This window comes from Prosopis cineraria, unplaced genomic scaffold, assembly GCF_029017545.1.
Source record: "Prosopis cineraria cultivar Desert tree isolate PC_DT_omini unplaced genomic scaffold, ASM2901754v1 PC11, whole genome shotgun sequence".
In the NCBI taxonomy this organism is placed as follows: domain Eukaryota; kingdom Viridiplantae; phylum Streptophyta; class Magnoliopsida; order Fabales; family Fabaceae; genus Prosopis; species Prosopis cineraria.
In genome coordinates, this window is record NW_026555342.1 from 15662313 (window position 1) to 15733271 (window position 70959).

Consider the following 70959-nt stretch of genomic DNA (forward strand, 5'->3'; position numbering starts at 1 on the left):
TAATGCTTGTTTTTTTCTATCAACTTTACTCCAAAAATTATAAGTCATCCTAAATTTTATTATAGATCAATTATGTCCTTTAATATTAAAAATTTTATCTCTCATCATCATGTTATTTTCTTATCATCTCTTCACTGTTAGTGACATTTACATTATATTTTTAAATATATTTTATAAAATATTTAAATTGAGAGTGTCCATTGACTCTTTAAGTAAAAGTTAAGGGATAAAAATAACTCTTAATTTAATAAATATTTTTAAAAAATAGTGGAATACATTGATGACAAATGAACATTAGAAGTTTTAATGACATCATAATGAAAGAGGAAAGCTTTGATGTTGGGCATTGTTTTTAAAACCGGACCGGACCGGCCGGTCCGATCGGTGAACCGGTGACCCGGCCATGTGTCCGGTCCGGTTTTCTTTTTATTTTGTTTTAAGTTAACCCGGGTTAACCCGGGTGACCCGGGATTAATCCGGATTAACCCGCCCAACCCCTCGGTTCAGGCGGGTTAGGCGGGCTGAAATTTAAAAAAAATTGATAATGATTAACTAAGATGTATATTTATTTTGACATGATAATGATTAATGATAGGTCAATAGGAGTTATAGGGTAAAAAAAAATATACTTATGTCAGATAAGGGGATGAAAGAAGCAAAAAGAAATCAAAAAGTATAAATATGTATTATATTATATTATTTTTTAATTTGAATTATTTAATTAAATAATTTTAAAATATATCACTTTCATTTATTATCTTTTATTTTAAAATAAATTTTTATTTCTATTATTTTAACTCATTGAAATTTTTTTATCATTTAGTTAACCTTATTTTAAAAAATATAGAAGTGTTGTTATATTTTATTATTGTTAGAATTATTGTTATATGTTATATGAGATATTAAGACTTGGATATGTATGAACGTATTGAGAATTAATACATTTTTTATTTAAATTATATTATTTTATTATGACCGGTCTGACTCCGGTTTGACCCCCGGTTGAACCCATGACCCCTGACCTCTGAGTTTGGCCGGTTCAATGACCGGTCCGGTTTTCAGTACCTTGATGTTGGGGGACAAAATTAACTTGTTGTTAAATTTAGGATGTTTAGTGATCTTTTAAATAAAGTTGAAGAATAAAAATGATGATTAACCCTTAATTTTGTATGTCTTTCAATATGAACAATGCGTGACAATAATTAAATTCTTAATCTTTTGCTTTAGTGATAAAGTTAATTTTCTTTATTCTGCAAATTAGATGTGATTTGGGAAAGCTTGTTAATTTAATTAATAATAATTTCAACTTGGAGTTGGAGGGACCATCTTAGGGAGTTGCCACCCACTACATTCACATTTATATGACACTATGACCTGGCATGTTAATATTTTAATGATTATTTTGTCATATTTAGAGACATAATTATCTACCTTCGTGCATTCACGTTCACACGTAAATGCTAGGCATGCATTGGATCGGCTTCTCCCATTTGAGAGAAACGTCATCTACTTCTCCTTTTGAGGTAAAGGTAAATTTAAATTATGCAGATTTAATTTGAACATCTAAAATTTAATATTTTTATTTTTAATATATATTTTTCAAATAAAAAATATATAAATTTTTTTAAAAAAATTAATAAATGTACTTATAAGTCTGACAATCCAGATTTAATATATATGCTCTAAATTTAATGTAAAAATTTTAAATTGACTTTTTAAATATATTCTGGACAGCTTAAATATATTATAAACAGAACAGTAAATTTATTAAAAAAAATTAATACTAAACTCAAAGCATTTATATTAAATTTGGACTGTTAGATTGCTAAATATATTTATTAATTTTTTTTACAATTTTTATATATTTTTATTTTAAAAATATAAATTAAAATAAAAAATAAAAATATTAAATTTAGGTAGTTCAAATTAAGTTTATGCCTTGAGGAGAGGCAGAGGAGGCTTCTCCCACAAAGTCTGCATGCACTATCTTAGAAAAAGAAGCCAACTGCCCACAACGCAATTTTTATTGAACTTGTTATTTATATATGTTTAATTGTATATCTCGTCATTTTTCTGAAAGCAGCTACACATTACTATTATAACTATTATCACCGTAAAAAAAATTTCTAAGAATTCAAAAACATGCATAAAGATATTTAATTTGATAAAAAGTCTTTAATTACAAAATTTATTATACTATCTAGCACTCAATTTTTATTTTTTTTAAAAAACTATTCTCGAGTGCTTCACTTCGACATGAGGAATTGAGGATCATCTTTTCACATTATTTCACCATCTCTACTGTATAGTTCAGGAGATCACTTTATCATTAGGATAATGCATCAAGTGCTACCTTCAAAGTCTTCATCAAAATATCTTTTCCCTTTTTTCCCTGCCCATTTAATTTAACTCTTCAGTAACTTTCAAGAAATATATATGAAAAAAAAATAATTCAGTGATTTGTGGAAATAAATAGTGACCCTTGTCTCAAAAGAAAGAATAATACACACTTATCATATTCACACACCTACTGCTTGCAGGCAAGGGCAGAGAACATGGAACCATAACTTCTTTTCAAGGGGACGTGTGGGTGCCAATGAACTAAAAAGCTCTTGGCAACCATGCTCTATATAAAATCTCACTCTTTTGCATTATTTTATTCATAAGTGAATAAATTTAAAAATATCATTGTATTAATATGGAAGATTAAGTTACTTATAACCAGAGTGATAACCTTAAAAAATGTTGATGATAATTTTTCTTACAAAAAAAAAAAGGTATCATTTTCATGCGTCTTCTCTTCAGGTCTTTTCCCTCACCTCTTTTCTTTTGTGGCCCCACTTTTGCATAGTGAGCCCGTGAACAGCACAGAGGTCAGAAGCTGCCCCATGGAAAAAGACGAAGAGGTAAAGGAAGTCACCCCACCTTTAATATTCATAACATCTTTAATTATTTTTAAGCTTATTATTGTAAAAGTGACCCTCTGAGTATGCGATGGGGTAATCTTGCTAACAGCCTAGGATTATCTGAGTACGCAATTACTAGTTACGACTTCCTTTGTTCATGTCATGTCACCTTATTTTAACTTTCAGAAACCGTGTTCGGGCTTTTAATCAAGGAAAAAATGATATTTTATACCCCACAACAAAATTTATCACAATAACAACTCATAAATTTTATATTAAATATTATCTTATAAATATATATATATATATATATATTATTGTTTACATTTAAAAAATGAATCAACCAAACAATTAAAGTATTAGGTGTGTTAGAGACGTTAAGTCTCAAATAAAATAGATTTTTAAACTCCCTTACCTTAGTTTATATAAAAATACAAGTGAAATAGAATTAAATAACTTTGATTAAATAGTGTATGTGTATATGAAATTACAATAGATAAATTAATCAGCTAACTAAACTAAAAGATAAATTAAGGCTAAAATTAATAATTAACAAAGCACGAGACTCGTATGAGTTTTTAGGTGTTTTGAGTAATGTTAGTGATGATTTCAACCTCCCTTTCTTTGCTATTATTCTTTTATTTATAGTGCACGTAGGCTATGTTTAGCTGTTTGTAACTCTCAGCCTACATTCTCAAAATGTCCGTGGGTGAAGGTAATGATCTTGTGGGATTCAAGGCCCATTTAAATCATGATCTCATGTAAGTCAATTGTTCAGCTAGTAGTTTTGAGTTTTATAAGATTTGAAAACTTGTGCTTACTTAGTCAAGTTTTTTTTTTTTTTTTCATGATGTGAACTGAATTTATCATTCTTGTTAGGCCTGATGCTTCACTCATCAGCCTAATATTTGCTATAATTATTGTAATATTTTGAATAGGCATGGATTTAATTTTAATCCAAACAATTGGTATCAAGATTCAGCTTTTAAAAATAACATTTTCACTTTCAATAATAATAATATATACGTATTTTTGCGGCAAAATTATTCACTTTGTGGACCTTCAATCTCATTCTCCCTTTAGCTAAAGCAATGTGGTCCCCACACGAATCAATTATTGACCTATCTCTCTTCATTATTGTCTCGACTCTCGACCAAGGCACTTGCTCCTCCCAATTTAGTTGCCATTTATCAGAAAATTTTTGATAAAATTATGCATACAGTTAAATTTTAATAAATGCACTTTATAATTAATGTGAGCAATAAAGATTCATCATTTAAACAAGTAGTTAAGAATTTAAATTTCAAACCTTATATATATATATATATGTAATAATTTAATTTAAAATGTTTACTCATTGTTCTTAATATCTCAAAGAGATATTTTTTAATGTTGGTAAAGCCTATTTCTTATAAAGTGGAAGAGATGTTGATGAGCAAGAAATTAAGGAGGCAATCTTTAGTATGGGAGCTCTTAAGGTGTCGGGTTCAAATGAATTCAATGCCCTCTTCTTCCAAAACCAGTGGAATACTGTTGGTCAGTCTGTGGTTAGGCAAATTTAATATTTATTTGCTAATCCTGATGATATCAGATCTGTGAATGGTACTTTGATTGTTTTGATTCCTAAGAAGGAGCTACTGGAAACTTTAAAGGATCTTAGACCTAGAGTCAGTAATTTGGGCCAAGCCCGATGGGCCAACCCGAACCTGCCTGAAAATTTTAGGGTCAAGCTCGAATAAAAAATATTTTTTTATTGTTTGGGCTTATCCGGGCAGCCCGAATACCGGCATTAATTTTTTTTTGCATTTCTTTTCTTACTTTCTCAATGCTCTGCCTCTGCTTACTGCTGATCTGCTCACGCCTCACGAAGTCAGTCAAGTCACGCCTCACCTCACTGCCTCAGTCTCACAGTCACTGACTCAACCTCACCGGCCACCACCCTCACACGCACGCGAGAAAGTTGAAAAGAGAAGAATGCTCTAGTCTCTCGAGCACTCGCTCAGCCACTCAGCCACTCAGCACACTGCCGCACTCACATCGTAGGTCACCTTGTTGTTAGCCGCGCACACTGCACACACACGGAGAAGACGCAGACGAGAGAAGACGCATACACTCGGAGAAGACGCAGATCCGTCAATCGTGACTCGTGAGTCTGTGATTGTCCTCCTTTAATCTCAGACGAATCATCTCATCCTCCACTCCAGTGAGTCTGCTCTTCTCTCGGCGTGTCCAGATCTCTGATCTCCTTCTCCTCGCCTCGCATTGTTGCAGTCTCAAATCTATTTGCCTCGCAGTCTCGTAGATCTACTCACCTTGCCATCACCCTCCTTTCCATCTCATTCTGGTTCTGTACTCTGCAAAAATATTTCACCCTCATCACCGGAAACCATCCCTGGGAGCACAGGTGAGCTTTCATCCTCTGATTTTTCAAGTTTTCCTATTTTGTTTCTTCCTATTTATGTCATATATTCGACTCATTTAGATGGGAAAGTGGATGATGTGGCTGTTTGGCTGAATGAGTTATCTCTCTATGTGTGAATGATTTAGATTGAATTTACTCTGATCCGTAAGGTGATTTAGACTAAGTACAAGTGGTTTTCTGTTCTGTTTTTATACATGTCCAGACAATTTGAATTTGCATGAAGCTATTTAGGAACAGATCTTGTATTGAAAGAAAATCTTGTTATGTATTATTTGGTGATCATTATACTCACTTAGCTAAGTAGTCACGGTTGAGAGGGGCATGGGTTTCTTTTTTCTTTTTAGTGGTGGTTAATTGATTTTATTTAATTGTCTTTTATGTCTCATTATTTGCAGTAAACAATGTCTTCTAGTCAAAAGAAATATATTAAAATTGGTGGTTCTGCTAGCAATAAAAATGTGGGTGCTAGTGGTAGTAAGGTGGATGATAATTTGCATGCTAGTAAGGTGGGTAATGTTGCTGAACAAGGAGAAAAATCTATTTGTTCTGGTAAAAGAATAACTTCTGAATAAGGAGGGAAGCTTTCTGGAAGTAAAAGAGTCAAAACTTGCACGTCTGATGTTTGGAAATTTTTTTCCAAAGTTATAATTGATGGAAAAACAAAGGCTAGATGTAATGGTTGTAATAAAGATCTAGCAGGATTTAGAGCTGATGGCACATCTCATCTAGCATGGCATGCTAAGAATTGTCTATAACTAGCAAAGTATCATGATGTTGGGTTAATGTTGATGGATAAAGAAGGAAAATTAAGGTCTAGGAAACTTGATGAAAAGGAGGCATGGCATTCTTTGTCTATGATGATAATTGAACATGATTTGCCTTATTCTATTGTTGAATATAAATGGTTTAGACATTATTCTACTGTCTTGAATCCTAGCGTGAAGTGCATTACTAGAAAAATAGCAGTAAGTGATGTCATGAAAGTATATCATGGGCATAAAGAAACCTTGAAACAAAAATTGTTAAATAGTGTTGGAAGAATTTCTTTGACATCTGATTGTTGGACAACTGTAACCTCTAAAGGTTATTTATGTTTGACTGCTCATTTTGTTGATGAAAATTAGATGTTGAATAGTAAAATACTTTTTTTTGTCACATGGAACCTCCACATTCTGGAGTAGAATTGGCTAGAAAAGTATATGATTGTTTGGTGGAGTGGGGGATAAATAAGAAAGTATTTTCTATTACTTTAGACATGCCTCTGCAAATGATAATATGCAGGAGAAATTGAAAGAGAGGCTAGCTTTGCAAGATAGTGCAAGCTTGATTTGTGAAGGGGAGTTTTTTCATATAAGGTGTCGTGCCCAAATCTTAAACCTGATAGTTCAAGAGGGTTTGAAAGTGATAAGTACCACTTTAAACAAGATTAGGGACAGCATTAAGTATGTAAGAGGATCAGAGGCAAGAATGATTGCTTTCAAGCAATGTGTTGAAGAAGTTGGTGGAATTGATTATTCAATGGGCTTGCGAATGGACGTGCCCACTAGATGGAATTCAACTTTTGCAATGCTTGAAAGTGCATTAAAATATCATCGTGCTTTTACCAGCTTATCTTGTCATGATACAAGTTTCACATCTTGCCCAACACATGAAGAGTGGAGGAGAGGAGAAGAGATGTGCAATTTCTTGAGGCCATTTGATGTTATGACAAGGTTGATGTCTGGGTCATCTTATCCTACTTCAAATTTGTATTTCTCTCAAGTGTCAAAGATTCGACTCTTGTTAGATGAAAATATATTCAATGGTGACCTTGTGATTTGTGAAATGGCCAAAAGAATGAAAGAAAAGTTTGATAAGTATTGGAATGATTATAGCAATATCCTTGCAATTGCAGCTGTGCTTGATCCACGAATGAAGCTTCAAATGATACAGTATATGTATGCCAAAATTGCTCCTATAAGTTGCCATACGAGGATTGGGAATATTCAAAGCAAATTGAAATATATTTTTAATCAGTATAAAGAGATGACTTCTATTTCTGATGTTAGGGTTGGATCAAGTTTAACAATGCCAACACATGGGTATCAAGCTCAATCCTCCATTACTTCTAATGCTTCAACAAAAACAAGTAATATTCAAGGAATTTTAGATGTAAGTTTTTTTTTATATTTTTAATCTTATTTTAATTTTTTTAAGACATATGTTACTTCAAATGTTTGCATAATGCAAGATTGGATTAGTTATATAAGTATGGATTTTATGTCTGTTGGCAAGTCTGAGCTTGAATTTTATCTAGATGAAGTAATACTTCAGCCTCATGTATATCAAGAGTTGGATGTCCTTAATTGGTGGAATACTAATAAAGGTAGATTTCCAATTCTTTCGAAGATGGCAGCTAATATACTTAGCATTCTAATCATTATAGTGCCAAGTGAGTCTGCATTCAGCATTGGTTCACGTGTTCTTACAAAAACCGGAGCACTCTTCTTCCTGATAATTTTCAAGCTCTGATTTGCACCCGTAATTGGTTGCGTGGCTTTCAAGATGATGGTAATATGTGATTATTTTCATATATTTTTTTTATTTCTTGATTAGAAGCAAATTTTACTAAATTATATTACAAAACTTGTTCATTTATTACAGATAATGAAATAGTGATTGAAAATGAGAGGAAATCATCTGAAGAATTTTCACCAGTTGATATGCTCACTGAGAGTTCAAATGCAGCTTCGGATGATAATGATAATGTCAATCAAGAGAGTCAAGAGGAATAGGGAATTAAAGAAAATTGACAGCATAATGTTTTGACTTTTGAGCATGATATTTTGAACTTTATTGTGAAATTTTCATCTTTTTTGTGAAGGAATTATGCAATTATGTATTATTAAACTTTGATTTTTAAGTTATTTGAACCTTTATAAGCTTTATTGGTACTTCATAGCATGCCTTTGTTGTTAAATTAAGCAATTAACTTTTCAAATTTTATTATTATTAATATTAATGTATTTTAATAATTTTTTTACATGTATTTTACTAATCTAAAATGTGTTGTTATGTTTATATTATTTGAGAAAAAAAATAGCTTTTAAATTACAAATTAAAATTAGTTCAAAAAAGGCAAAAAAAAAAATTTTTTAAGTTCCGGGTATTCGGGCCAGCCCGAATAAGCCCAAAGCCAGAAGACGTTAGGGTCGAGCTTGACTATATGGGCTTTTTTTAAAGGGTACGATATTTAAAGCCTGATCCAAATAAGTCCAGCCCGAATTGAGCCAGGCTCGCCTGAATTACCGGCTCTACTTAGACCTATTAGCTTATGTAATGTCATCTATAAGGTGATAACAAAGGTGTTGGCTAATAGGATTAAGGGTTTCCTTCCTTATGTTATCTCTCCTAATTAGTGTAGCTTTGTGCCAGGAAGACATAGTGCAGATAATATTATTGTTGCTTAGGAGGTTATTCACTCCATGAGACGCATGATGGGGAAGAAAGGATTCATGATAATTAAGATTGATCTTGAAAAGGCAGATGATTGTGTTAGGTGGGATTTTCTGACTAAATGTTTGCAGGAGATGGCATTGCCTCAAAATATGATTGATATCATTATCAATTGTGTCTCTTCTATAAGTATGTAGCTCTTATGGAATGGCGATAAAGCTGAATGCTTTTCTACATCTTGACGAGTGAGACAAGGAGATCCTATTTCTCTCTATCTCTATCTCTGTTATCTATATGGAAAAGTTGGCTCATCTAATCTAGGCAAAAATGGATGAAGGGAAATGGGAACCAATACGATTGAACAAGAGGGGACCGCCTATATCTCACTTATTCTTTACTGATGATATTATTATTTTTGCAAAGGCTACATTAGTATAGGCTGAAATGATTCGAGAGACTATTGACAACTTTTGAAAAAGCTCGGGATTGAAGGTAAATTCTGTTAAAACATGAATGTTCTTTTCTAATAATGTGACCCCAAATAAATGTAAGGAGCTTAGTAATTTGCTTGGTTTTGCTCAAACTGAAGATTTGGGTAAATATTTGGGTGTTGCTCTCCATCATAAAAGAGTAGACAAGACTATGTTTCAGGAGATTGTGGATAAGGTCACAGCTCAGTTGTCTAGTTGGAAAGCTAACTTGCTATCTCTAGGGGGTAGAACCACCTTAATTTCTTCTATTACTTTTGCAATACTTGGATGTATTATGCAAGTAGCTCATTTGCCTGCCAGTATGTGTGAAGTGCTTGATAAACATAATCGAACCTTTTTATGGGGCAAAACGGGGGATAGGGGGAAGGTATCTCTTGTTGCACGGATAAGGTGTGTAAGCCAAAGAAGTCGGGTGGACTAGGATTGAGACATGCTAGACTTCAAAATCAGTCTCTTTTCATAAAGTTAGGATGGAGTCTGGTAAAGAAAAAGGACGAGTTTTGGGTCAGAGTTATCCGAAGCAAATACAAGTGTGGAGATGATTTAATTCTTAAAATTTACGTAAAGCGGCCAGGATCAAATATATGGTCAACTATTGAGGCAATGTGGGAGACGGTGAAGACAGGGCTTGAGGATACAGGGTCAGGTAATATTTGATGGAAATGGGATCGAAGTGGTATGTTTACTGTCAAGTCTCCTTATGACTGGCTCTGCCGTTTTGGTTCGAATCATGATCGAATATGGAAGAATATATGGAAAAAAAGGTGTCCCGCAATGATGCAGAACCTTCTTGTGGTAAGCCTCTTAAAGAAGACTTCTTACCAATGTTTTTAGATGTAAGCGTGGGATGAGTTTAAGTAACATATGCCCAAGTTGACACATGGAATCTGCAACCTTACTCCATGTGCTTGTGATTGTCATCAAATTGAATTGTTGTGGATGAGTATGATCCATCCATCAGTTTGGAGACAATTTAAAGATATGGAGCTCATAGAATGGTTACGGTGGAATATCTCTAACCAACATGGGTTGGGGGGCAAGTGGAGTGCTCTTTGGTGTGATTAGTTGGTGGATCTAGAAGAGACAGAACCTCTTTGTATTTGAATAGAAAAAAGTCAGCAATGAGACAATTATTGGAAGTTCCCATGCAATGATGAGGTGCATGAGGGAAGCCCAAAATACCTTACTATGCAATACAAATGATATGCTACCTAGAACAAAGGAAGATATGAGATAGGTAGCACTAAGGAACGGATGGGTTAAGGTAAATGTAGATGGTGCATATGCTCATACTTCACAGGCCGGTGCATGCGATCTATCAGAGGATCTGATGGGAACTTCATTATTGGCTTCATTCACAGACTGGATGGAAGAGATAACCTGACTGCCGAGCTATGGGCTTGTGTACATGGGTTAAAGACTACTTGGGATACGGTCTATCAGCATGTTATTCTAGAATCTGACTCTTAATTTCATTACTGGACATGGAAATTAATGAAAATCATTTAGAGGCTGGCATAATCGCTAAGGCTAAAACTCTAATAGCTCGTGATTGGGAAGTTGTTACGAGGCATGTGCATAGGGAGGCAAACTGAGCAGCGGATCTCTTGGCCAAGAAAGGATTATCTATTATGCATGGTTTCTATCATATCAGTACTGCACCAAATGAGCTGCAGAACATACTGATAAGAGATAGAGAAAGAAGGAGGGATAAGATAGGCTAACTTGCCCATGGTTTCGCTTTATCTATAAAAAAAAAAGCCTATTTCTTATACTTAAAAAATAAACTGTGTCACAGAATATATTGAATGAAACCTTACCACTTTAACTTACGTAGTTATATTTTGCATAATTAATTTGAGAACCTAGACAACCTTTAAAAAGAAAACCATGAAGGACTGAGATCATGGGTTCATAGGAACTCACAGCAAAATAAAAGTCAATTACAGAATTACCGCACTGCAACAATAGTTAACCGATTCCGGACTGTCTAGGCTAGTGGTTTCTTTTGAAAAGGCCCCTTAGAGTAAAAACTGGACGCCCAAAACATCAGTCTGGCAACAAGAAAAAACAAAAGAGAGATAAATAGAGAAACAACAAACATATTAATAACCGATGGGCTATCGGTAGTTGGAAAGTACTACAATCGGCATTCTCAAAGGTGAATGTTCGAAACTTGAAAAGTAACAGACGTGATAATTAACATGGCCTCAAAGAGATCGTCCTATTGGTACCCCATTATCATCGTAAGGTCTTCTCTCAAGGGATCTGGATTAGTCTGGGACGGATAATGAATTTAAAATACTTCAGGATACCGATTGATTTATATTAAAGAAAAGAAAAATATATCAATATATTATCTTTTTATATATTAAAAAAAAAAGTTATCTTGGAAGAAAGTCATGGCCCTCCAACATCATGTCGAGCACACATCAAGTAAATTGAATTCTTTTGGTCTCATGAAAAATAGACTTGATTTTCAGTTTTGTTATTATTTAAAACAAATACTCAACATTTCTATATATAATTACTAAACTCACATTATTCTATATAGTTAAAAAATGAAAAAATATTTTTTAAACTTCAAATATCCTACTTTTTGAATGAAATATCCTGTAGAAAATGGTTTTCATAACAAAAGGCAGTATTATTTGAAAGAATGACAGTATTAATTAAAAATATTATATATACATGATGGAGGGAGTATTAATTACAACATCCTTTGTCATCCCATGTCATGTCATTTTAATTTCCACACAGGCTTTTAATTAAGGAAGAATGACATTTAAAGTCTTAATAAAAGTTTATAAATTTTATTGAATATAATCTCCTAAAAATATATTGTTGTTAAGTTTTGATTTTCAACAATAATATTTAGCTTTTAATAATAAAATATTTGTATGGCCTTCAGTCTCGTTCTCCCATTATTATCTAAAGCAAGGTGGTCCCCACACGGATCAATTATTGTCCCCTCTCTCTTCATTATTGTCTCGACTGTCGACCAAGGTGCTCCCTCGTCTCAATTTAGTTGCCACTTATAAGAAAATTTTTTATGAAATTATGCATACGAGTAATTATTTTTTAAGGTAATTTTTTCCACAGGGGTCACATTAAAATTAATTGAAACCAAGTTCTTTGAATTATTACATTTGGCTGTTCTTAATTATCATTTAAGTATTTCAAAAATATTTTTTGTCATTCTCACTAAAGATTAATTGGATCTTTCCATTCTCATGTTGTATCGAGTACGTTTCTTCAATCGGGATTGCCATTAAGCCTTACTTAAAACAACGTGGTCGGTCCCACGAATGAATTATGTCCTCCTACTTTTCATCAAATTCAAACTCTCCGTCGGAATATCTTTTCACTTTTTTTATCCATTTAATTTAACTCTCCAGTACATTTGAAGAAATATGTATAAAAAAAATAATTTTTTTTTGCAACAGGATATCTTTTCATCTTTGTTTGTAATGTGATGCCTTAATTTGATAAAAATGTGTACCTTACACTCTTTTCAATTATTTTTTACAAAAAGAAATATATCTGAATAAATTTAAAAATGTCATTGTATTAATATGGAAGATTAAGTTATACCAGGGTGATAACTTAAAAAATGTTAATGACAATTTTTTATTAAAAAAAGTGTTCCCTTTTTATCCCAAATTATTAGATAATTTGATATAGATTATGCATATTAATAATTTATATTAACACTTTACAAATTATTTCTTCAAAATAAAAGTACTTTCTTTATTTTAAATTATAAAACAATTACAATAAGCTTGCGCATATACTAAAACACAATAATAATATTTTAGCAACTTACTTTTTTAAAATAAAATTATAATTTTTTAAAAATATTCTTACACTATTAATCATTACACTATAATATTATTAATTTTTTTACTTGAAAAGTAATATTGAAAAAGCATCCTTGAAGTTTTAGTTTTCTAAAATTATTTTATATTTTTACATAAAATATACTTATAATGTTTTATTATTTGGGCCAAAAGGAGTGTGAATTTTTAAAAAATATCATTGATTCAATATAACTTTAAAACTATAATTATTTTAATTCTCATACCACTTAAAACGTAATATTTAAAAATATTATTAATAAAATTTATTTTTATCTAATTATCTTATATTTTTTAAAAAAAAATGTAAGACAATTTTTAATAGTTAATGTTTAAAAATAAAAATATTTTTAATTTTAAAGTATAATTATTTTTTTTTACAAAAGTGATATAATTATTTTATTTTATTTAAAATAAAACATTTTGTCAAATAAAAAATATAAAAAAAAAAATAAATTAATTTAAAAATATAATAATTATTTATTAAAAGATATAATTTAATTAAAAATATTTATTTTTTAATTTAGGAAGTATTTTAAAATAACAAATTTTCTTAAAAGTTGACAGGGGAGCATCATTCCATGCGTCTTTTATTTTTTTCCCCTTACCTCTTTTTTTGTGGGCGCACTTTTCCACAATGAGCCAGTGGACAGCACATAGGTGCCTCGTTTGACAAATCTACCATTCATGTCTTGCGCTCTGTCACCGTCCAACTTCCTATTCAAGGATTTTGTTTCAGCGCCAAATCTAAATATTATTTTATTTTTCACTTTTAAGAATTTTTTATTTTCTAGTCTGAGCATAAGCGGTCCTTTCTCTTTACACACATTGAAAATATATCTGTCAGTATCTGTGATAAATCACCTGGATTCCAGATATTGTCACCCTGAGTCTCAAAATTATTATATTTATCGACAAAATTTAATAATAACATTTTATAAATTTTTAAAATAAAAATATAAATTTTAGAAATATTTTTATGAAATATAATTATATTTCCAATTACTTCCAATTCTTTCTCCACTTAATAATTTAAAAAATTATTATTTATAAAATTTTATTTTTATTAAATTGTCTCATATTCTGAGATAATAAATTTCTATGACATTGTTATATAAATTTGAGACAAAGAGAGTATTTTGTAAAAAGAATAAATTATTATTTTTATTTTAAATAAGATATAATTTAGTCATTTAACATAAAATTATTAATGTTAAAAAGGTACCTTGAAACTTTAAAAAAATTAAATTAAATCATTTTAAGATACCTGATTATTATTTACATATTTTAAAGAGATTTTATTATCAGTTTTTTACTTATATATATTAGTTATATGTTGATATATATATATATATATATATATATATTGTTTTTTCCTAAAGATAGTATATGGTCTGTGATCTCAAACCCCTGATTGTAATGCTTGGCTCTACCCTTGGTAATACTCTCAAGTTCTTCATCGTGATTACATTGTATGAATAAACTTTTACAACCAATTTTTCAAGATTTTTGCCACGATATAACCATCATTCTTTTTTTTGGGGGAAATTTCCCGTCATTTTCTTTTTAAGATCCTTATAATGTGGCACATTATGGACCAACGGATTTATGAATATAAATTAATTTTTTATTTATTTTATTGCAGTTAAACTATGTAGATTAAATTTTAATAGTTTATTTATTTTTTAATATAATATTATGATGATTGTTTAAAAAATAAAAAATCTGAACCCTTTAGTTTTTAACCAAAGGTAAGGAGCGAGAGATGAGGAGAAGCGAGAAGGAGAGGCGGGAAGAGGGACGTCGGGGGCTTGTTTGAAAATTTATTCTAACAAACAGTGTTTTTTTTTTTAAATGAGAGAATAAAAAAATTTATTTAGCAAATTTTTTTTAAAATGTTTTCCTAAAACAAAAAAATAAAATATTATTCTAAATAATAAAAATTAAAAATAAATTTTAAATATTTTGAAATTATTGTTATGAAAAATAAAAAGAATGAAAAAACACATATTGTTATTATTTTTTTATTTCAAAATATATTTTATAAAGATTAATTTTTAAATAATAAAATAAAAATAATTTCAATAGCTCTTTAAATCTCTCCCCTGCAAGAAAAGAAAAGTAAAAAATTAATACAAATTTAAATTGTTAAATTAAATTTAAAAATTTAAATTTAATAATTTTTAAAAATATAATTTAATTTAAACTATTCACATTTATAGTGAAGAGTAAGGTTAAAAAACAGAGAAAAGAAACCCACCCCGGATATGCAATACTAGTGCTTCTGCCTTGTTCAGTGTCATGTCACATTTCAGTTTCTTTTTTTTTTTTTTTTACAAAGATGTCTTTCAATTTTCACAAACGGTCTTCAGGCTTTAACTCAAGCAACGTGGCCCCCCCTCAAAAAAAAAAAAAAAAAACCAAGAAGAGGCGTTAACTAAGTGGTCCCCACATGGATCAATTATTGTACTGAAAAAATAAGTGTTATTAATGATTTTTTTTAATATTATTCTTTTAAATGGGAAAAAATTAAAATAATATATAATATAATAATTATGTGTATATATAAATTTTTTAAAATTAATAGTTTGTTTTGAAAAAATAAATTTATAAATATTAATATTATATTTTATTGTATTTATAATTTTTTTCAAATTTTATTATATATTTAAGATGAAAGAAGTATCATTTATAAAAAAATTAAATAAAATTATGCATACAAGTCAAATTCATAAATACATTTTACTCCCTGCAATCATGTATATTAGGATTCTTTTAGAAGCATAATTTAATTCACTTTATAGGTTATAAGTTATTAGTTAATGAAATTATTTTATTTTAATTAAAATTTTTAAATTATTTTTAAAAGTAAGATAGAGAAAAATAATATTATACTATATTTGAATACATATAAATTTGATTTGGAACATTGATTAAATTAAATATATATATATATATTGAAGTTTTTATATTAGGTTGTTAATATATAAAAATTTAAGTTTGCTTTAATTATTATATACTCCTTCATTTAAAAATGTAGGCCATTTTTAAATCAAAACTCACCTAAAAAAAGTAATTATTTATTTTTAAATTAATTTTATTTTTTTATATTTATTTTTATTATACATTTTACAGTAAATATAAAGTTATTATCAATAAAAATATTAAAAAAATAATAATTATATTTTAAAAAATTAAAAATATTTTATATTTTTAAATGAAGGAAAACATATTTTGTCTTAATAAAAATTTTAGGTCCGCCCAACGAATATGCAAATTACTACTTCATGTCATGTCTTGTGATTTTAAATTTAATTTCTGAAAACTCAACTCCGCGTGTTGAGGCTTTAACTAAAGTAATGTGATCCTCAGTCCCCACACGGATCAATTATTGTCCTTCTTGTCTCCACCTCAATTTCTCTTCGCTTTTTGAACCTCCAAAGGAAAAGACAAGGGGCCCTGACCGTTCTTGATTAGGAGATTAATTTAAAAATGATTTTAGATTTTTATCTTTTAACTACTAAATAATTAGTTTTTAATTAATAAGTAGCCATTTTTAATTAAACCCTTATAGTTTGATCTGTTACATATAGTAATCATTGAGTAATAATATTATTAATAAATGATTATTTTTCTCAAAATAAAATTACTTTTTAAATTTTAAAAAAAATTTAATTTAATACTTTCGGCCAAAAATAAAAAATCATTCAATACAATGTTTATATCTTTTATTAATTTTTTAAATGTATAAATTTTTCGAAAGACTTAACCTAATTATATAAATTTTGAGTTATACAAATTTTATAATTAATTTTATATAACATTTTAATGAACATATGAAAGTGTTTTTTGGCCGAAAAAATATAAAAGTGTAGAGTTTAATTTTTCTAATCGAAAAAGTTGATGGATTTTAATTTTAATGGATTGGCATATGTTCAAACAAAACATAAATACCCAATTCGAACAAAATAAACTACTTAGAGTCTTAGACATAATTTAAAATAGAAAAATATCATAAAAGACCTACAACTTAATTTTTCCTTCAACAAATTCACTATAATATATTCAAACTACTTTATTTAATCTTATGTATAAATCATGTTTAATTACATCATCATAGTCAAGGAGATGTACTATCTTTAAAAATATTTTCTCAGTGATATAAAATCTTTTATTCTATTCATGAAAAATGAAAGAGTTATATTAAAAAATAACTTTTGGGAAAAAAAGATTAAAAAAATAACTAATGTTAAAATATTTGTCTTTTGTTATGAAATTAACCAATTAAAAAAATGAGACATATGGAGAAGAAATAGAGATGAGAGAATGAAATTTTTTTTTATAAAATATTATATTTTATAATACAAATAACATATTTTTTATAGGTATAATGTTATATTAAGGATTATATGAATGATAATAATAAATAAAGAATAATTAACACTTATTATAATGGAAGTTTTACGTGGGAAGATGAAGAGGTGAAGAAAATGAACCCTCTTTTAATATTCATAATATCTTTAATTATTTTTAAGGTTATTCATGTAAAAGTGTCCTCAGAGTATACACTTGGCTGATCTAACTGCCCGCCTAGCATTCTCTGGATATGCAATTACTAGTTACAATTTCCTTTGTTCATGTCATGTTAATTTTCACAGAGGCATTTAACCAAGGAAGAATGACATTTAAGATATTAATAAAAGTTTATAAATTTGTCTTATAAAAACATAAATATTGAGGTTTAACTTTTAACAATAATATTGCAGCTTTTAACAATAAAATATTTGTATTTTTACAGTACAATAACTTATACATACGAGTAATTATTTTTAAGGTATTCCCTCGTCCCAATTTAGTTGTCATTTATAAGAAAATTTTTGATGAAATTATGCATACGAGTAATTATTTTTAAGGTAATTTTATTTCCGCAGGGGTCACATCAAAATTAATTGAAAACCAAGTTCTTAGAATTATTACATTTGACCGTTCTTAATTATCGTTTAAGTATTTCAACAATAGTTTTTTGTCATTCTCACTCAAGATTAATTGGATCTTTTCATTCCCATAATGAATGAAGCACGTTTCTTCAATCAGGAGTGCCATTCAAAATTGAACCTTACCCAAAGCAACGTGATCGGTCCCAGGAATGAATTATCGTCCTGCCTTTTCTTTTAACCACAAATTATTGTCCTATTTTTCGTCAAGTTCAAACTCCCCAGAATATCTCTTCACCTTTTTTTTATTCATATAATTTAACTCTTCAGTACATTTGAATAAAGGAAGAATGATAGATGAATCTTAAGAGAATCAAATAATTTAAATTAAGCTCGAATATTAAAATTTTAAAATTTACAAGTTCATCTTTTAATTTTATAATTTTATTGTAATAAATTTATAATATATTTTTTAAATTTTAATACCATTGAAGGATAAATAAATTTATTTTTTATTAAAATTTAGAATATAAGTTATAAAATTCATAATAATGAAGTTACAAAATTAAAAGTTAAGCTTATAAATTCTTGAAGCTTGGCATTTACAATCTACTTTAAATTAATTGATCCCTTATAACCTATCTGTCATTCCACTCTTGAAGAAATATGTGTGAAAAAAAAAATATTTTGCTACGAAAAAAACCATGCTCTAAATACAATCTCACTCTTTCCAATTACTTTTTTTAACAAAAATAAACATATATCAATAAATTTAAAAATATCATTGTATTAATATGGAAGATTAAGTTATAACTTGGGCAACAACCTTAAAAAATTGTTAATGATAATATTTTATAAAAAAGTACCCCTCAATGCCAAATTATAAAATAATTTAAAACAACATTACACATATCTGTAAAACGTAACAATGATATTTTATAAACTTATTTTCAAAACAAAAATACTTTCTCCGTCCACAGTTATAAAATAGTCTGAGAAAATATTATTTGTATCAATAAATTATAATAACGATACTTTAGCAACTTATTTCTTCAAAATAAAACTGTAAACTCTTAACAATATCCTTATACTGTTAATCGTTACAATATTACTTCAAATCTTTCTCTACTCAAGGGTAATGCTAAAAAAATTATTATTAATAAAATTTTATTTTTTTAAATTGCCTCATATTTTTGATAATTTTTTTTTTAACATTGTCTTATAATTTAAATTGAAGAGAGTATAAACTTTTAAAAATATTATTCATTTAATGAAATTTTAAAAGTAAAATTATTTCAATTCTCTATTCTGTTGTAGAATAATATTTAAAAAATATCATTAATAAAATTTTATTTTTATTTAAATTATTTTATATTTAAAATAACAAAATTTCTCCAACATTGCCATATAATTTGAGATGAGAAGCACCCCTTTCTTTAAAAATTTTATATTAAAATATAAAATATTTTTAATATTTTAAAATATAATTATTATGTTTTTTTAAAAAGTACTCATAATAAATAAATTATTTTATATTAATTTTAAAATAAAATATTTTTAAAATAGAGATAAATTAAAAAAGTTAATATAATTTAAAGTTATGTAATTATTTTATTAAAAATGAGATTACGTTAAAATCCCTTTACAATCATTTCCACGCCTTTTATTTATTTTCTTTTCCCTTGCCTTTTTTTTTTGTGGCCCAATTTTCCGCAATGAGACCGTGCATAGCACAGATGGTCAGAGACTGCGTCATATGACAAATCTACCATTTCACGTCCAGCGTCTTGTCACCGTCCAAGCAACTAAGCATTCAAGTATTTAGTCGCAGCGCCAAATCTAAATATGATTTTATTTTATACTTTTAACAATTTTTTATTTTCCAGTCTGAGCGTAAGTGGTCCTTCCTCTGTACACACACTGAAAACGTATCTGCCAGGATCTATGATAAATCAACCTGGATTCCTCTCATTATTAAAATAAAATAAAATAAAATAAAATAATTAGATCTCATCACAGCAATTAGTACTAAAGCACACCTGATTTGCCAATAACCATGGTTTGGCTTGGCAGGAGGGGCGGGAAAGAAAGATTGTAATGAATTCAATTTTAAAAAATTGGATAATTATTCAACTTAAAGATCTTTGATAAAAAAACATGGATGAGCAAAGGGGAAGAAAAAATTAATTACAGAATTTTAACTTCAGTTAACCACGAGTTGAATAATGTAAAACTTACTTAAATAACAAGTTTATTTATGAATTTAACAAAGGAATAATTAATTTGTGGTTATTTATAATTTTTTTAATTTCAATGAAGTCTTTACAGTTTATTTTTATTCGAGGTTGATCCATTATATGTTAACTCTTGAATGTTAAAAGTATTAATGAATGATTATTTTTCTCAAAATAAAAAGCTTTTAAAATTTTTAAAAAATTTAAGTTAATACTTTTGGTCAAAAAATAAAAAATTATTTAATACAATATTTACATTTTTTATTAACTTTATATATATGTACTATATATTTATTCAAAAGACATAATCTAATTATGTAAATTTTGTAATTAATTTTATATAATATTTTAATGAACATGTGAAAGTGTTTTTTTTTTCCAAAAAGGTGTTTGATTCTTTTTTTTTTTTTATCGAAAAAGTCGAAGGATTTTAATTTTGATGGATTACCATATCTAATAAGACAAATTATGAATATTCAATTCAAACAAAATAAACTACTTAAACATAATTTAAAATACAAAAAAATCATAAATACCTACAAATTAATTTTTTCTTTAACAAATTCACTATAATATATTCAACTATTATATCTAATTTTACATACAAGTCATATTTTATTATATCATTATAGTAGAGAAGATATATTATCTTTAAAAATTTTTCTCAATCATATATAATCTTCTATTCTATTTATACAAAATCAGAGAGTTAACTTAAAAAATAAACATTTGACCGAAAACAAATTAAAAATAACTAATGATATGTTTTTTGCAAAAGAATTTCAATTTTTTATACAAAGAAATTTATATATAGCACAAGATAAAATATTTGTCTTTTGTTATGAAAATAACCAATTAGAAAATAAGATATACTCCCTCTGTTTAAAATATAAGACATTTTTAACTGAATCTTAACCCCCATTAAAGTTATTACCTACTTTCAAACTAACCATATTTTTTCATATTTATCCCTATTAAATACCCTACAACAAATATAAAATTATTATTAATAGGGACATTTTTGAAAAAAAGGCAATGATTACACCTTAAAAGATTAAAAATGCTTTATATTTTTAAACATTAATTTTTTAAAAAATATTTTATATTTTTGAACGGGAAATATATGGAGAAGAAATGGAGATAAAAGAATGAGAAAATTTTCTTTGGATTATTATCTTTTACAATATAAATAACAAGCTCAATTTACATACCTGATTTTATATTAAGAGTTATGCAAATGATCATAATAAATAAAAAATAATTAACACTTATTATATTGAAAGTTTCGCTGGAGAAGATGAAGGGGTGAAGGAAATGATAAACACTTTTATATTCATTACGTCTTTAATGATTTTTAAGGTTATTATTATAAAAGTGACCCTCTCCGGGAATGCCTTGGGTAATCTCACTAACCGGTTTGGATTCTCTGGATTTGCAATTACAAGTTATGACTTCGTCGTTCATGCCATGCCATGTCATTTTAATTTCCACAACATGTGTTCAGGCTTTTAACTAGAGCAACGTGATCCCCACACGGATTACTTATGGTGCCCTCTCTCTTCATTATTATCTCGACCAAGGGTACTCCCTGTCTCCCTCGTCCCAATTTAATTACCAATTTTCCCTTTTTTTTCCCAGTGAAATTCATTCAAATGGCGAAACGGAGGCAAAGCCTCACAGCAGAGGTTCAACAGTAGAAGTAACAGCTAAAAAATTAATTTTTAATGTTATTTTACAAATACTTAACGTTTCAGTAATGTACAACATTATCTTTCACTGCCTCTGCAATCCTTCAGAGCAAGCCCACCTGCAACGTCTTCTCTGCTGTTCAACTTTCCGAGCGTTCTCACTGTTTTGAGCAATATCACTCATTTCCAGAGTGATCATGGCCGATGCACTTCTTTCTGCTGTCTTCAATGTGCTTCTGGAGAGGTTAACCCCTCACCAAGTTGACTTGATAAACTTGATTTGTGGAAAGAAGCTCGACCACAAGCTCCTTCAACGTTTGAAGCCATCCCTGATTGCTGCAAGAGCCGTGCTCAATGATGCTGAACTCAAACAACTCACCGATCCTGCTGTCAAAGACTGGCTTGATGAACTCAAAGATGCTGCTTATGACCTGGAAGACTTGATGGATGAGATTTCCACACGAGCTGCCACTCAGAAAAAGGTGCCCTTTTTCTCCTTTGCTTCTCTTAGTTTGCGTGATACGAGCCTGGCAAATAAGTTAGAGGATATGACTGATAGAATTGAAAGTATTGTGGGAAAGAAAGATGCCCTTGATTTGAAGAAGACAAGTGGAAAAGAAAAGACAAGTGGAAAAGAAACTTTGTCATGGAGGCCTCCAGTTACGTCGCATGTGAATGTCTCTGATGTTTATGGAAGAGAGAAAGAAAAACAAGATATCATTAAGCTTATGTTCAATAATGATGACGGTGGCCAGTTGTCTGTGATCCCTGTCGTGGGCATGGGCGGGCTTGGGAAGACCACCTTAGTCCAGCTAATTTATAATGATAATGATGTGAAGCGAAAATTTGATCTCACTGCTTGGGCTTGCGTTTCTGAAGCATTTGATCATTTGAAAATAGCACAGTCTATAATTAAATCTATCTGTCCTGGTTTTGTTTGTGATAATATGGATTTAAATCTTCTTCGACATCATTTGGCGGAAAACTTAGAAAGAAAGAGGTTTTTAATTGTTCTTGACGATGTCTGGAATGACAAATACACTGACTGGGTTGCTTTGAAAGATTTGTTTTACAATGGAGTGGAAGGATGTAAAATTCTTGTTACAACTCGCCTAAAGCATGTTGCTTTGATGGTTAAAACTATCTCGTCAATTTATTGTTTAAATGTCTTGTCTGATGAAGATTGTTTGTCAATTTTTGCTGCACACGCTTTCCATTCCAGAGATTCAACCGTGAATTCTTACTTAGAAGAAATCAGAAGCGATGTTGCTAGCAAGTGTAAGGGATTGCCTTTAGCTGCAAAAGTACTTGGGGGACTTTTCCGATCAAAGCCTGACTTTGAAGACTGGAATAAAATACTGAAAGAAGCCATGTGGGATTCATCGGACAGCAATGAGATCATTCCAGCCTTAAAAGTTAGTTATTATTATCTCCCTCCCCATTTAAAACAATGCTTTGCTTTTTGTTCTTTGTTCCCAGAGGATTATCGGTTTCGTAAGGAGGAATTAATCTTGATGTGGATGGCGGAGGGCTTTTTGCAACAGCCAAAGGGGAACATGACTTTAGAAGAAGTTGGTTACAGGTACTTTGATGATTTAACTTCGAGGTCATTTTTTCAAACCTCTCCAAATAATTATGGGCTTCAGTTCGAAAAAAGAGATGAGTTCTTCGTCATGCATGATCTCATTCATGACTTAGCGACTCATGTTGCTGGAGACTTTTACTTTCGGTTAGAGAAGGATGGAAACAAAATTGATAAGAAGACACGCCATTTGTCATGCAACTACCAGAATCATGGATGCTTAGACCATGAGTTTTTCAAAAAAATAAAATCCTTACGAACATTTATAGGATTGGGATCTTACCATCTCTCTCGATTTGATGGAAATGCTTCTCATATTCTCTCATCAAATGTGAAGTGCTTGCGAATGTTGTCACTTCATGGTGTGCATGCATTAAAGGTAGTTCCTGAGTCTATTGGGGAATTCATCCATTTGCGCTATTTGAATCTATCAAACACAAATATTGAAAGCTTGCCTGGGTCAATATGTAAGATGTATACTTTACAGACGTTGTGGTTGGTTAATTGCCTTTATCTTGAGATGCTCCCAAATGAGATTCAAGATCTTGTAAATCTTCGCCATTTGGATTTGTCCTCATCAAAAAGGATTGTAAGTTTGCCTAACTCATTGTGCAAATTATACAATCTACAAACATTGAAGTTAAAAGATTGTCGGCATCTGCAGATGTTGCCACGTGATACACAAGATCTTGTAAACTTGCGGCATCTTGATGTTAGAAACACTGGTTTGAAAGAAATGCCGAGGGGACTGGCCAAGTTAAAAAATTTGCAATTTTTGAGTGACTTTGTTGTTGGAAAAGAGCAAGGGATCGGGATTGGAGAATTGGGAGAAATGCCAAATTTAAAGGGTGGGGTTGCAATTAATAAATTAGAGAATGTCAAGAATGGAAACGAAGCCTGTGAAGCGAGAATGATGGAGAAGAAGCACATTAAGGATCTAATATTATATTGGTCAGAGTATGGCGATGTGGAAGATACAACAACAGAGAGAGATATTTTGGACAAGCTTCAACCTCATTGGGATTTAGAAGAATTGAAAATAATCAGTTATAGGGGCACAACATTTCCGGACTGGTTGGGGAGTCCGCGCTACCACAACGTGACTTGGTTGCAACTGTATAAGTGCAAAAACTGTTGCATGCTTCCCCCCCTCGGGCAGCTCCCGGCTCTAAGGAGATTATATATTGAAGGATTAGAAAGTATTGAGAAGATTGGCGAAGAGTTGTTGAAGGCCAGTGAATGTGCTCCCATGATACCATTTCCATCTCTTGAATTTCTTCAGTTTTCACACATGACTTCGTGGAAAGAATGGTATTCCATTGACATGGAAGCTTTCCCTAAACTCCAACAACTCAAAATATGGTTTTGCTGCGAATTAGTTGGAAATTTACCTAGCCAGTTGCTTTCTCTAAAAACCTTAGAGATGCAATATTGTCCATTGCTGGCTTCTTCTATTCCAAGGTGTCCTGAAATTCAGGATTTAGTGATAGGTGGATGCAGAAGTGTGGGGTGGCAAGAGCAAGAGTTACCTCCTTCCCTTAGGAGGCTAGGAATTACAGGATGTCAGATGTTGGAAACAATGTTGGAGGCACTCTCTGAAACATTTGCATCTTCAACGATTAAGTATCTGGGAGTGCTCCAATACATCACATCAAATGATTCATTTGCCCCCATCACTACAACGGTTAGACATAATCAATTGTCAGAATGTCAATTTTGTGTTGAGTTCAACTGCTCCTCTACAAAATCTCCAACATATAGGTATTTACAAGGGTTGTAATCGTGTGAAGTTTATGTCGGATGACATGGAAGGTCTTCTCCCAAATTTAAAAGAGCTACATATTGATTGGTGTGCAGAGATGGAAGCATTTCCAGAGGGGATCCTTGTGCCAAGTTTGAGGGAGCTTCGTATTGAAGGGTGTGTCAAGCTATTATCCTATCAAGCAGAGTGGCACCTCCTAACTAATATTACTTACCTTTATATTCGTGATTCAAAGGTCAAGTGTTTCCCGGAGGGCTTTTCTCTTCCTGCCACTCTCACCGCTCTGGAGCTCTGCATCTTCGAGAAATTGGAGACGTTGGATTGCAAAGGACTTGAGCACCTAACCTCTCTCCAACAACTCAACATCATGTTTTGTCCCAAGCTGGAGAAAATGTCAGGAGAAAATCTGCCTTCTTCTTTAAGAGAGCTTCGCATTTGGGTTTGTCCTTTGTTGGAAGAAAAATACCTCAAGAAGGATGAAGATCTTATGCGCCGCATATCCCACATCCCACTCATCCGATAATTTTGATTTATAAATTCCTGATATGAGATACAATTATCCACAAGGTACTTATTCTCACTCCCTTGTTCCAATTGATGCAACTTTACTTTTGAGTTTTATGAAAATCCTTAATCACCCGCATGGTATTTATTGGATTGGAAGATTTCCCACGTCAGTTGTCTCGTTCCTTGTTTAACTTCTAGGATATGATTGTTTTTTTATAATTTCATATGTTGTGTATTTATATTTATAGTGACTTTATACTCTATTTTTATTATTTTCCAAATGAAATTAAATGACTATATATAAGTACACATTTTAAGAACTAACTTAAGTATCATAATTTGCAACTTCGTGAATTAAATTAAGGTAACAATCTCGTGTTTCTTTTAAATTATTGTAAATGTTCAAACATAACTAGCAAATATATTTATATTTATATATTTATGTGTGTGTGTGTGTGTGATCTGGCTCAAAGCATATTAATTCATTAATTTAGCTACTCACTGCTCACCGTACACAAAAAAACAAAAGATAAACACGTTTATAAACTTGCAACTTCATGAATTAAATTCAGGTAATAATCTTATTGCTGGCAAATATTTGAGAACATAGCTGGCAAAATATATATATTTTGATGTAGGTCAAAGCATTAATTTTTTATTTTTGCTACTTATTGCTCCTCCTACGCAGAAAAATAAGAAGATATAACTCGTTTACATGGTCCTTTTTATTTACAATTCCATTACTATAAAGATTAATGAAGTAATCCTTTTGGTCTCAAAATTATGCAGAGATGCTCCACATTATTCAATCATATTGAAGGTACATTTTTGACAAGTTTCTTTATGTATTTTTTTTTTATCCTTTCTATTTTTGATCTTTTCTTATCACTTAATGGGTTTGTTGCAGGTAGTGTCCAACAGATGGGAGCTAGTTCTGATTCATAAAAGCAACACATTGCTGCTGCTTCTTCACAATGTTTAATTTTGTTATTAAGGTCCTTCATACCTTTCTAATAAGGTTTGAACTCAACCAAAAAGCTTTTGATTTCTTCGTTCTCTCGTAATCTGCTTGGTTAAATATTCTTATTAATTATGGGGTTTGTTTAAAATGTAGCACCAGCCAAAAAGATAGAAGGGATTTGCAGTCTTGAATCTATACCAAGAAGAAAAGCTCAATTGAAATCTGATCCGGTCCATATCTTCATTAATTTTTTGATCTTCTTGAAGTGTTCTTCTTGATACTTGAGCATTTTGTTATCTTTTTCAATGATGTTTCAAGACCTGTAAATTGTGTATTGTATTATGATTACTCGTTACTTATTAAATTCCCAGGCTTCATTCATGCTTGGGGAGAGGATGTAGGATTCAAATTTTGAATCCGACATGTAATCAAGCGCGCAAGCTTTATAATTATAAATTCTTGTAAAATATGTAGCATAGCTATACATGTACAACAACAACAACAACAAGCCTTTATCCCACTAGGTGGGGTCGGCTACATGGATTGCAAGACGCCATTGTGCTCTATCATTTATTAAGCTTTTAGAAATATTATTAATTAAGAGATCACGTTCAACAACTTCCAAGAGTGTTCTCTTAGGCCTTCCTCTACCTCTCTTAATCGGACTCAAAGTTATATGTTTCACTCTTCTCACTGGTGCCTCCCTTGGTTTTCTTTGTACATGCCCAAACCATCTCAATCTATTTTCTACCATTTTTTCCTCAATAGGTGCCACCCTCATTTTTTCACGTATGTGCTCATTTCGAATTTTATCTTTACGTGTATGTCCGCACATCCATCGTAACATTCTCATCTCTGCTACTCCAACTTTATGTTCTTGCTGTCCCGTTAGAGCCCAACATTCACTACTATATAACATTGTCGGTCTGATAGCAGTACGATAAAACTTTCCTTTAAGTTTATTAGGCACTTTACGGTCACAAATAACTCCTTTAGTTTTTCTCCAATTAAACCACCCAGCTTGAATTCTATGTGAAATATCTCCATTGATTTCGCCATCATTTTGAATAATAGCTATACATGTAACGCTTCAAAATTTTACACTGATTTTTTGCAGACTAAGTGGCTTCACAAATAAACTTTATTCATTAAATACTTACCATGAACCATTTAAACCCCCAAACGAATTCAAAATCTTCACTATATTAATTAATTACTTATTTAACTTTTGCATACCGAAATCATCACTAAAAATCACTTCACAATGTTTAGGGTTTCAAATATAATCATCCTACCATATTTATTGACATCAAAATAACCTAAATAATACCCATTTAATTTCAAAACACTCAGTTTAAATCTAAGGGCTAGTTAACTCTAAAAATGAAATCCCAATGCTAACCAAAGTTTAAAGAAGCTTTAAAAAAGTGAGAGTATGCAGGAAAATGCTTAGATGAGTTACCTTGAGCAACTGTAGCCCTATAATCGTGCTCCAGGGTTAGGAACTCCAAATCTTAGTAAAGCCATTAAAAAACCACACCAAACTCTCCCAATTTCTCTCCTCTTCATGTCTGTTGCGAACAGACGCATCAATGCAGATTTTGCGTCGTCGGTTGCAGCAGAAGCATCATGCACCTTGACAGATGATGCGAAACATTGCACCTTACATAAGCCAAACTATTTGGGTCCAGTCTGGCCCGATATCTAATTTGGACCCTATACAATTCAAATATATCATTTTAAGTCCAAATTAAATTATAATCAGATGCCGAAACATGTGATTATTTTCAAATAATTTTAAACACTATTTATTATCCAAATCAAACCCAAAGTAATATCAAGCTTAATTTAAATAATACACATGGTAACATGATTGATAAAGTACTGAGAAGTGAAATTCTTCATTATTTTATTTCTCAAGTAAATATAACTTCAACTGAATATTTATCTTGATATCAATTATTATAGATATATCAAGGCTTTCTATATCTTTCTACTTTTTATGGACAAATGTGTCTCCTCGCACAATCAAGTCACGAAGGTGACAATAATTATATCATACAAATTCGATATCTTCATACAAATGGGAGGAAATGTTTAAAAAAACTATTTAAAAACTTATACTGCAAATTTAAATGATTAAAAAATATATTTGAAAGCTTCAAACAAAAAAATTTTCCATTCCATTGTTCCTATTCAGCTCCATTCGTTCTCATGATTCATAATAACCTTAAGCCTGGATTCAAACTTGAGGAAACATCCTAAGCTTAAACTTTAAATGGTAAACTTAAAATATTACATAAATGAACAATATGCCTAATTACAATTCAACACAATCATCTTCAATAAATATTATACTTTTTATCACATATTTCCCACTTTTCCATTCAAATGAATCTCAAACACTATATCTATCGCTTCATAAAGTTAAGAACAATTTTTATTTAAAAAAAATGAAGGAAATACAAACTCCACACGATATCTGATTAAGTATTTAAGCACTGTCAGTTAATTGGAGGTAACTTTTTCAAATATATTTTTTGCATTAGCACACTCAAACTTGAAACCTCATGTTTAAGCAATCATTACTTTTTTCACTAAGACAACAATTGTTGGTAACTTCACTTGCTTATCAAAGTTAAGACATGTATCCAAGTTCAAAAATGCTTGTAGATGTACTTATAAATTATTTATCAATAAAATTTTTACATTGATAATAAAATTTAATTCCACAATTTTATAAATTATGGACTAAATTTTTATCAACCGGACCAACCTTGGTTTCACATGAACATTAAAAAAAAAAAAAGGTGTGGGTAGATTTAAATATTTAATGGACCTGATTAAAGGACTACAGAGTTTCAGCCCAATTTAAATTAGCCCAAAAATTCCATTGGGCCAAAAAGGAACCCAGCCCAGACCAATAATACTTGCGAACCTAATTATCAGAATGTACCCTTGAGCATTTTCATCTGCTTCAAGAAAGAGGCAAGAGGGGAGAGAGTCATAATCTTGCACCAAGAAAACAAGGGAAAATGGCTGCAGAAGATACGCCAAATTCTACTATTACCGACGATCAGATCGGTACCAGTGGTACAAACCCTAACCCCAGGGTTCGTGACTCCGACGAGGATGAGCTCGAGGAGGGAGAGATCGTCGGAGAAGATGACTCAAGTACTTCAAAGGCATCTTCCGCCGTCGTGCATCAGCATCACCCGCTTGAGAATTCTTGGACCTTTTGGTTTGATAATCCCTCTGCCAAGTCCAAGCAAACCGCTTGGGGAAGTTCTATTCGACGCATCTATACCTTCAGTACTGTTGAGGAGTTTTGGAGGTCAGGCTTTTTTTCCCTTTTTGGCCGTCCCCCTATCCTTTTTTTTTTCTCTTTGGGTAAGGTCATTTTCCTGTCTTTTTTCTTTATTACATGTGGATTTTGTTTGTTTGGCTACTGAGGAAGTTGATATCACATATTCCTTCTATTAAAAAATTTAAAGATATTTTTTTTAAAATTAAATATTAAAAAATATAAAATATTTTTATTCTTTTGAGTGTAATTATTTTTTTAAGTGTTCTTATAAATTTATATTTATTATAAAGTCTTTAAATATAAAAAGATAATATTATTTTAAAAATAGTTAATTATTTATTAGAGCTGTGAAATTCAGTTAAAAATGTTTTATAATGCAGAAAAGTGCTTCTTGGGACATTAGTTTTAGTTGGTTGGATGATTTGAGTTTTTATGTCTGGTTCTTACTGAGTTGGCTGACATTAATCGTGGGTGAAGAGTTTTAGTGCATCAGATTGTTAATAGTGTTGAGGTTTGTGAGATAGACAACCTGGAGCAACAAGGAACTCATTTCCTTTGTCGAAAAACACATGACTTCTGGAACTTTCGAGTTATGTAGATGATTTGTGTAGTTAACTTGACCCTAAAGCACTTACTGATTCCCCAACCTCCAGATTTTGTGCAGATAATCTCCGCCACGAGGATATCTGTTAATTTTTTGATGATACATATGATAAGATGGCCCCCAAACTATTTTTTGTCCATTAATCTCTAGAGTTTTAAGTCACGTGCGGTTAACTTCATAATATGTCACAAGATAGTGAAACAATGGAGTCACTAACGCCAAGCAATTATTTACACATAATCTAGGCCTATTTAAAGTTCTAAAGGTGCAGAGTTATTTGCCAATGAGTTTCGGGGATTTCCCTGTACTACGGACCTTAGTTTTTTTTTTCTTAATTTGTGTAATTGATGAAAAAAATGCTTGTGGCCATGGGTGCAAAGTCTTTCGGGTGACTCATGGATAGAATGTTGTTGTTAATATTTGGTGGCATGGTTTGTGCTTTGTTCCTTCCTTGGAATCAAAATGTCCTTTCCCCCCCTTCTCTTTAGTCTCGGGTTGAAATGATGCAATTTGCTTCTCTTCAGATTCCTTCCATTTCTTATTTTTTGGGTAGGGAATGGCTAGGGGATTGGAAAGTGAAACGATAACATACATGGAATTTTAGATTCACATGGTTAGCTTGGCAGCTAAAAGCAATCAAAGCTGACAGAATGGAATAATCAAGGATATGCACAATTTTAATGCCTTCTTTTTGGTTTTTTAATTTTTTTTTTTGGGGGGGGTGTTGGTGATGAAGATGCCTGGAAATGATGGCAACCTATAAATTAACCTCGTAGATATCTCTTTACCTAGAACAAACATCTCAAATGCTTCATTGCATTCTAGATGCCACATGAAGATGCCAATAAAGTCATCATTTGTTTTCCATTTTTTTATGACAACTTGCATTGTTGACACAAAAGGGTTGGAAATGCTGGATGGGTTTAAATTTTACAGATCATAATTATCTTCAAATGCTTGTTGTGATAACCTCTCAGAACTTATCAGTACATTACAACATAACATGTTTCTTGAAGATTTGTCCTGGGCCCTTAACTCTGATTATCTTGCCTTTTCTATCTTTTACATGTTTCTGGTCACATGTACCATGACGTTTGTTAATATAAACCTGTAGATTTAGGCTACAGCTAATATTGATTGTGTTTATAGATATTGCATCACCACAATATCACATTAATCCATGTAAACTTTTGAAGTCACTGGCTTTGAACACTGCTTGATCTGTTTGTAATTTTTCATGCGAACTGTCAATTATAACTGCTGCAGTTTTATGTTTTTCAATCTTAAACGCCATATTTTATGTTGATGGACACAAACCATGCTATTTACACTATTTGCCCTTGAGGAAGTGCTGAACTGTATTGTTAAAGCCTATGGTTTAGCTTTATATAGTTTTCTTTAATCTGATTCAATTTCAAAGGGCAGAGTTTATTTAGTTTTTCTTAAGCAGTTTTCTTTACAACCTTAAACTTCATAGTTACTTCTACTGTTTGATTATTGTTGCTACAAATGTTCATTCAGTGTTTACAACAACATACATCGTCCTAGCAAGCTGGCTGTAGGAGCAGATTTTTATTGTTTCAAAGATAAAATTGAGCCAAAATGGGAGGACCCTGTCTGTGCTAATGGAGGAAAATGGACTGTCACATTTTCCAAGGGGAAATCTGATACCTGTTGGTTGTATACGGTATGGTTTAGAATTTATGATATATAAACGTTGAAGGACTAATTTATTTAAACATTGACTAATTTTAGAGAATGCTTCGTGATGAACTAACATTCTGTCACGCTAACTCCAGTTGCTGGCAATGATTGGCGAACAATTTGATCATGGAGATGAAATTTGTGGAGCGGTAGTAAATGTTAGAGGCAAGCAAGATAGAGTTTCTATTTGGACCAAGAATGCTTCTGATGAAGCAGCTCAGGTAACATTTTCTGACTTTTTCGGGTGTTGAAAAGTTTGTCTATTTTTCTCGTGGGGAGAGCAAAATTTCTGTCCAAATTTACTAGATGATGATTTTCATTATCAGTTGTGAACAGTAGTTTTGTTGTATTTAATCTCTCCGGACCAGCATATAAGGCATTTTTTATAAGCTTGTTTGGTTCAAGATATAGGATATTAAATAGTTTTTTACAATTATTTTTTCAATTATACTCCTACTTCATTTATTATTTTTTTAAAAATATGATGAATTGAAATTTCAATTATCATTATTATAGAGCATATAATTGGAAAGATGTAATATGTTTTAGGAAATATTTGAGAACTGTGAAATAGTTATCAATATCATATATTATATTCCAAGAGCGGTACTTGTTAAGAGGATGGCAAAGTTAGGATTGTGTCATGCATCTCATCTGATGCTATGTGTGAAATGTGCATCAATGGAGGAAATGAGCGACACCCCACTGGTGGCAACATAGCTCCCGACTAAGGAAGATACCTGCGATACTGTTGTATTTTGGTTTTATACAGAATCTTACTGTTAAAATGCTTAGAAGTAACAATAGTACAAGGAAATTCTGATTGTGTGTATATATGTATAGTTGATTTTTTTTCTTGTTACAGGTAAATATTGGAAAACAGTGGAAGGAATTTCTTGATTATAATGGAACCATTGGATTTATATTTCATGTAAGAAAGTCTGCCAACTATTTTGCTTCTGTTTGTGCCCCTCTTGATCTGGAGGCTAATGAATTTTTGATGTCTTGCTATTTCAACAGGAGGATGCTAAGCATGACAGAGGTGCCAAAAATAAATACACTGTATGAACTATGTCATGTTTTTCGAGTCAGCTATTGTAGAACAATTTACACTTTGTTGTATCGGTGAAGCCGGTAGCATGTAGCTGCCGGATTTATTCTCTGAAAGTAGACCTATAATGGCTTCCGAATGCAGAATTGATTTTTGCCAAGAAATCACGCGTTGCTCATAATCGATTTGAATGGGATACGTTTGATAACAAGTGGCAGATGTGATTTCATCATGCCTGTGCCGATCTGTCCAATTTGCTCTAAAATAATAAAATCATGTTTCCGACATGTCATCTAAACATGTCCTTATGGGAACAATATGATGAGGCCATAAACTTTTGGTCGAACTGATTAATCTGCTTTATTCACAACCTGAGTACAAGATGCGCAGTCTCGGCCGTTGCACAAAGAAAATCTAAAACACGGAAATACTGCTAACCCAAAGAGATTTAACAAAAACAATTGCACTTTATTTAAAACAAATTAAAATAAGAATAATTATAAATACCACGAAAAGGAAGAAACAAATCAAAGCGCGGACAAGATTTGGGCATCAAGAACATAAACCTGTACATATAAGAAATATAGGACTGGTGGCCCAAAGAGAGGAAGAAATAAAAGACCGAGGCCGTGATAAAATGTAGGCAGCTCTTTCATTTCAGAATAGATACGCATTTACAGCAATTTCGTCTGTTCCCCTGGGCAAAAATGTATTAACAAGAGCAGGAAGAACAGCAAAAAAGGCGTTTCAAAGAATTTCCCCTTCTTCCCAACCTCCGTTCAGAACATCCTCATCTTCATCAGCCATGTACTCATTCTTCAAGAACAAACCCAAACGTTCCAAGGGGCTTCCCCGCTGGAATCTATCTGATCCAATTACCTGTCTCCGAACACGATATGATAGAGCACACCCGCTTAACATTTCAAGTTCCTTAAAACTGTCCGAGTTAAACTCCGTAGTTTTTTCCACCTACAATGAGCACACAATGGATTTAAACTTCAGCTTTCCCAGGATCAAGATTCTAGAGCTAGAAATATTAAAGTTTTTTTTTTTTTTGGGGTTGTTTGGGGGGGGGGGGGGGAGACCTTGTCTATCATAACTCGGGCAGCTTCTCTTTGTTTTTCTCTTCGTTGCTTGGACTCTTCCTCAGCCCTCTTTTTCGTAGCAGCTTCAACACTTCTGATTTGAGCCTCAATCCTAGCTCTCTCTGTCATGCAAAACCAGCTAATCATGAAATAGCAGTTGCAAACTTGCAATCCAACAAAACAGCTTATCATGAAAAAAAAAGTTGTAGTCCAACAAGAATCTCTCCTTCAAGTTTCAGAGTCTCTAATCAGAATAAAAAATGAGAACTAAATTCTCATATGGAGAGGGATACACAACGAGTGGTGCCCCACTGAAAAAAAAATACAATGGAAATGGAAAATTATTGCAGCTATAAAGGTAATAACCCAAATGTCCGGATCACCTCCTTCGGCTCAATTAGAGAAAGGTCGCATATTAATTGGTTCCGTGACAAATAATTTGAGAAAATACATCAAAGGAAGCAATCTCCTTCATAGAAAGGAAAAGTACGTTGGAAATAAGGCAAATGCAATAAAAATTAGACAAAGAATACTAATACTATATGCCATCAAATCAATAATTCCAACGTAATAAAGAGATGTGTTATATTCACCTTCGCGCTCAAACTTTTCCAATCTCTCCTTTTCTTGCTGCACTTTCAGCAAATCAGCCTTGTCACCCTAAAAAGAGCAGGCAGAAGGTGTTAGCAAAGCCCGTAACCTTTATAATTACTCTGTACTCAACATCCTTACATGGTCAAGGAGTGTCTTTTGTTGTGCTTTTAAGATAGTCTCTGCAAAGCGGCTTTTTAGCATTGCAGCACGAAGAGCCTTTTTAGGTGACAGCTGAACATCACAAACAGGAGCATTCCACACTAGTCATAATAAACCAGCTAGTAGTTAGCACCACACTAATTCACATCACAAAAGCAAAGTCAGTTAAAGCAATAAAGCAGAGGAGCAGCTAACCTTCTCCAGTGGACGAGTCAGTAGCTGAAGTTGTATGCTGAGTAGAGCATACATGTTCACTATCCAAAGCACTTACAACCCCTTTTCATTATGTCAATATATTTTACATACCAAATCAGGAAGAAAGTAACACACAAGCAGAAAATGACATATCACAAACAGTAAAATCTTCTCACCATCAGAATCAGGATCAGACTTCCTCTGCAAACGTTATGTATATTTCAAAGATTAGATATATCATTTATTCTAAGATTTTCACATAAAAGAAGTTAAGCTAATTTCATTTAAGATAACGTTAAGAAAGTTGTCCACACCAGTCTCATCGCATCAGCACCAAATGCATGTTGATCCCTTTCTTCTGATCCTTCAGAAGATAAATCTAAACCAATGCAGGCATATAAATGTCAATTAGGCAATAATTGACTCAGTCAAGCAGACACATCCAGAAGATTGTCAGCCTAACTACCTGAAGATGCACATGTTGAGTTGCTTGGAAGAACACATTGGCAAGAAATGTCACCACATGTATTACATTTGTGACTGACAGGAGTCAAAGGACAGGCTTTTGCACAACCAGAAATATGCGTCCCATTTTTACCTTTGCTGCCTGTAAAATCCACAGCTATTAGCTCCATTTTAGAGATATAAAAACAAAGTCCAAATTGAACTCTCAAAAGTTTCATACCTTCAAGTATGCCTTTAGCAGTTAATCTACGAGGAACCTGTGCTGACTTGAAAACATCCGCCTATGGGTTGAAGATGTACAAATTAAAAAAATGTATTCCGTAGATACAAAAAAAGAGGCACACAAAAGGTGATAGTGGCCAAAAATACAAAAACCATCTTAAGGTGACCCTACCCAAACAAATACATGCAGTGACAAACACAGAGAGCTGACAAAAGCATCAATTATATAGCATCAAAAGCAGAAGTTTCTCATATTACTCAGCATTTCAACATCCATTTTCCTTGTAGGAAAAAACACTTACCTTATCCCCTCTTACAGCAAAGGAGCTCCTCTTCTGAATACCATTCTGTTCAGGCACCTTTATGGAAGAAAGTTCCTTTTGCAGGGATAGCCCCCCATTACAACTTTTTCTCACAGTTTCCTTCATAGTTCCAACTGCACATTTTCCATGCTCAACTTCACAAGACCATTTTTTCTCCAATTCTTTCCATTTCCTCTCGAAAATCTTTTTCAGTTCCTTTGCCATTAAATGAACATCATTACTAGGAGGGTTATACGTCATAGCATTCAAAAAGGTCAGCCTGACATCAGCAGCAAATTCCTCAATGCCATAGTACACATGTTTCTCCAGCTTCGTTTTTATTGTGCCTAAATCCATGGGTTCAGATATGATTGTGAAATAATCTGGTATGTTCAATGCTACAGGATCCACTGGCTTACTAAAAACCCAGCTATATGGATGAGACATCAGACTCTTAAGAATGGAGACACACTGCAGAGACATTTTCCGATCTAACTTCTGCCTTTTCTCCTTTTGGCCCACAATACTTACTTGTGGTTTCCGCTTATTGGAGGACTTCTCCTTCAGACTACCACACCCATTTTCATTGAGGGTAGACAAGTTCTGCTGGAACTCACATTTTGTCACAGGATCAACTTCAATAATTTTGGAAGGAAATTTAATCTTCAGTTTTCTGATAGGTACAACGGATTCTGTCGCGATCATAGTGATGGACTAAATCAAGTTGTGTGAGGTTACTGTCAAGGTATCCAAGTTCTCAAAAGACCATAAATTCAACCAGTTTGTGGCAAGGAGATCAAGCCTGCAATACAGTCACATGTCAAATATAGGCCAAACATAAGAGAAGACAGAGGCAAACCTATGCAGGTCTAATTTAAATGTCAGAACCACAGAAACAGAACAAACTTGTTCTTTTGGAAAAAAATATTTTTTAATTGAAAAAAATTGTTTCCTACTACTGGCTTTTAAAATCCCTATCAAACAAAAAATTTCCAAAAGTTACGAGCAGTAGTTTCTCGAGACACAGGATCAATTACCAATCTGTAATACCTCATTATATTTATCTAATTGTAAGTAGGGGTCCGTCTGAATCTTTGAGTCATTACATAATTCCCTCATCGCGCAAATCTAACCAATTAAGGGGCAGCTAATATATATCATTATATATCAATCTGTGGTGGCCATGAATCTGAAAGAAAGAATTAGAAATTGACACGGTAAGGGAAACACCAATCGAACAAAAGTCGACATCATAAGCCCATTCATCGAAAAAGAAACTCGTTTGTAAATGTGTCAAGCCACCGACTCCTAAATTACTCAAAATCCAGGAAAATTCGACTCGATAACAAAAATTAAAACAAATGGGGAAGGTTTGCATCAGTAACGGCCCATCGAAACATATTCGAAGTCATAAACTTCGTCCCATGCCGTAATGAAATAAAAAGAACCACAACACGCGCACAATTCTGTCTCCCGAATCATACCCCCTACCTTCGTCGATCATAGCAAACAAAACGCCAAAGGAATAGAACGAAAAAAAAAACAGAGAATTAGGGCTTCAAAAAATAGCGTACCCTAATTTCACCAGGGAACGCCGAACTCGCAGATCTATGATGCATAAAAATGAGAAGAGAGTGTGAAAGCGCCGACGCAAACCTCGCAACTTGACGAAAAGAGAGAGAAGCAGTGGGAAGATATGGATTTAAAAGCAGTGTAATCCTAGGGTTTTATCTTCTTTGACGCGTAAAATGTACGGCATTTTAGGAATTTTCCAAACTAACAAATATTAAAAATTGTTAAACTATTTAAAATGAAAATATATAAAAACATTACGCCAATATGTTACGAAAATCAGGCAAAAAAAATAATTGTAAGAAAAAATTATGATAAATTTTTCAGAATCAAATAAAACTAAAAAAATATTTATTAATGCATGATATACCATCAAAAATATTTGGCCAAAAAAATATACTATAAAAAATATTTATTTATTTTTATTTTATTTTAATATTAAATTAAATTAATATGTAATATCAATATGTATAATTGTTTAAATAAAATATGTATACTTAAATTTATAAAATTATAAATTTAAAATTGAACAACTTATCCATTTCAAAACAAGAAATTGACCATTTTTTATCAAAAAATAAAAAAGAAAAGAAAACGTCAAACAAATCAACATGTATAGTACTTAACATATTTTTTTCAATTAAATTAAAAAAGCTTCTGCTCAAACAAAATTTAATTTAAATTTAAACACTTATTTTATCTTTTTTATAAGTAGTAAAATATTTAATTCGAATTCAATTTTAAGATATTTAGATTAAAATATATTATTGTGGCCCCCACAATTCAGCTTTATTCCGCATTTATCTTTAATAACTTCATATTTTTTTTCCATCAAGATTTGGTAAGGTTGTGCAAAGAATTGGATGAAATTTGATTTCGACTTAACTTAAATTTTAATCTCTTTTATGAAAATAATTGGATTAGGTAATTTATAGTTCAATTTGGTCTAATGATAACTTAAAAATTAATAAGACTAGATTTGATCTATAAGATTAGAAGACTAATATTGTTAGTCAGGACAATAATTCATTTAACCTAATTAAAACACTTATAATCATAATAAATCTATAATAATTTCTAACAATAAAAAAAAATATTTCAATTATAATCCAAGTAATTCAAATTATTAAATTATTAGTCTGAGCGTACCACTATGCAAGAAACCAAACTTATTGAATTATTAATAGTCTTAACTTATTATTATAAATAATTAATAAATTAATTATAATTATATTAAATAAATTTAATAGGATCAGATTGACCAAATGGTTCAAATGATCGCTCTCATATTCAATCCAATCCCAAAAAATAGTCTAATTTTTTTTAATATTTTCAGTCCTAAATGATCAATTTTTAACATGACCAAAGAGGATCAAACATTTTTAAGTTAAATTGGGTTGAATAAAATTGAAGGATTTTTATATAGCTTAGGATTTGGAATGAAGAAAAATTGATTAATTGAATGACGATAGGTAATTGATTTATTATTAATTATTAATAAATATTAAATAACATTTATCATTAAATTAAATCAAGTAAAATTTTGCTCTGAACTCGCCCATTAAGTCAAAACCTAGAGAGAGAAAGCTTGCGTATTAAGTTAAAGAAGATTCTAGTTGTGGAAACAACCAAGAAAAAAAAATGAGGATGCACGAGTAAATAGTTAATAGTTAATAATTAACTATATTAAAAAAAATCGATCTCTTCTTTTTACCCCAAAAAAAAAAATTGGTTCTCTTCTAGGGTTTCGCCTTTAGGCCTCTTTAAAACGAGACATAATTTCCACAGCTGCAGATCTCCCTCTTATCCGGCGATGCTCGACAGGGAAGTTTTCGAGGTAATTCATTCATTTTGCTATTTGCTATGTTTGTCAATTAGATTTGCAGTTTCTAGACTTAGATCTGCGTTTGTAGTCGTTTTGAGACGGTGGATTTTTTCCAAATCCTTAACTTTATTGGGGGCAAACGACCTGTGTTTGCATATTCCCAAGTTAACGTCGTATATAAATGTCTGTCGACGTTGACGGATCTCTCGCTTGGTAGATTCTCCGTCGATCTCGTCTCATATTCCATCGCCTTGTGGAGCAGCGTAGCTGCTGTTACTTCTTGGGATTGGCCATGGGACATACATTCTTAAACTTTCTTTTATTCTATTGATTTTTAATTATGTTTTTTTGAGCTGTCATAATAGTATCGGTCAACGAATTTGCCATATTTAGAGGCTTGTGCATTATCTTTCTCTTTTACCCAATGATGATATCACATATCTCATACAGATGTTATTCTACTATTATGTGGCTCTATCTGTAGTTCGCTTGCAATTACAATCACTGATAAGTATATCTAGTTCTTTGGTGACGGGGGATTTACTCAGATCTCTTACTTTTATTGAGAGCAAACTCCCTGTGTTTGCATGTTTTCAAGTTAACGTTACATATCAATGTACACTGACGTTGATGGTCATTCCTCCGTTGGTTCTTGTCTCATATTCCATCGCCTTGTAGAGCAGCGTTGTTGCCATTACTTTTTGGGACTGGCCATGAGACATTCAAATTTATTTCTTGGGACTGACCATGAGACATACATTTGAATTTTTGGATACTTAATTGTTTTATTTGTGTTTGTTGGTTGTGTTCATTGATCACGTTTTTCATTAATTTTTTCATATTTTTTGGAAATTTTACTGTGTCATTGGATAGCTATAATATAGCCTATGATGATATCAGTTATCAAAACACACCATCTTTCGGGACTGAATGGCTTCTAAGCCTTGCTGTTATTCTGCAATTCTGAGGCTATTTACTGCAATGATGTTTTATGTGCTGTGATTTCTTTGTGGGGCTCGCAGTGTTTAGTATTTTCTTTTTCATTCAATCAAAATAACTCATGATCAATTTCTGAGTCAACAAATTTGGACTAAGGAGTCTGCTTCTGTATGATTGGTGATAAGTGATCCTCTTGTTTATTGTTATTTCTATTTTGATTTGCCTTATAGTTCTTTAATCATGACCTTCTTCCTTTCGTTTGCTTATGATAAATATAAATTTGTCTTGTTAGGTGTTAAACTGATTCCCTCTGGACCACAGCATTCACAAAACCATCGCTCGAAGCAGTGGAGTGTTTCATGGTGTGTTTGAACTTTCACAATAAAATGCATTTGTAGTGTTGTTCCGTAAGGACTGTTTTACAGAATACAGAGCAACACAGCAAATGCATTCTAATGTGAGGTTTCTAGATCCTATGCTGAGTCGTATAGATGCATTTGTGGTGTGGCTTGAAATGACATGTTCCAAAAAAGAACTTTGAATAGCCTGATAAATATATTCCAGTGTGGAGGCCTCCATGATGCTTAGATGTTGAGCATGGCTACAAATGGTTTTGATTTTTGAGGTAACAATGTTGCTGAATTTCATGAATACCTGTGTCATGGTAAGAAATGATGAATTGGTTTTCATTATTAGAGTCTCGTTTTATTTTATTTTTTTCGATAGCTTTTATAGGAGTTTAATTTTGAAGATAGAATGATGTGGGTGTCTTAAAAAGGGGGAAAATGAATGTGTGCATGCTTTGAGATATGAGCACCAGGGCATGTACACGTTGACACGTTGTGATGTTTGTGGTGATCTTAACTATTCATGTCTGATGCATAGTTTGGCTTCCTACAAGTTTTTGGGAGATAATACATTTATGAATCATAATTTGATGGTATTTGAATCATAATCCAATTTTGGACTGAGAAGCCTGCGTCTCCATGATGGTTGACGTGTGTTAGTCTGTTTTTCAACTATAGGGAGATGACATCAGAAAAGTTAAATCCTCAAGCGGGGAAAGTTATTAGTTGTGGTCGAATATCACAATAAAATGCATCCGCAACGCTGCCTCAGAATTGCACGGCTTTTTATCGACTCAGTGCATTGATGCACGTGAAAGCAGTTTTGCTGTTTCCATTTGCAGTACTCCCTCTGTTTGAATGTTATGGACATACAGAAGGTAATAACTTTATCACACAATTTTAAAAAATCAATCAACGATAATAATTGTAACTGAAAAAAAAAAATTGGATTATATACCTTTATATTTAATCAAAATAAAGCTGTTTATCATGAATGAAAATTATTTAATTAAAATAGAGATATTTTTTATGAATAAAAATTACGACTTTATGTGGGTAATTTAAAAAATCATAATAAATGATTATTGGGATATGTGATTTTATTTATAAATAAAAAAATATAACAAGTAGTAGAGTGAGTACCTTATAAACAAAAATGGATCCACCAATGAGGGCTACAGCTCGATGAAAAGGTTATTATGTGACTTTTTCTGAGATATAATGTAATTAATATAAATTTGATGGCTATTAATTTTATGTAAAGTGCTTTATATTTTGCACCAAAGCTTTGTAGTAGATGTCCCATTTTTTGAGCTGGAAAAAGTAATTCTTATTTCTTAAAAGACCTAGTTAATCACCTTTTAGATATATGTATTGTGTTGTGGCACCTTTGGCTGCCAATATAATCAATCTGTCCGCGTGAATTTAATGCTTCCTCAAAAAGAAACTATAATTATTTGGATTCAATTTATAATTTATTTTCAATATGATTTATTGGAATAAGGAAAAATCTTAAAATTAACTTTATATAAAAGTGTAATAAGTTTTTAATTTTCTCCATATTAATTATTAATATTAGTCCATCAATATTTAATGAAAGGTAAATTGAAAAATTTGTATTAAAAACTTAATAATGTGATTTATAAATAAGGTTGGAAAATTTTTTCTCTCATTACATTATAAATAGGATTGAAGAAAGTATTATCCATATTACAAGTGTGGGTGTGTATTATTTTGCATCTTATTGTAAATTATTTTTAGTACTTTTATTAGAATCAAGAAATTTTTTTAATTTTATTAAATCTGTTTAAAAATTTGACAAATTTCTAAAAATGGAATACTCTAATATTTAATATTATTCTCAACATTTAATAAGAAAAAAAGGCAAAATAAATAAAATAATTATTGAAATGTTTTGTAAGTAAAATTAAAACAAATACTTGTTTTGGCCCAAAATAAATAAAATATCTATCTTATAAATAAGATCAAAGAAATATCTTTTAAAGTACAAGGAAAAATATAAATCAAACATTTCCAATTACACATTGAAAGCCATACTCCATGTTGTTCTGTCTCTCTCTTCTTTAAATATATTCTATTTTATTTTATTTATAAGTTATTTTTAATATGTTTTATCAAAATTAAAAATTTTAAAACTCACTGATTCTTTTTAAAAATTTAATAAATTGTTAACTTCATTCATATTAAATATAAATATTTTAATAATATTTTTTCTTGTCAATTCATATTTTAAGTGGATAAGCCGATCGGAGGAAATATTGAATATCAAGTGATTCGAACAAACTAAGTTGTTGGCCGGGGGAAAAAAAAGGAACCAAGTATGTTGGATCATGAGTATATAACAACGTAGTGTACAATATTGTTTTAAGATAAACAAGAGTTGAAGCGCTTAAACCAAGATTTGTGTATTTTTTATATGTTAATAATTATATATTAGGATGTTTTATATACCAATATATATTCTGATTTGATTTGATTTTTGATAGATCGTTGAACAATGATAAAATATAATTTTGTAATTCAATGATTCGGACGTGCTACCGAAAAGCAAAGCTTAGGGAGAAATCTTGCTACTAAGGCAGTCCAAAAAAGAAATAATAAATGGTATTAACCATGCCATTATTCGTCCGTACCGTTCCCACAGGAGATTTATAAGATTTATCATTGAACTGAATTCTAACACTAGTATAATATAACAATCTGAATTAACCCAACCAGTTAAATTGATAAACTGTTAAATCAGCGTCTTAATTGTTTTAATAAAATTCTTTATTCATGATTATTTTAATCACAATTCAACTATAATTTTAACCATTAACTCTTAAATCAATATCTTAACTAATTAAATAACCAATTCAATTTTTAGTCTCTTGAACACCATTGACCAAACCTTAGAAACTTACGAGAGTTATTGTTGGTCTGTACAATTCTTTCCTATCAACTTTGAACAAATAACAACTTCTCTCAGAAACGGCACCAATAATTTTTCTTCAATTATTCATGGTATTCCAACTTGACTTGATATATGAAATCAAAATGGACCCACTAGCAAGCCAGATTTCGATTTTCTTCAACTATTTCTACGCTCAAGGTTATGACAAAAAGTAAATACTAGGCATTAAAAAAAATATATATGAAGAAACTTGCACTGTTTATCTAATTCACAAAACTTGTTCGCTACAATACATGATCCCGAGGTATCAAGGGAGACTGCTCTTTTATGATACATTAATTTATGGTGAAAAGCACTCAAAAATCTTCACCATTCTCGTGTAGTTTCCAGTTTTTATAGTGGCTCATGAACCCATCCAATAATCATACAGCTGCCAAAATGATTACTAAAGCCTCAGTAATTTCGTAGATTAATCTTGCTCTCCAATTATTCGGGTAACAAGTCCAACAGCAATTGTTCTTCCTAATGCTCTTAGAGACACCCTTCCAAGAGCTTTACAGATAGATGATTCTACCACACAGACTGGCTCTTGCAAAATTACCTGAAATCAGAGACAACCAAATTTACTCCATATTTGTGCAGTGTCTGAGAGAGGGGGAGAGAGAGAGATTGTTAAGACAGTTTTTTTTTTTTTTTTTGTTTATTTACCTCAACTACCGCACTCTGCTTTGCAATGAGACAGCGAGGGGACTTTTTTGTCACCTTCCCAGTCTTTGGATCAAGTACTGACAATATGCTTGACACTTTAGCAGGCTCTTTGGCGTGGTGTATATGAAACTCTAACTGCACAAGAAATAAAAAAAAAAAATTGAATTTTTCCTTTGTCTCTTCCATAAAATAAGCAACAAGCGAGATCTTACACATAGTTCCTACCTGCGATCCTACCAATATGGGATTTGCACCTTCCAACACAAGCACCTTCAACTCCAAATGACTTGCAATTGCAACAGGAAAATCAGGGTGGCATAATACTCCTCCTGACATTACATGACTTGCATCTACACCATTCAACGTGACAGCTACATTATCTCCAGCTCTTGCAATAGTGCAGGCATTAGAATCACGCTCCAATGCGCGAACTGTCCCCAAAACAGCTGAAGGCATAACTAAGACCTAAAATTTCAGACAGTTGAAAAAAAATAAATAATTTTTTTCCACGGGATAGGAGAAAAGTTGAGGCATATGAATTCATTATGAGCATTACTATATATTAATCAGAACGAAGTAATAATCAAATACAATATTTTAAAGACTAGTCCTGCAAATCTTAGCAACCAATAACAGCAGCACTATATCCCAAGGTTGAACCCAAAAGAGGGGAAGGAATAACAAGAAGACAGGTATGCATACCTATTCAACTGATCATAACCAGACATGAAAGGTAACATGGTATATAGAAGATTATTTTTGACAAGGACAAGAGCAATTCCGGTTCTAGGGACAGACAAAAGATGGTACTTGAGGTTGGTACAAAGTCAGGAGGATGGTCAATCATGAACAAAAAATTATGCTTCAGAACTAAGAATGGCTACGAAAGACCTCAGAAAAGTTCTAGATAAGTTCAGCTTCAAAGAACTTAAATTTGGAGGATGACTAATTTGACTTTTCAGTTGACAATATATAGAGCCTTTTTAATAATACTGCTCCATCATGTACCTTTGATCCAATCCGAAGAGCTCCAGCTTCTAATTTACCACAAGCAGAGACCTGTCCAAGCGTGGGTGACTTGATAACATCACATATTGGCATTAGTAGAGGCTTTGATAATTCTCTAGTTGGAGGTTGGAGCGAATCAATAGCATCTAACAGATAGGGTCCTTTATACCTGTTGAAAATCAAGATAAGCATATATAAGAAGAAAGTCGGGAGAGAGAATGAGGGGCCAATCAATATATGGTGTAAAAAAGCTCAATAATGATGTATACAACATTAACCCTCAACCTCTATTTTTACATGATATAAGAATCTATTAGTCCGATGAAAGAGTAATAGGAAAGTGCAAAAACAGAGGACAAGATATCCTCCTCAAACAAAAGAAAACAACCCAGGCCGTCCAAATTGCTTTCCAATCCCTTCCATAAAGAAACACACAAGGAGGGCTTAAAAGTAATTCTCTCCTGGAAATTTGCCGGATAAAATGTTGATTAAACAGTAGATACTCAAGCATTCTATTCCAATTGTTAACTTCTAATTATGCCAACACTATGACCACACAAAGATCTTACCCATGGTAATGAAATGACTTACCAGGATTTGAAACGAACATCAGAAGGAGATGACACCAAATTTTGATTTTCTATGACACTTAAGGGAATCCATGATATTGAAGAGTCTTTAAAACCACATGTCCGAAGAAACACTCCCAATTGATGTCTAATTAACTCAAACCGATCTTTAGAGTATCCCACAGCATCCATCTTATTTATTGCAACAATAACCTGGCCAACACCAAAACTTCTGATAAGCTGTGCATGCTCCCTTGTTTGTCCTTTGCTACTATCCATGCCTGCTTCATATGCACCAACTGATGCATCAATAACAAGAATTGCAGCATCAGCTTGTGTTGCCCCAGAAATCATGTTTGGAACAAAATCTTTATGGCCCGGGGAGTCAAGCACAACGACATGATATTTCTTAGTGTCAAAATATGCAACAGCAACTGTCATAGTTATTCCCCTTTCCCTTTCTTCAGAACTTTCATCCAGTGCCCAAGCATAGGCAAAGGATCCTTTACCCTGATCAAAAAGGAAAAAGGTGGGGTGACAGAATTAGTGCATGAATACAACACATTAAGTTTTAGAAGCACTATAAAAAAAGAGACTACCTGTAATTTGGACTCCTTTTCATATTTGTGCATTTCTTTTTGAGTAATTCGTCCCAACAAGTGTAATAGTCTACCTGAGAGCGTTGACTTCCCAGAATCAACATGACCAACCTACAATCAACAAATTTAAAAATTTAGAGAAAATACTTAGATTTTTTTTTTTAACTGAACATAGGATAGAAGAAATCATTGGCTTACAACTGCAAGATTCAACTGCGTCAATGTATCTTCATCTTGTTGAGGGAGCACCCATTCTTCTGGTTTGTAAGGCATTTGTGGATGAGATCTTTTAGAAATAGTATTATCTGACTTTCTAGTTCTTACATCAACAGCCATGTTCTCAGAACTACTTTCAGGTCTGACATCTTTGCTAGAAGAGCAATAAATTTCACTACCACTGTCTCCAACTTTCATCAGTGCAGACAAACTATCTGACAATTCTTCACTGGATTGAATGTCAATTTTGCGATCATTGGAAGACTTGATTTCACTCATTTTACCTTTGCCCTTTGCAGAAGATGCTGGCAAGCTGCCTGAAGTTTTATTACTTGTTTTCAGATTAAATGCCACGTCTCTAGAAGGCTTGCTCTCAGCAAAACTATCCTGTCTGCCCTTCTGAACCAAAGATGATGAGTAATCAAAACTTTCACCATTTGACTGCACTTTCAGTTCATTATTCTGTGTAATACTGGATGGAACGCGAGAACTTTTAGCGTCAGTAACTGTGCCTGCAAGCATGATAGAAACAAGGTCAACACATCTTGATGCACAAGGAAGGAACTAAGATTTGAAGTTATCATTTACATGAAACCTACTTTACATTTCCACTCATCATTTTCTCCAAATTTTATTTCTTTTATTTTTTAGGGTGAAAGTCAGAGCGCTAAAATTGCAGCTTAAAGACCCAGATGAAAGAGTTGGTCCACAACAAAATTTCAGGTTCAGGCTGGTTTCTTTTCCTTCTAGAAGAACAACATTGAACAATTTTTATTGCAACAATTAAAAGAAAAAAGAAAAAATTATTTACTACCTTAAAAAGTATCGAATGCAAAATATGATATTAACTCTAAATATGTGATTCCATATGCAGCCACAATTATAAATAACATGTTTACCTATTAGATCTCTTTAAGACCCAATAAGACCACGTTTCTATAACTATCATCCTACCATACTTGCAAAGGATATAGAACACAAACACCTTTAACATCTTCCACAATTTCTAGAAGATGTAGTAAAACTATATTCCAAAAAATATATTAGAAATAACAGTTTTTTTTTTATTGCTCACAGGTGTCTTAATGGAGGCAATCTTGTTCGAGGCACAATTAAGCACTAAACATGAGCACTTTCCCTAATGGGGATTTGAACCTTAGTTCACTATGTTGTGAAGGACTAGTCCCTTTCACTAAACCCAACCCCCTCAATTTGCATCTTAGTGTCTCTAAACTTCAAAGAGCATTGCAGATCATTTTTTATCATTATTTGATATTTAATAAAAAGAATATATTATTAGAAAGTAAGAAAAGAAATATATGTGCAAAGGAAATGATCCCAAGCAGCTCAAAAAACAAGATAAGCAATCTCAACATATCAGATAATCATGGAAGAGTGCCAAAAATCTTCAATGTTATTAAAGAAGAAAATCACACCATTTAAATACAAGCATATTACAACCATCATGTCCGTGATACAATGCTAACACTTTTTGTGATCAACATTAAGCAAAACAAGATAGGCCTTTATAAAATAAAGAGGAATGCAAGGGTGCAAATATCCAAACTATCTTCAACACTTCATTCAGTGTGACTTCCAAGGTTCCACCTCATCTAACTCCCAAAAAATATCAGAAGATAATGCCAGCAGTTTACAATTTTAAAAGAAACTACGATAACAGTTTGTCCATTTACACCACCACAAAAGTTCTCAGAAAAGATTGGGTAAGGTAAACTATGGAGAAGTAATAATGTAAATTTTCATTTTCAAATTAATAGTTACTAGCTCTCATAAATATATATTCAAATCCAATTAAAATATGTTTTCTCTAACTTTAGCTTCTAGGAAAAAAACACAGACACACATGCAAAGAACTGCGTGATACCTTTCAATCCCATTTTGGAAGACTGCAGTCCAGTAGAAACTACATCATCTGGGGATGGAACATCAAACTTGAAAGGGGCTGTGCATCAAGAGAAGTAAAAGTGTAAGGTTTTATCCCCAAAAAATTTAATATGTACGAAGAGTAAGATTAAGTAGCATAAGAAAGTTGGTGCAACCAACAAAACATTTATTGTGACTTCAAAAAATTCTGAACTTAGAATACAGGCTATCATTTCATCAATTTATCATAACAGAAAATCAATTCGTATCAATCAATGAATTTTAAGACTTTACTTCTAGTTAGTATAAAGTGATACTCAAAGCAGAGTAGGAGTTATCCTAAATTCACAAATGCACATCCTAAATCAGACCATGCACAGACCTATGTTTAGATGGTGATGTCTTTGAGTAATAAAAGACTTATGAAATTCATAAAATTCTCCTTGGGCATTCCCAAGCTTGTAGCTATTGCCATCTTCTGTCAGAAAGCCATCATCCTTCTTAAGAAATAACAAGCCCTCTTTGGGCAACGGTTGTGGCAGTGATGCAAAAAGAGACTTGGCCAATTTGGATACTCCAGAATTTTTGCATATGCCTTTAACTGCATCAAAGAGATTGTTCATTATGTTATAGGGATATCATGGTCATTCTTCAAAACCTAACGCACTATGTATTGAGCAATATCCAGAAAGCTGGACACAACCTCTCATTGTTTTGGCTCCCTCCCCCTCCCTCCCTCAACTCTCTCCTTCTCTACCTGTCTTCCCATTATTCTATTTTTCACTGTCAAAAAGAAAAGGCATTGGAAGGATGGTTCTTGTTCCTATTCTTCATGATAATATTTTTGATATTACATGCAACAACAATAGATGAATTAGAAAATTAAAACAAATCTCCAACAGAAACAACAAAATGCAGACTTCAGGAACTCGGTATATTTTTTAACATAAAAGTGAGTTCAATTTGGAAGTGTTACTTCTTTACCTAAGTGAGACAATATACTTGATGGACTACATACGATAGGGAGAATGGTTTTCTATCTGTTTTAGTGTTTTACGAGTTTTGAGACAATATACTTGATATTGCACGCAACAACAATAGATTAATTAGAAAATTAAAGCAGATCTCCAACAGAAACAACAAAATGCAGACTTCAGGAACTCAGTATATTTTTCAACATAAAAGTGAGTTCAATTTGGAAGTGTTACTTCTTTACCTAAGTGAGACAATATACTCGATGGATTACATATGATAGGGAGAACAGTTTTCTAGTTGTTTCAGTGTTTTATGAGTTTTGGACTTTGGGGAATAGAAAGAAGGGTCAGATGCTGCAGATTTACACTCTTTTTGCTGTCCTGCACATCTGAATTCCCCATAATGCAAAAGTTTGGGATGAGATTATAATCTCCTCAGCTTTCATGGACTAGGATTGTTTGGCGAGCTTCTTCAAAGGTTGTCACCACATGGGTCAGTTAAGACAGATCCATTGTTTAATTCAATGGTAATAGGTGAAATACTGAAGTTCTAAGACAGACGGTATTCGTTATATAGGAAACACAAGGAAATCCAAATAATATAAAACTCAATACTATCAGTATTGCAACTAAAAGACAAATATCATTCTCTTATGAAAACAATACTATAGTATAAGAAACCAAAAAAAAAAAAAAGTCCAAATACAAGATGTATAACAGTTTCCAAGTCCAAGATCAATCTCTTCTTCCTTTCTGGAGACTTTATCTTCCACATCATACCTTTCTTTCTTAATAGTTCTGTTAATTTTCTTGATCCCTACATCTCTATAGCATAAATGAATGAGAGAACCATAGTAACACCCCTTTTCAGAACAAAATCAAAGGTAAAAAAATGGGTCAACCTACTTAAAAGCAACTGATTCTGACAATTCTCACAGTCAAAATATATAATAAAAAATCAAAAATGCTCAAGTGATTCAGCTATAATTTCTTTTGCCCTCATCTCAAGAAGTTTAGAGTTCCATTTTTCCTCTATCAAATTTAAATTGCATTTTCTAAACCTGATGATATCTAAAAAAAAATTTGTATGTAGAATAAAGTTTTCAAATTCTGGGTTCCTAGTTATCATAAACAACACCTAATTACAACAACCAGAAACCTATATTTTAAGAGAAAAACAAAATTATTAAGAGAGACCTCTTGCATCCCATTTCAGCAAAGCCTGTCAATGCATGCTTTGTTCCCTCCCCCAAAACGCATGCCACAAGAGAGAGAGAATGCAAAAAGATCCTTGTCACACAAAATACAAACTAAGTTACATCTTGTATTTATTACATTATCATTAAATAACCAGAATACCTGTTTTGTTATTGTCAGAAGCTCCTACGTTAACCAAAGGATGACGCACAACACCACAGATATCACATACATTCATGCCCTCTTCGTTGTCGTAAGTGCAAATAGAGCATCTCCAAAGTCTTTTGGCCTCTTGTTTTTTGTTAGGTTCAGGTCTTTCTCCTGCCACCCAAAGAAAAAAGTGCCAAGTGGTTTGTGCAATGAACAAAACTTACAACATTCCTATATTCCTAAGAAGCTTAGTGACTGATGCAGAGGACAACATATGGATGGGCCAAAATGGGGGGAAAATGCATACATATGGGGGGCTATAATTAATGTTATCATTTTTAACAAAAAAAATAAACCGAAATTATAAGAAAATCTGTAAAATGGTGGGGCAAGCAATATAGATCTAGTTCTTGCCAAAGAAATAATAAATTAAAATGTGATTTTGTTTAAGGAATTGTTTCTTTTGTGTCACTCATTTTAAGTTTAAACATGCTGACACCCACAACATTTTGGACAAGATATAAGAGGTGAAGGCAAACAATTACCAGAAAATGCATTAAAGATCAAAGAAGGTTAATTAAAGATATGAAGAAATCACAAATCCAGAAAACCAACATGCAGAAATGTAAATGAGTAAAATATACTAACCATGTTCTTCTATTTCAACATCATATTCATAGTCTTCATAGTCATCGTAATCATCATCATAATCAAGTTCATAATTCACCTTACGAGGCATGGTCCCAACAAAACTGGGTGAATAAAAGAATTCAGATGATTAGAAACGTAGTGCATGCAAATATTGAAACTAGACTCGTGATAAAACAGAAATACGCTAATATGTGCAAGTATGGTGAAACAAAGCACTCTCTACCTCAATACTCTTCACAAAGATATATTGGTATTAACAGTTATATCTGCAGACTCCAAGCCATATATCAAGAACTCTATTGGAAACGACCAGCCAGCTGACTCTGCCAGCTAAGACTAAGAAATCACAAACATAACTGAACGTCCACACCTATGATTGTATACATGCGAAGTGTGAATTTCCCTCCTTGCTCCGGAATGTATATGCACTATGCAGCTCCTTATCCCACAAAAAAGAAAACTGCAAACCCATAAGTAAAAAAGCAATAAAATAAATTATCCCTGTTTACTGGAGGAGAATTGAACAAATTGCATTCTCTTTGACTAGCTACAATGATACATTCTTAACCACATCATCTAACAGGAAAGAACGGTTAGAGGGAATATCAACATGCCAATATTTTGCAGGCATGGCTTCGGCAACCAAATTAGGAATAAGAGGAAGTTCAACAGGAATTCAAATTTAAGAGGAACTAGCGGATAAATAAACATGGCCCCGCTTGAGACAATCAGGGATTCTAGAGAAAATCAAGCGCAAAATGCAGCAGAGGAAACTCACTGAGAAAAAGAATAAAGCTCACCCTACACGTAACTCCGTGGATCGAGTGAAGAGCTTTCAGAGGGTTTTTCTATATGGCCATGTCTCTCCCGTGCAAAGAAGAGCAATATTTCTGCAGAATCAAAGCCAATGGAAATATGAAGATGTGTGCTTGGAAATTTTAAGGAGACAGAAAGATGACGGACGGGGGATTTGTTTGTTATTTTCAGATATCTCCGTACCGTAGTAGTAATATATTTAAAAAAAATTAAAATTTTAAGAAAATAAATCAAAATATATTTCACTTCACCCATCCATTCGCTGCCCTAAAAAAATTCTTTTAATTATTTATATTCATTTCAACATTAAAATCTCAACAGATATTTAATCGCAAAGAGAAAATGATAAAAAAATATCAAAAAATTTAATTAATTTAAATTAAATTTTAAATTTTAAAAATTGTAAATTCATCTTTTAATTTTTTAATTATATTATGATAAATTTATAATTTATTTTTAAAATTTTAACATAATTAAAATATCGAATTATAAATTCTTAAAAATTTAACATTTAAAATTTAATTTAAATTAATTAATTATTTTAAAATTTTTACGTCATGTTCTCTTAAATAAATAAAGGAGTGAAAAGCTGTTAGCAAAAAAATCATGAGGGATGAAGGTAGGCTTCAGCAAAACCCGTTAGCCCCTAAAACCACGTTGCAGCCGAAGCAGCTCTACCCCTGCTTTTGCGTTTTGCGTTTTGAAATCACAGCCAATATTTTTCAACTTACCTATCCTCTCTGCGAAACACAATTATCCAGGGAGAGGGAGGGTTGCCGTCGAGCGAGAGAGAGGAAGGGTTTCCGTCGAACTTGATTAGCCGGGCGGGAGGGAGGGCTGCCGCCGGCAGGTAGGTAAGAGTGGCACCGACTACAGAGAGGGAATTGTATTACCGAGAGGTGGTTTATGACTTTATGGCCAATACGCTAAATAAAAAAGGAAAAGAAACTCTAGTTAGTGACAAATAATCACAGGAAGAAATATGAAAAAGATAGTATTTGTCAAGAAAACTAGAAAAGGAATTGAAAATAGAAAAGAAAAGAAAGGGCCACCTCAAAATTCGCTCAGATAATTATTGTATGTGTGCGTTCTACCCAAAAAATTGTGTGTGTAGACATCTTTATTGCCGAATCTTTATGTAATCTTCCCAATCCAAATCCATGTACCCGAACCCATTCTATTTTAAAATGTATTTACAATGAAATGAGATATTTTATATGTATAATTATTGATATAAATTTAAATTTGAAATACATAAAATATTTGAATTGTTTTTTTGGGAGTCAAAAGCAATTTGAATTGCTTTTTGTTCATAATTTTTCAGAACATGATATCTTAAGTAATCAATGAATGATATGTATTATATCAAAAAAAAATTCTGTTTAGTTTTAGAGTAAAATACTTTGATCTCCTGTCTACCTTGTTTAAATTATAAAAACCTTATATTTATTTTCAAAATCAATACTTTAATCTAATTTTTAATATTATTAAGAACATCCTGTTATAGATTATATACTTAATTTTTTTATTTTTAATTATGCAGAATATTTAAATTATTAATTTACTCTTATAATCTAATTGTCTATTCTTTTTCTCTCAAATTTAAGGAACCTTCAAAAATTAAATATGACAGTATTTAAATAAAAAATTTAAAATGTCTTACTAGAATTATAAAATTTATATAAAAATTAATAAATTATATTAACTGATTTGACTCTTGTTATATTAAATTTATATTTCATTAATTCTTTCACATACATATTTGAAATGTTATGTTTGCTAACATATTTATTTAATTTTTAAAAATATTAAATAAACCTCTACATAGCTAAAAAAATTTAAAATATAAATTAAAAAGATAAAAATAAATCCATTAATTTTTTGGATAAATTAAATAATTTTTTATGCAACAACTTAAAATAATTTTTAGATAATATTTATATTTAAAAAAGTATTTTGGTTAAACATATGTGATTGAATGATTTATTAACGATTGAATAAATGAAAAAAAATCTTTAAAACAAAAAAAAGGCTTTGATAAAAAAAAAGAAAAAAAGAGGCTTGCATTTAATAACTATTAATTCTAAAAACTTTATATAAGTTTTAAAAATAAAGAGCATGTATTTTTAATTAAAATAAAATAGAGGAGAGGTATTATATTTTCTTCTTACTTTTTACTATACACACTTATTTTCATAACAATATCTATATTTTTTTGCCGAAGATAACAGTATATAAGTTATATATCTAACAATCTAGGAGGAAGCTATGGTTTAAATATTATATATATATATATATATATATTGATCTGACATATATATATTTAGCTCGTATTGGGTTTTTTTATTTTATATTTTCATCTTTTTTTTCTCTGCCCAGTATTTCTTTGATTAAATTTCATGACACGAGACTCAGTTTTTACAAAAGCCATGTAAATTGCTCGAGCCAGCAGTGCATACAGTAACCGAATTTTTAAATTTATCAAGCAAGAAAGTATTTAATACCCGCGTTGCGAGGGATTCTTTTGCCGGGCAAATATAGTAATCGAAAAGGATATTGACGATATTGGCCAAAACAGAAAGGGATATTAACTGTTATCTAACGAAAACAAAAGAAAAAGATATTAACGATAAATCACCCCGAAGCATCGTATTTACTATTTATCTTAAATTATATATTATGCATTTTGATATATTTTTAAAATTTAAATTTAAATTTAAATTTTGGAGTATAATGAGTAATTATCCATTATTTATTTATCAAATCTATATCTATAATCTAATTATCAAATGAGGATAATGACAAATCGGATTGTAGCATCAGATTTGTCTATAAAAGGATGGTATCACCCTCTAAGCGTTACTCACAATCAATCAAGCCCCAGTAGTAGAACGAATGATGCAGTCGATGGAAAGATTGCTTCGTGTTTTGATCTTTAAACCGATAGCGTTGGTCCAGATGTTCTCTCGCCGTTCTGGTTTTTCCTGCGATGGCCTCGGCGGCGACGTTCGAAGCCGGCAAGATTGGCACGACTTGACCTACAATCCTTCCAGTCACGTATAACGCAAGGTATTTCAACTATCGAAGCCTTTCCGAATTTGGAACTCTTAATTAATCTGTTGGTTTGTGGTTTTTCGCCTTATGGAAATATGATTTTTCTTTTAGGCTATCGGATCTTGATGGCTGACTCTCGTGTTCTTGGACATATCAGAGCCGTACGTCATCGACGATTAATGTCATTTATCGGAGGTGTTATTAGCATAGTCGAAGGGACGAGTTTACAAAAATCTTGTTTGTGAAATTGATAGTTGGAGATTTCAGAGGATCGTGGGAGAGAAGTTACAGTGAAGACGAGGTGTTTGTTATATGGTCTTAAACTTAATTTATTGATTGGAGACCTTTGCCATGACGGGTGCGCTTGCATGGCAGGTCAAACACTACTTAATAAAATTTCTTTTTCTGGTGGTGGAGGGGAAGATGCTACGGCCGGTTTTTGTTCTTTGTTTTTGCCCCGGCCGGCTCTTCCCCTTGGGGTGCGTGTGTGTGTCTCTCTTCTTCCTTCTCCTCTTCGATTTTTTTTTTTTTTTCGGCGCATCTTCTTTTTTACATAGTATAATTTTCCAGCGACTCGTTTCAAGATGAAAGCACGAAACAATGCACCAAAAATCATATTCGACAGCAGCCAATCAGCTCCAAAACCGCACGATACATACCTGGTAGCGAACCGATTGACGAGCATATGTGTCAAGTCCGACCTCAACAGTTGGAACGTGAGAAATAAGGCATAAGATTTGCAATATGGCGTATAATGTGGGGCACAGCCGCGCGGCACCAAGATAAAACTATCCAAAACCGTAAAAAAGGCACACAATACTGAACAGTTTCGTTATGGCACGTCTTTGTTAAATTTTCTCTCAATAAGTCAATAATATTGATATAATTTTCATGCGTCTACTGAATGCCTAACACGGGACCTTTTTTTTTTTTTTCCTTGTTTCTTTTCTCTAGAGAAACTTTAGTGATTCTTGTGTCTCCACTTTCAGTTGCTGTAAGTTCAATATTTGCTTCCGAGTTTTTGTAATGTAAAAGAATGCTGATAAATAACACATATTCCCTGTGCCTTCCTTTTTCTTGTAGTTAACTATGTTTTTTTCCCCTACGATACAATTATTATAGTTATTTGTTGTGTCTGATTTATCTGCTGCTTCAAATTTTAAAATCCAGATGTGTGGGTAATGGCTTGGTTGGGCAAGCCTTGTGTGGCTTAAGCGTGCCTGGGGCCTTGGAGCTTATTCATTTGATGATCAGACTTTTGACGGAGGTTTTGAGTGTTACGAATGGCAATTGAGAGCTAAGATTTTTTAGTGAAATCCTTTTTTCCACATCCCTTGCATGTTTCGAGTGAGTTCTCCACGAGAAGTTGTTTTGGGCTCAGGCTTTACTAGATGTATATTTGTTCTTCTAAGCTTTGCCATATAGGGTGTATTTGGAATAAAACTAACCTCAACTGGAATTAGGAATGAATTAGGTTTAATTTGCCAACATCATTTTTGTTTGAATACTTTTTTTTTAGAAATCGGTTAAACAAACTTTTTATATGTATAATCACAAAAAGGACATGAATTTTATGATATATATATATATATATATGACTCATTTGAATTTTTTAAAAAAATAATAAACTTTAAATTACAATCTTTTTTAAAAAATTCAATTTGATAAATTGAAATTTTTCAGATAGTATAATTAAAAAACATGTTTAGATATTAATGACTAAAAAAAGAATATGATTTTTCTTTATTTGTTCTAGATATTTTATATTCTTTCTTATCTTCTTAAATTTCACATACATTCTAAATATTTTATATTTTAAATTCTAAATTTCATAGAATGTAAGTAGTTTATCCAAATTGAGTGATATTTGATTTGTTGAATGAATATATTTATATATTATAATTATAATTATCTTATAATATTATAATTTAGGATAGAATATTTAGACGTAGATAAATTATTGTAATAATATAATTATATTTATATTATAATATACTTGTATTTATAATTAAGGGTAAAATTCATGTACTTAACCTTGTATACTTAATATAATTAGATCCAATCAAATCATAATAAATAGATTTTAATGAGTTAATAAAATTAATAATAAAAATTTATTATAAAATAAATAATATATAAAAGATTTATATATCTTAATTTAATTGAAAATTATATAAGGTTAAGTATATAAGATTTTTTTGTAATTAATCTTCATTCTTCCTCAAGCACTCCATGTCAACTAGAATCACCTAGTGATCCAAAACCAGCAAGGACAAAAGAGGGCTACCATGACTAAGCTCACAGAGGAACAAACGAGAGACGATGCAAGAACCCACAGACGATGGACAATGGACGACCAGCTATGGATGGACAAGACGACGCTCAACAGAACCCGTGGCAAAACCCACGGATGGTGACGGACGGCACAGACGACAACAATCACAGACGCTTGCTTGCATTCACCAAAAGAGAGAAAAGAGAGTGGTTGACTGCAAAGTCTTTTAGAGATTGATGAGAGAGAGGGGTACATTGTGAAAAATGTTCCAACACTGCGATGAACCCAATCTCAAAAGTCATAATTTTCCCAATATTTATGGCTTCCCTATTTATTAGCTCCCGTATTCGTTATTGTCTAGACGTTTTTTTTTTTGGGTCAAAATCTAGGAGTACAATTTTAGGTTATGAAGACTTAACAGAACTTTACTGATCTTTTGTAGCTAATCTCAATTCAACAGAAAGATCCCAACATATACATAGAAGGCAACAAGATATAATCAGTAGCGGAGCCACGTTAATTTGGGTGGGGGTGGGCGCAAAAGATTTAGTCTTAAAATGTTGCTTTTAGACCAGAGAGAAGGGAGAGGAGAGATCAAAGTCATGTGAGCACAACGTCGGTGGGAAGGGAATTTTTGAAAACTAATTTTCTCTTGGACTCTTGGAATATTTGGAAGTTTAGAATTGGATTGAATCTATGAGTATCTTTTTTTAACTACTCAAAGGATGAAGGTAATAGAGAATCTAAATTCCCTCATATATATGTTTTAAATATTTTTAGTATATTGAAAATTATGAAATGTATGTTATATGTGTAAATGCAATTTTGATATTTTAAAAAATGCATAAAGTGGTTGTATGTTAATTGTTGAAAATATAGGTGAATCTAAGCTGTACTTTTACAAATTATGATAATAGTTGAAAACTTTTTGAATATGAACTGTAAAATATGTATATGTAGATGAAATTAAGCATGTTGGATAAAAACTGTGATGACCTGGCATGTGAAATTATATTATGGTGTTTGAAAAATGAAATGGGCGAGAATTCACTCTAGTTGAAAGATTATTTTATTGTAAGTTCACATGGCATAAACTACTTAAGTAGCTTCAATGTTAGATAATCGTCGCACTAGCTTCTGACGGAAGTTTAGTGTGTTATGGCTTAGCTCATAATATCCACTATGAGAGCAGGTATGTGTTATTGCCTTATTGGCAATAATTATGATACCTTGTGAAAATTCAATTAATAAGGGAGTCCATGTGCTAAGTTAGAAAGCGGTGTCCTTTGGCTGGATTATCCTTTTAGCATTGGAGAGGTTAGACTAGTCCAATCACATGAATTGGTCCTATTATATATGGTAGCCCATGGAATCAGTTATAAGGAATGAGGAGGAGATTAGGAGGAAAATAATTGATCATGCACATTAAATGTTTTATTATGATTTAATATTATAATTTCTTTGCTTTACGTGCCCTTAGTGTTCATGTTGTGTATCTTAAAAGTTATAATTCATTGGTTAAAGAGATATTTATCTCACCCCGTAATTAATATTTACAGATAACACTTTAGGTAGTGACAAAGGGAAGGATATATAGGCTTGGAGTTAAATTGCACTCTATATAGCTTCATTTATCTCTATACAGTAGAATGGATATATATATATATATATATATTATTTATTGCCAATTCAGTAACATGTTGCATTTATGTTTGTAATTTATATTGTGATTATGGATTGCTGTCTACCTTGCCTTTTGAGAATCAAGCTTATGATGGCTTGTGTTATGGCTAGTGAATTTTATTGTATGAGATTATACTTGAGTTATTATTAAATATTGTGGGCCTACTTAGAATATTTAACCTAAGTTTGTGGGGCTTGTGATACAGCTGAAAAATATTGTGATTAATATTTATGTGATCTTGAGGTTGATGATGCTCATGATTAAATTGAATTTGTGGGTTATAATGTTGTGTTGACTCTCAAGGTGAATATATTGGCCTTACTAGTTTAGGAGTTCAATTGTGGTAGAATGCTTAAATCATGTAAATTGATTTTTCTGTCTTTATAATGTTGAGTAGCCCTATTAATGGATTTACTTCATGCTTCTGTTTGTTTAATTACTCCAATTTATTATTTTGAGCTCAATGGTTTTTGGAAATTGATTTTTATTCAGATCTCATTTTCAAAAAAACAATTCAATTGTCCTTATTTCTATATAATCATGGTTAAGCCTTTTCTATCATGGTAATGGCTAATTTGAAACATTGTCCTCAATGCTATGATAGTGTGTTTAATTAGTGGGTTAATTGTGATTATTAGTTCATCCTCATTGGATGGAATGACAGTCTTGAGAGGATTTGAGATTAAAGAGAACATTTTAGAGAATTGTTACAAAATCTTTTAATTAATAATATAGTGAAAATTTTAGTCATTGATAGAGTACAATAACCTCCCACAATTTATGTAACCAATTTCATACAGTGGGATAAAACTTGTTGTAAATCTTTTTTTTTTGTCAGATTTACTGTAAATGTTAAGCATAATTAAGCCACACATAAACTTATCTTTCATATTAAATATTTTAATAGATTGAATAAATTAACAGGTAGACTTTACTCAAATGATGAATTTATTTGAGCTTTTAACAGGCTTATTTCTTGTCATAAGAAGTACGAAATAACTTAACCCCCACTTGTTGATCTTTGTTGACATGTTACAAGAGCAAGGAATTACCTTTTACCTATTGATCTTTTGTTGACAAGTTTTCCTGCTAAATAAATTTGGGTAAAAAAAATTAATTGATCCTTAGAATATAGGTTTATGATTGTCTAAAACTTTAAAATTATTTTTAATACAATATATTTTTTTAAATTTTTAAAAATGGTGTAATATGACTTTTATTATTAACAAAAGTTAATTTTAATGATAAGTTAATAAGAAAATTACAAAAAAAACTTTAAAATTATAGAGAATGATCTAGATCTTATAGGTAGGAACCCCAAAAAATTAAAAAAATGACCAAAAAATATTTTATTGGTCATTTTAAAAATTTTTGAAGTCTTTTTTATTATTTTCTGGTTAACTAATAGTTAAAATTAACTTTTGTTAATGATAAGAGTTAAATTATACTGTTTTTAAAAGTTGAAAAGGAATATTACATTAAAAATAAATTTAGAGGGAGATGTTATTAAACCTATAATTTATGAGCCACTTTGCTCTTTTACCCAATAAATTTTACAAAAACAATATTGTTCAATATAGTCCATAACACTAGACGCGGACGGACATGCATAGTTATGATAGGAGGGGTATTAAGGTCTTGTTTAATTTAGTTTTTATTTCTTGTTTTTTTAAAATTATTTTGCAAACTAAATTTTAAAAATTATTGTTTTAAAAAATAAAAATGAACTTGATTATATTAATTTAAAATTAATTTTAGAGTTAAAAAATGGTTAATAATATTAGTTGCCACTAATTAATGATAATAACTTGTGATAATTGAAGGTAATTTATACTAGTTAAATGTGAACTTTTAAAAATAAAAAACCAAAAACAACTATAGATATTTTCATATTTTGTTTGGGAGAGTGACACTTAAGTCCTAGAGAGATTTTTTTTATTTAAATAAAGTTCCACCAAATTTTAAAATATAAAGTAAGTCACTTAGGTTTTTAAATGTTATTTCCATTGAATGAAGTACTTTTCTAAATTTAAAATTGAGAAAACTAGTTACAAATTCAACAATACAAATTTATAAATTTGAGAAGTAAATTTGCAAATTCTTGAAAATGTTTCAATAGTGACATATGACTTTTTAAATTTAATGATTAAGATTTGTGTTCCTATTAAAATTGGAAAAATGAGTTACAATTTTAAAATGATGAAATTGCAAATTAAGGAGACAAAGTTGAAATTTTGTGCAAGTGTTAAAATAATGACTTGATCTTTTTCAAATTTATTCATTACCAATTGTGTTCCTTGTTAAAATTGAAAAGCAGGTTACAAATTTGAAAAAACAAAATTGCAAAATATCAAAATTAGGAGATAAGTTTGCAATTTCATCTTCATGCATTTGCAGCTCCATTTTAGTTGGAACACAAATATTAACAGTTAAATTTAAAAGTAACATGTCATTATTTAAATATTTTTAAAATTTGTAACTTTGTCTTTTAAATTTGTAATTTATATGATTGAATTTGTAATTTGTCTTTTCAGTTTTAAAATTGAAAACATATTGTATCATATGACAACGTCAGTTAAGGATCTAAATAATTTATTTTACATTTTAAAATTTATGTGGACTTCACTCAAATAAAATGATTCTATTTTTTTTTTTTTTGCCAAAGGTGCATCATATTAACGTCAAAAGGGCATAAAGTACAGCAAACAAGCAACAAGAAAAGGGAAAGGACAAAACAAGAGACAAGAAATAAAATAACTCAACATCAGTTAAAACAAAAGGTGAGAAAAATCAACCAACGCCATCTCGGTTTTGGTGGAGCTTGAGAGCATATTAACGATTAGGAGAGAAAACAAAAAAGGTGGTGGTGTGTGAACCAATCTAGTTGGACTCACTTCCTTGGGCATAGAAGCAGCTAAGAAGTTTGCTACACAATTGCCTCTGCGCGAGACAAAAGAAAGGAAAAGACTAGCCTTTGATGTCATAAGAGTTTGAGATATTGCCAGTGATGATGTTACTTTGCCATTCATCCAAACTTTGTTGATCTTTTTAGATACAACAAGTCACATTAAGACAATCACTTTCAAAGATAATTTTATTATAACTTAAGTTCCTGACTAATAAGAGGGCTCACTTCAAAGCTAAAGTCTCTACCATAAAAGCTGAGATTAATTTGACTTTGTCAGCAAATCCCCAAACAAAGTGACTGGCTTCACTTCTACACACTATTCCCAATAGGTGCTACACCATTTGTTGAAAGGAAGGTAGCATCACTATTAGTTTTAAGAAGCCCTCAAGAGGAAGAGTTTAGCGTTAATCTTTGCTATACTGCTCTTGCTCTTCATTGTGATGAGGACCTGATCTGATTGCCTTCCATTGTTCATATAAAGAATATTTGTCCTTATGAATTACACAGGCAGGGCTAGGTTTTATGGTTGAAAACTTCATCATTTGTAGTTTTTCCAAATAATTTGAAATAGCCAACAAATATGAGATAGTTTAAACTCATTTAAAACACTAGCAGTGGAAGAAGTCCGCCAAATCCCAACATTTGACATTAAGCACACAAACTTTCATATATAGTCACTGCCAAACCGGACACACCTTACCCAAGGGCAACTGAAGAACAAATGCTTGATGGTCTTTGATTCTTTTTCACATATTGGGCATAAATTTCATCTTCCTTTATCCTTTTTAAATAATGCTTCATTAGTGGCCATAGCATTTGAGAGACACCTCCAGATAAAACGAGCTATGCGAGGAAGAGTTTTAACTTTTCAAAGGGCCTTCCGTCGATTTTGTGATGATTCTGTTGAAATTTTAGTATCATTCCCTCTTTTTGTTTTTAAAAAACAAAAGAAACGATAACAAATTAAAAACATCTAAATCTAAAAAATTTACCAAAACATGTTTTTTAATTAATTTAAAAAATAGTCTTTGAAACTTACTCGCTACATGGACAGCCTTCAATTTGTTTTTTTTTTTAAGTTGTTAAACTAGATGAACAATGAAATCCAAATTTTTAAAATTATAGAAGCATATTTTAAAATTATCAATATAAATTTAAAAGCAAAAGCAAAAAATTTGTCACAAAAATTATATTTTATTTATTTATAAAAATTCACCTACTAAAAATTTTGTGAAGTAATAATATAAGCGATAGCAATAGTAATAACAGTAGCAATAATAATAAATTGCGGAGAAATTCCCCCCAAAACCAAAAAAGTTTTGATGAAATACTTCCCGCCATTTCGCTGGAGCTTCCTCCGTTTCTTCCCTCGCTGAGAATTTATTAAGGCATGGAGCATGCAGCTAGATAGAACTGTCAAAGGAGAAATCACAATCAAGAAGAGACTAATTAAAATGGGGATACAGGGTCTTTTGCCCCAGTTGAAATCGATCATGGTCCCGATCCACATCAAGCAGCTCGAGGGTTGCTATGTAGCGGTCGACACATATTCTTGGCTCCACAAAGGTGCCTTATGTTGCAGTACCGAGCTTTGCAAGGGGCTACCTACATCCAGGTATTGATCTTCTTCATCATTTCTTCATTTTATCCTCTTTGCAAGAATGCAACTAAACTTTTATTAGATTACAGCGATTGGGGCAAATGGGTTTTATACAGGCTTATTAGATTAATAATCAGCTGCTAAGTTTCATTTCAAGCTTTTAATGTTTCCGATATACTGATCAATGGGTATGAGTTCGGTAGACGCAAGTAAAATGGATCTTGACCTGGTGATTTGTTATGTATTTTATCCAGTAAGATACATTTTTGTGATAATTTTATCCAAAACAATGCTGATTGATTCTGGATACTAAAAACCAGCGAAAAGGGAATCTTGAAGCAGCTGAGCAAGAAAGTTTTGCACTAATAAAAGGAAGCTTGCGACTCGTGCAATTTTTTTGAATAAGTTTTCTCTTATTTCCACTAAATTCAAGCCTGGCTTTATTTCTGAATTTAGAAATCTGATTGATTTTAGTCAATCACGAACACGGGCCTATGGGCTATGTAAAGTTGACTCATCTGTTTTCTCGTACTTAGAGTAATTCAAACGTAACTCATTTTTGGCCATTTTCTTTTGAAAGATTTTTCCCCACTTTTTGAAAAAAGGGTTTGATTGAAATAACATGGCCCAAAAGACTTAAAGGAAAAGTTGCTATGTTGTTTTCCATACACAGCTACAGAGAAGCATTACTATCTACAGCAAAATAGTTCTAAAACGATAGCAATATCTGCAATTTTTCTGATGATGATCTGTGAAGCTTGAACACTTGGAAGAAAAAGAAGCTATGTTCTACTTATATTTGACATTATGCAAAATATTAAATTGCACAAAGACGTCTAGACTTTGTTCTGTTGTGATGTTTTAACCATGTTAAATATTTTAGGCCAAAAAAAAAAACCATGTTAAATATTCATGCTTCCTCAATGCTGATTGTTGTCCTGTCCATAAGAAATGGAAGAAAACTGCAAGTAATGGTTCTATGTTCTGAGAAATCGATTAATGGCTGAACTGGCATTTATTTTGAATCTTTCAGGCACATTGAGTATTGCATGCGTAGAGTAAATTTGCTGCGTCACTATGGTGTAAAGCCTATTCTTGTATTTGATGGAGGCCTACTACCAATGAAGAGCGAACAGGAGAACAAGCGTGCGAGGTACTTCATGTGTCTTTACATCCTTATTTTCTCGTGTTTGCATCTAGTCTTGTCTTGTTTAAGCATCTATTTGTTTTTTTGAGTGGTGCCGCAACTGGTAGCAGTATAGCACAGATCTATATGTATTTTCATGCTTTAAATCTTAAGAGTGTAAATGTATGACATTTTTTCCCCTTTAAATGTTAATCATGAAACACATTAAATATAGCTGATTTTGTATGCCTTGTTGTCATCAGGAGCAACCAGAATTTAATTAAGTGTTTAGTAAGTATTGTGCTTGCACCTCAAGTCTACATTTGCTTTCATGCTCTTTTATAGTTGTTTTGCCGCATGTAAGACTACTCTCCAACTCGATACAAGCTGACAATTTGAACATGAACTTTTCTGAAACTTCGTGAGGCTATGTCTACACAGGGTTCTTGTTCACAATTGGAATTCGTTGAGTTATTAATATCAAATTTATAACATTGAAGTAGGTAAACCAAAATTTTCACTATCTGAATGAAAACTAGGAATTCTTTGATTTTCCTATTTCTATACTTAATGAAACAACTTTTTACCTTACTGTTTGGCACTCGTCTGATTTATTTGTTGCTTTTGGTATTAAGGTAAGATGGACTCAATGCACATGTAATGTGGATGATGGAACATTCCCAATATCACCTAGTAAGCAAATCGTTTTGCAAACTAAGCAATTGAGTATCCCAACTTAAGGATTCCAGTAATGGGGCATGAAGTTTTTATTTATTTGCTAATGTGGTATTGGGCATTAGAGGATAGCACAATATCACCTAGCATACCCTAAAATCTTACCTCCTTATTATTGCTGTTGCTCATTTACATATGGAAGTACTTTATATTATTTAAATTACGGCAGGGTGAGAAAGGAAAATCTTGCACGTGCTGTTGAACATGAGTCACATGGAAATTCTGCTGCTGCTTTTGAGTGCTACCAGAAAGCTGTTATATCTCCCCTCTGGTTGCATGTGAACTAATTCAGGTAGAAAAAGGAAATTCTTATATCATGATCGCTCTTATTGTTCTGAATAAATCAAACCCATTTAGTTATGTTACTATCTGGGTCCCAAGCCTATTAACCTTGTTTCTGGTGGAAGGTGTTGAAACAGGAGAAAGTGCGTTATCTTGTTGCTCCTTATGAGGCAGATGCCCAGATGACATTCTTGGCAGCTAGCAAACAGGTTGAAGCAGTTATAACTGAAGACTCTGATCTTATACCATTTGGTTGTCCAAGAGTGAGTTGATCAGACCTGAATTATATTTAAACAACGTATCTCATTGCTATGACTAAATTATAATTCTTCCAGCTTTCTTTTGCTCATATTCTTTTGTTTTGACTGGGTTGTTTTCCTTTTAAAATATAGATCATCTTTAAAATGGACAAGTTTGGTCATGGCGTTGAGTTTCAGCATTCCATGCTGCAAAAGAACAAAGAGCTTAGTTTTGATGGGTTCACCCGCCAAATGCTTCTTGAAATGTGTATATTCAGTGGCTGTGACTATCTGCAGTCCTTGTCAGGTATGGGTCTCAAAAGGGCTCATGCGATTATCAAAAGGTTCAAAAATTATGACAAGGTAAGTTTTTTATGCACTTGATAGGCACATTGAGTAATAAATGTTTATTGTTTTTGGCGTTCAAAGTACAGACTCATGCATACACCTATACATTTTAAAGTTACGCCAAAAGTTCTTTCTTTCTTTTTAAAAAATGTTACATATTTTAAATCCTTTGGATAGTTCTATATGAATTAGTTGTCAACTTGTAAATTGTGATCCTCCTGTGAATATCTACGTGCCAGGCTCTTAAGCACTTGAGATTCAATGGAGTTTCCGTCCCTTCCTCTTATGAAGAATCATTCAAGAAGGCTATATTGACTTTTCAATATCAACGAGTTTATGATCCAATCAGGGAAGATATTATTCATTTGTCTGATGTACCAGCTGATATTGGTGATGACTTAGACTTTTTAGGACCATATCCTTTATCTTAAGCTTTCTTGATTGCATTAATATATGTATATCTCCATTGTATCTTGTTGAATTATTTTAAATCTCATATGAAGTTGCACCTTAACCTTGAATACATCTATGCCTAAAGAAACGGCTCAAGGAATAGCAAAAGGGGATCTTGATCCATTTAGCAAAATGCCATTTCAGGTACATTATCTATTTCTTTCATATCTTCATCTCTGATGGTAACAGATGATCATGCACTATGTGCATATCTTTTGATGAATAAATTAATTTCAGTTGAACTGGAATTTCTTTGGTTTTTCTGTTTACATGTTGAATATAATTTCAGGTGATCATGCATTATACATGGAACATTCAGGGTAATAGTGATGATATATTTTGAAAATGACAGGGTTGCTGAGTCTATCGCTATTAGAATGATTTCTGTATAACTAGAGCGCTCGTGTGGTTCATGTTTATGTGACTTTTACTGTTTTATACATGCTAGGTAGTCTTTTTCATTGCTGTTATAATGGTAGTTGCCAAGTCTATCGCTATTAGAATGATTTCTGTATAACTAGAACCCTCGTGTGTTTCATGTTTATGTGACTTTTACTGTTTTATACATGCTAGGTAGTCTTTTTCATTACTATTATAATGTTCTGGTGGGAGGTATGAACAAGGTACATGCATGAAGATCACAATAATGTCACCTTTCAGTTGATGTCATTAATAAGCAAGATAACTTATGATGCTTCAGTGGGATGCATGCTTGTATGCTCTGCAAGTCATATATAGAATAGGTCAGGACTCATTTCTAGATATTAAATTGCAAGGTAAGATGAATTTTTAAACAATTGCAACTACGAAAGACATGTTCAGATGCTTTATACCACTCTCACTGCTTCGTATGTGAATGTGCCCCCCCTCCCAAAAAAAAAAAAACGACAGTCCATTTAGTCTCCTGTCTTGAAGTACTCTGGAATAGCAGGTAGAGAATCTTACTGCTGGATTGGCAATGGAGAGGGCTTCAGAAATAAAAGCGTCACATTCCAAAATTGCAAAGAAAAAGTTAGATTTACCAGTGCAGAAGAATGTTTTGACCAAGTATTTTTGTATCCTGCTAAGAATTCTTGGTTAATTTCAGATAGTTTAGTTGCTTAAGATATCTTCTTGGAAGTGGGATAAAGAACTGCATTCCACGAGGCACAGGGATACTGCCTGATGCTTCCAATACCTTTGCCCTTTTTTTATATTATTTTCAACCAAGATGTGACATTTAAAATAGTCATCATGACTCAAAGCTACAATATGTTTTGGCAGCATTTAATCTTAATGACATACTGCCATGTATGTTGATATCCCTTTCTTGTGTTATAAATTCTACCTAAGTTTTCCTTAGCCTTGAAAGGTTTTGCATCTCTGGAAGCAAAAAGAAAATTCATAGCACCTCGGATGTCACCTACTGCTACAGATCAAAGCACATTGGGCTCATCTTCTGTCAGTCCCCAGGATCACGAGACTTTGGAGGCTGCTGCTGCTAAAACAAACAGATCTGCTGCATCCTTAGTTGACTCTGAATTTTTTGCCAATGTACCTCCCGTTGATAACTGTGTAAGTTGTCTGAACTACCAGACAGTGAAAAATCTGTTCATTGTTGGTACATGCTTGTTATTTATAATCTTGAACTTGGTGGTTTTCTTTTTCTTCTTTTCTTTTCTTTTTGTTCTTCAGGTCGAAAACAGGCTGCCCACCAAATTTATAGAGTTGATGGAATTTTCACGTTTCAGTAAGGATATGGATTTGTTAATTTGATTTGGATGAGAAATTTCAATCCATAATCTGAGTGGTAGTTGATATTCACTTGTGTAACTTACCTTGATGAAGACGTGGCAGGTGAGAAGAGGAAAAATCCAGAATATACTATACTGCGACAGCCATAGAGCCAATTCATAAACCTTGTCTGGGGTTGTATAAGGAGCATAAGGATACGAATGTCGAAGACTCTATTGAGGGCAAGACTAAGGAAGCAACAAGAAAGGTCCGTGTAAGGAGTCCTCATTTTCAGCAAAAACAAGAAGAAAAGGATAATTGTGACCAAAAGCAAGATTCCTTGGTCGAAGATGATTTTTCAATTGGTGATCATAAAAGTACCTTATCTGACAGTGCTTCAGGCAAAGTTGAAGATAAGGGGAAGACTGCAGAGATAACAAGAAAGGTCCTTGTAAGGAGTCCTTCTTTTCATCAAAAGCAAGAAGAAAAGAATAATTGTGACAGAAAGCAAGATTGTTTAATCAAAGATGATGTTGCCACTGGCGAACATAAAAATACCATATCTGACAGAGCTTTAGGCAAAGCTGAAGATACTATTGAGGGAAAGACTAAGCAGGCCACCAGAAAGGTCCTTGCAAGGAGTCCCTTTTTTCAGCATAAGCAACTAGAAAAGAATAATAGTGATCAAAAGCAAGATTGTTTGGCCAAAGATGATGTTGCCATTGATGAACCTAAAAATACCACGACTGGCAACCATATGATGAATAAAGTCCTGAAAAGGAAGACCTCCCCTGCTGACAGTGCTCAAAGGGTAGGGTACTTTCACCTTTTTTTTCCTTAAAAAAAAAGACGGTTCCTTCAATTTTGTTTATGTTCTGATGGTTTTAAATTCCTTCAGGAAAACTTTCATCCCGGCAACATGCTTCCCGCCTCAACTCTTCCTGACAATGGTATAAATAAAATATAACAAATTTGGACACTCAGTCTTAGCAAGTATAATTTGTTTGTTGGCTCGCCTATTCTTTTCATTGTGAAATTGTTCATCATGTTTCAGGCAAATTTGATAAACTAGACCTTAAGTACTTAGTACCAGTTATATATTTACTGTCATAGCTAGTACCATTTGTCTTGCCAGTTCAGCAATCATGTGCTTTGTGTTTGTTGTCTTTTTCTCTCTCTTTTTAAATTCATCTGTTTGAAATTTTGTCTGCCACTGATTGTTATTATTGTATCATGATGATGCCTTTGCAACTCCAATAGGAGAGTCTGTATATATGCCGATTCCTTCCCTAAGGTTTTTCCCATTTTCATGGTGACTTCGCATTTCAAATATTTGCTGACTTAAAGCAAGTTTTACTTATATGTCAAATACTCATGGTCATTGGATCTAGATTGTAATTTTTCTATATTAATAGAAAGTCGTTATAGCCTAAGATTGAACGATTATGTGTTATCTGACTGAAATAAAACACAGGCTGCCTAAGAGAAGAATTATGAGCCATAAGTGTAGATGCTTGTCACAGAAGATCACATAAAACTTTGAATGCAAGAATCATGGGTTACACTTCTATGGGATAACAGATTGAACCCTTTGTTTCTTTTTCTGCTTATTTTTTATGTTGACTCAACAGAGAAATGTCAACAGTTTGACTTCACCTTCAGTAACTCTTAAAATTGTGAGTTGGTTTATGTATGGGCGTTTAAGA

The 70959-nt window shown here is 31.8% G+C and overlaps 6 protein-coding genes, 2 long non-coding RNA genes and 1 other non-coding gene across 19 annotated transcripts in view; 7 read left to right on the plus strand and 2 right to left on the minus strand.

Annotated features, from left to right (window-relative positions):
- Positions 1-8804: 8804 nt before the first annotated feature.
- LOC129286191 (uncharacterized) lies at positions 8805-10724 on the plus strand. The gene is made up of 4 exons (XM_054922209.1): positions 8805-8952; positions 9353-9621; positions 9720-9900; positions 10555-10724. Exons 1-4 carry the CDS (start codon positions 8805-8807, stop codon positions 10722-10724), a joined length of 768 nt encoding a protein of 255 aa, XP_054778184.1.
- Positions 10725-21829: 11105 nt separating this feature from the next.
- On the plus strand, positions 21830-27211 carry LOC129284930 (putative disease resistance RPP13-like protein 1). 3 transcript variants are annotated; one of them, XM_054920449.1, is made up of 5 exons: positions 21830-24138; positions 24214-25878; positions 26608-26638; positions 26726-26836; positions 26933-27211. In XM_054920449.1, exons 1-2 carry the CDS (start codon positions 22165-22167, stop codon positions 25327-25329), a joined length of 3090 nt encoding a protein of 1029 aa, XP_054776424.1. In that variant the 5' UTR covers positions 21830-22164; the 3' UTR covers positions 25330-25878; positions 26608-26638; positions 26726-26836; positions 26933-27211. The 3 variants fall into 3 exon arrangements, with proteins under 3 accessions (XP_054776424.1, XP_054776421.1, XP_054776422.1); XM_054920446.1 differs by having other exon boundaries at positions 21833-25878; XM_054920447.1 differs by having other exon boundaries at positions 21833-25878; positions 26939-27211.
- Positions 27212-29746: 2535 nt separating this feature from the next.
- Positions 29747-33609, plus strand: LOC129285376 (eukaryotic translation initiation factor 4E-1-like). The gene is made up of 5 exons (XM_054921042.1): positions 29747-30113; positions 32212-32377; positions 32490-32615; positions 33260-33325; positions 33415-33609. The coding sequence occupies exons 1-5, from the start codon at positions 29815-29817 to the stop codon at positions 33460-33462; spliced, it is 705 nt and encodes a 234-aa protein (XP_054777017.1). The 5' UTR covers positions 29747-29814; the 3' UTR covers positions 33463-33609.
- Positions 33610-34075: 466 nt separating this feature from the next.
- On the minus strand, positions 34076-38185 carry LOC129285375 (transcription factor GTE12-like). 2 transcript variants are annotated; one of them, XM_054921039.1, is made up of 11 exons: positions 38042-38185; positions 36468-37269; positions 36164-36224; positions 35945-36085; positions 35793-35857; positions 35655-35679; positions 35479-35559; positions 35263-35384; positions 35124-35190; positions 34531-34652; positions 34076-34414 (listed from the first exon to the last, which is right to left on the minus strand). In XM_054921039.1, the coding sequence occupies exons 2-11, from the start codon at positions 37170-37172 to the stop codon at positions 34193-34195; spliced, it is 1611 nt and encodes a 536-aa protein (XP_054777014.1). In that variant the 5' UTR covers positions 37173-37269; positions 38042-38185; the 3' UTR covers positions 34076-34192. The 2 variants fall into 2 exon arrangements, with proteins under 2 accessions (XP_054777014.1, XP_054777016.1); XM_054921041.1 differs by lacking the exon at positions 38042-38185 and adding an exon at positions 37518-37946.
- A 1440-nt stretch (positions 38186-39625) lies between these two features.
- LOC129286763 (uncharacterized) lies at positions 39626-41763 on the plus strand. Its single transcript, XR_008587516.1, has 2 exons — positions 39626-39876; positions 41096-41763. It is a non-coding gene; the product is annotated as an uncharacterized LOC129286763 (long non-coding RNA).
- On the plus strand, positions 40746-40836 carry LOC129287339 (small nucleolar RNA SNORD96 family). The gene has a single exon (XR_008587660.1). It is a non-coding gene; the product is annotated as a small nucleolar RNA SNORD96 family (small nucleolar RNA).
- A 2542-nt stretch (positions 41764-44305) lies between the features above and the next one.
- LOC129285903 (uncharacterized) lies at positions 44306-53650 on the minus strand. 8 transcript variants are annotated; one of them, XM_054921875.1, is made up of 14 exons: positions 53568-53650; positions 52821-52910; positions 52244-52480; positions 52018-52121; positions 51382-51540; positions 49431-49649; positions 49050-49127; positions 47147-47676; positions 46949-47059; positions 46372-46859; positions 45781-45949; positions 44998-45237; positions 44773-44907; positions 44306-44665 (listed from the first exon to the last, which is right to left on the minus strand). In XM_054921875.1, the coding sequence occupies exons 4-14, from the start codon at positions 52106-52108 to the stop codon at positions 44534-44536; spliced, it is 2352 nt and encodes a 783-aa protein (XP_054777850.1). In that variant the 5' UTR covers positions 52109-52121; positions 52244-52480; positions 52821-52910; positions 53568-53650; the 3' UTR covers positions 44306-44533. The 8 variants fall into 8 exon arrangements, with proteins under 8 accessions (XP_054777850.1, XP_054777855.1, XP_054777852.1 ...); XM_054921880.1 differs by lacking the exon at positions 53568-53650 and having other exon boundaries at positions 52391-52459; positions 52821-52989; XM_054921877.1 differs by lacking the exon at positions 53568-53650 and having other exon boundaries at positions 52244-52459; positions 52821-52989.
- LOC129285905 (uncharacterized) lies at positions 47576-48436 on the plus strand. Its single transcript, XR_008587414.1, has 3 exons — positions 47576-47698; positions 47816-47887; positions 48242-48436. It is a non-coding gene; the product is annotated as an uncharacterized LOC129285905 (long non-coding RNA).
- A 10460-nt stretch (positions 53651-64110) lies between the features above and the next one.
- Positions 64111-70959, plus strand: part of LOC129286643 (exonuclease 1) — a 7973-nt gene continuing 1124 nt past the window's right edge. Inside the window, 14 exon segments of the mRNA XM_054922617.1 lie at positions 64111-64372; positions 65391-65510; positions 66388-66473; positions 66476-66510; positions 66626-66763; positions 66893-67102; positions 67327-67501; positions 67611-67684; positions 68472-68595; positions 68892-69094; positions 69215-69269; positions 69377-69418; positions 69421-70064; positions 70152-70203. Of these exon segments, the coding sequence (XP_054778592.1) occupies positions 64155-64372; positions 65391-65510; positions 66388-66473; positions 66476-66510; positions 66626-66763; positions 66893-67102; positions 67327-67501; positions 67611-67684; positions 68472-68595; positions 68892-69094; positions 69215-69269; positions 69377-69418; positions 69421-70064; positions 70152-70203 (2176 nt within the window). The 5' untranslated portion in view covers positions 64111-64154.

Bases quoted from the DNA above. Each gene is read 5' to 3' on its own strand.
- LOC129286191 (XM_054922209.1), top strand. From the start codon at position 8,805: ATGGGGAAGAAAGGATTCATGATAATTAAGATTGATCTTGAAAAGGCA. The intron at 8,953-9,352 runs GTATGTAGCTCT...CTCAAACTGAAG, and splicing joins CAATTGTGTCTCTTCTATAA to ATTTGGGTAAATATTTGGGT. The intron at 9,901-10,554 runs GTAATATTTGAT...CATACTTCACAG, and splicing joins GCTTGAGGATACAGGGTCAG to GCCGGTGCATGCGATCTATC.
- LOC129284930 (XM_054920446.1), top strand. From the start codon at position 22,165: ATGGCCGATGCACTTCTTTCTGCTGTCTTCAATGTGCTTCTGGAGAGG.
- LOC129285376 (XM_054921042.1), top strand. From the start codon at position 29,815: ATGGCTGCAGAAGATACGCCAAATTCTACTATTACCGACGATCAGATC. The intron at 32,616-33,259 runs GTAACATTTTCT...TTCTTGTTACAG, and splicing joins CTTCTGATGAAGCAGCTCAG to GTAAATATTGGAAAACAGTG. The intron at 33,326-33,414 runs GTAAGAAAGTCT...CTATTTCAACAG, and splicing joins CCATTGGATTTATATTTCAT to GAGGATGCTAAGCATGACAG.
- LOC129285375 (XM_054921039.1), bottom strand. From the start codon at position 37,172: ATGATCGCGACAGAATCCGTTGTACCTATCAGAAAACTGAAGATTAAA. The intron at 36,086-36,163 runs GTATGAAACTTT...TGGATTTTACAG, and splicing joins TGCTAAAGGCATACTTGAAG to GCAGCAAAGGTAAAAATGGG. The intron at 35,680-35,792 runs GTGTGGACAACT...TAACGTTTGCAG, and splicing joins GTGCTGATGCGATGAGACTG to AGGAAGTCTGATCCTGATTC.
- LOC129285903 (XM_054921875.1), bottom strand. From the start codon at position 52,108: ATGCCTCGTAAGGTGAATTATGAACTTGATTATGATGATGATTACGAT. The intron at 49,650-51,381 runs GTATTCTGGTTA...TCTTTGATGCAG, and splicing joins TTCTGACAATAACAAAACAG to TTAAAGGCATATGCAAAAAT. The intron at 46,860-46,948 runs GTAGTCTCTTTT...CTTTTTGATCAG, and splicing joins AAAAGGAGTCCAAATTACAG to GGTAAAGGATCCTTTGCCTA.